This window comes from Schistocerca nitens, chromosome 2 (assembly GCF_023898315.1).
Source record: "Schistocerca nitens isolate TAMUIC-IGC-003100 chromosome 2, iqSchNite1.1, whole genome shotgun sequence".
Classification (NCBI taxonomy): domain Eukaryota; kingdom Metazoa; phylum Arthropoda; class Insecta; order Orthoptera; family Acrididae; genus Schistocerca; species Schistocerca nitens.
Window position 1 is genome coordinate 496,591,048 of NC_064615.1, and position 60,948 is coordinate 496,651,995.

The window sequence follows — 60,948 nt, forward strand, 5'->3', positions numbered from 1 at the left end:
ATAAAGTCATGGATGGGAAGACAGAACATCATTCTGTTGCTCTTCTGAGCATAACATTACAAACACATGAAAAAATACATCATAACAAAAAAAGAACTGCTACAGTACACTGGGCTTCCATCAAGTTTAGAAACTATTTACAGGGACATATTCAGATCACAAGGTTTTAAGCTATCTGTAGGAATGCAAGTTGTCATGATGGACTCACTCTTCTTGGAACAATTTTTCAATAAAATACAGAAAAAGAAAGGAAAACGTAATTGCTGATGCACTGTCAAGGTTGTAAGTGGGGGTGAATGTGTAGAGAGTGGGATCAGGAGGAAAAAGATTTTAGGATTATATACATGAAGGGAATTAAGATTGAAAGTGAAATTAGGAAGATTTGTAATCAGATAACAAGATACCAAAATCATGATGAAAATTGGAAACTTGTAAAGGGCCCAATGGGGAAGAGGAGTAATGAACAAGTGGAACAAGATTATAAAGTTTCTAAGGAAGTGTTATTCAGGAGAAATAGTCCAGACAGTTATACAAGGGTTGACTGAAAAGTAATGCCTCCACATTTGTAACCCTTCAAAAGTTGGCAGCATTGGTATGCAGCAGGTACTGCTTTGTTCCGTAGCCTCTTCTCTACAGCTCCAGTTGGTGGGAAGCCTTAGCATTGAATGTTTGTGTTGTTACAGTGTAAAGTATGGAATCCTGCACGACAGTCTGTCAATGCAATTTAAGCAATGCGCAGTAATTGAATTCTCGACAGCAGAAGGTGTCACCCCAAAGGAGATTCATCAGAGAGTGAAAGCAGTTTATGGTGATTGTGTTGATGTGAGTATTCTGCATCATTGGGCGAGTAAGTTGAAAGATGTTGAGGTGGGAAAATCTGACCTGTGTGACAAACAAACTGTTGGATGTCCTATGACAGCAACCACCAAGTTTCAAAAGCAAAATGTTGGCAGATTGATTCAGGATGATTTTTGTACCACTCAGAGAGAAATTGCAAGTACAACAGGCATTCCACAAGAAGGTGTGGGTCACATTATTGCTTTGCTTGGCTGTTGGAAGATCTGTGCACGATGGGCAACCCGGTTGCTGACTCCTGAAATGAAAGCGCACAAACACGAAATTTGCCAGGAACTCGTCTCACATTACGAGAATGAAGGTGATGCCTTTCTCCATTCAATTGTGACAGGAGACAAGTGGGTACACCATTACATCCGGAGACAAAACATCAGTCTACGGAATATTGACACAAAGACTCGCCCCAGAAAAAGAAATTCAAGACGCAGCCCTCAACTGGAAAAATCATGGCCACAGAGTTCTGGGACATGATGGTGTTATTCATTTTTATTTCCTTGATCATAGACCAACAATAAATTCAGAGCATTACATCACAATGCTGCAAACTCTGAAACGACAGCTAACAAGGGTCCAAAAGGAAAAGGGAAATGTTTTGCAGCAGCATGACAATGCCAAAGCACACACTTCATGTGCCACCACAGCAGAACTTCAGAGAAAATCTCACCACCATACGGCATCCTCCATATGGTCCAGATTTAGCACCATCTGACTTCCATCTGATCCTGATAATGAAAGACAATCTCGAGGGACATCATTATGCTTCTGATGAAGACATTGAGAGAACTGTGAGTCTGTAGTTGTGGAAACAGAGTGTCGACTTCTTTCATGATGGCTTCAGAAAACTTGTTCATTGTTGGCAGAAATGAATCCAATTGGCTGGTGATTATGAGGAAAAGTGAATATTGGTAATTAAAGATCACATTCTAAGGATTATTTCTGCATTTAATCCAAACCCAGGCCAGGACAGTATATAGACAGTCTTACTAAATATGTACATGAAAGTTATGGACACTGTGGAATTTGGAAGTGCATCCAAAAACTCTTAGAAAATATATATTTTTATTACTTAGCCAGAAGAGTCAGACAATGGAAACTCCAGGAAGGAATATCAATGTTGTAGGAAAAGATAGATTACTACTTACCATCAAGATAAGAATTCAAGTTGCAAACCGGTACAGTTAAAAGCCACTTATGCATAAGCTTTTGGTCACAGTCTTTGTCAGAAAAAGAAGAAAAAAAAACACACCATTCATTCACAGAAACAAGGACACCTCAGGCACATATGACTGCCAACTCTGAGCTGCCACAGTTGGCGGTCATGTGTGTTTGAGGTGTGCTTGCTTCTGTGTATTAATGGTGTGTGTTTCTCTTTTACTGATGAAGGCTGTGGCTTAAAGCTTTTGTGTATATGTCTTTTAACTGTGCCTATCTGCAATTTTGCATGCTATTTTTAAGCCAAGTAGCAATCTGTCTTTTCCTGTATTGCTGATATTTCAGAAGAATGAGAAATATTATAAACACTTGTGATAGATGTCAGTGTATAAAAGTCAGCAACCAAACTATTAGAGACTACATGCAGAACATTATTCCAAAGAAGCACTATTTGGGCACTTGTCAGAAGAAAAAGGGCGATACGGTCACATCTTTGATCTTTGTTATGGTCAATCTATTTTCAGAATTCATATAGTTGCATCTTATAAGGAAAACAAACAGTAAAATTATAATACAAAAAGAAATCAAAAGGTAAGAATACCAAAAATTATTTTGTCTGACAATGGAGGTCAGTTTACTTCAAAATCATGGACAAGTTTCGTAAAGGAAGAAACTACAGAACACATATTAATATCAGCATATAATTCATCAAATAACATCACTGAAATATATCTGAGAGAAATCAGTAGCTTTTGTAGGACCTATCGCAGCAAGGAGCATTAAAGTAGGCCTGGTGCACCCCTCCTTAGCTAACCTGGTCGCCCAAGACTCCTTTTAAGCGACCATATTGATGGCGATCTCAGTGCGGACGCCAGATCAACACAGGATGCTGTGAAACAGTACTCCCATCCTCAGACTATCCACTACACCCGGCCTCCAGGTCGCTGGATTACAGGAGCACGCCACCACTCCCAGGATTGAGTATAAAAGTAATTCTAAGAATATACCAAATAGTTTACACATTCAGCCATTGGATTTTCTCCACATGAGATAATGTAAGCCAAAAAAACCTCCTAATTTAATAAATGAAATTATAGAACTTCCTGCATGCAAATGTCTAACATCATTGGAAAGAGAGGAGATAGTGAGGAAAAAGATGGGAAGACCAATGTAATAAGGAAGCACGGATATGATAGGAGGATAAAAGTAATAAAATTTATGTTAGGGACGTGGTTCTTGTGGAAAGCAATGAAAAATCAAAGGAGTGGAGAAATTAAGAAATTTTTTTGACATTTATGTTGGACCATTTGAGATATCAGAGAATCCTCACCCAAATGATTAAACGCTAATTTATACTAAGACAAGAAAATTAATTTGACTACAAAATATTGTTCAGTTACAGCCATAACAATATGTAACAAAAACTGGTAAACAAAGTATGTCCTCATAAAGAATGGCAACCCAGTGGAAAAGAGTATAATGAATTTTATATGTTCTTGTAAAATTTAATGCAGACCCTCAAGGGGACACATCATCTTTATCCATCAAGTGCGCGGCATTTACTAGGTCCCTAACATGAACTCTGAACTTTGCCACGGAATGGAGAACAGATGTGCAGACTCACTGATGTTCAAGGTGTGTTGGTGCCAAACTTTCTTCTTCAGGTAAGGCATCAAATTATATCCATTTTACACCTCCACAGTGTGGCATCTTGTGTATTTCTTTCTGTTTCTGTTATCTTTGTTTATACATGGAGACTTAATGTGAACTTCTTGCACACATAAACGACTAGTTTGTTTCATCCATGACACAAATAAAACCAATGAAAAATGATAGTGGATAGAGTAACATCATCTGCATCCAATGAGGAAAAACAAACACAGTAGGTAGGCTACACTAGATTGCAAATTTTAATATGCACAGTAATTCCATTCTGTACATTTGACATCCTGGCTTACCTACACAGAGCCAGTGCACACATGTACAAGTGAAGTTCACTTTAGCGGAGATGTTCAAAGTGACCACCTAGCATTTGCAAACACTTTGTTACTCATTGGTTCATACTTTTCTGGACACTACACAATGCACTTGTATCCAACATTGCCAAAGCAGCATGCATGCTAGCTATTAGATTGTGTACATCCATTGGTGGAGTACCATGAACTTGCTCCTTTAAGTGTTCCTACAAATAGAAATCTAGTGGATTAAGGTCCAGGAAACATGGAGGCCAGAACATTGGACCTCCACAGCAAATCCATTTTCCTGGAAATGATTCATTTAAATAGTTATGCACATTCATTCCAAAGAGTGGCATGCACCATCATGCTGAAACCATAGCAGTCAATGAACATCAAGTGGAACTTTTTTCAGTGTCAGGCAAAGTAATACAGAGAAACATACGATACAGGTGCACATTCAACTTGTCTGGCAATAGGTAAGGGCCTAAAAGCACTCCTCCCATGATTCCAGCCCACAGATTTTTACCAAGTCATGCCTAAAAGCCATATTTATAGGTGACATGGTGTTTCGTTCAGACAGACAATAGCTGTTGTGGATTTTCAAAATATGTTCATGAATGAAGCTAGATTTGTTGGTCCATACAGCATTATTTATAAAATTTTTGTTATCTTCCATTTGGTGCAAAAGCCATTCACAAAACTGTACTTACTAAATGCAATTATCTGGCAACTGGTTTTGAGTTATTTCTAATGATAAGGATCCAGTTCTTCATCGTGCAATACTTCAACAACCAGTCTTTGAGATATCTGGAATTGCCATGTGATATCATAGGTACTTTGGCAAGGTGATTGGTGAATGGTTTCAAGAATCATGTCTTCTGTTCTTGGAGTATGTCCAGTTCTTGGATGAGCTCTGTCCATTATTTGTGGTTAAAGATTGCTGGTTTCCTGAAGACATTGCTCCATGTGATAAAAACATTCTAATTAGGATGGTGCCTTTGAAAGTACCATGCAGCATACTTATGGGAAGCTGTAGCTGCAACAGCAGTTCAGTTACCACATACATCCAGAACAAAAAGCATATTGATGTACTCATCGTTTGTGTACTCCGTCGGGAATTCACACTATATGAAACTGACAGGACCAGTTATGCTCGTGCACTGTGTGGTTAGTACACTCTTGCATGCTGTTTAATGGATCCCACTGTCATATGATAGGCTACTGTCATGTGACAAAATGATACCTTGCTTATAAATGATGAGGCAACAGCCTTGCCACAGTGGATACATCGGTTCCCATCAGATCACCGAAGTTAAGCGCTGTCAGGCGTGGTCGGCACTTGGATGGGTGACCATCTGGGCCGCCATGTGCTGTTGCCATTTTTCGGGGTCCACTCAGCCTCGTGATCCCAATTGAGGAGCTACTCGGCCGAATAGTAGCAGCTCTGGTCTAAGAAAACCATCATAACGACCGGGAGAGTGGTGGTCTGACCACACTCCCCTCCTATCCGCATTCTCAGCTGAGGATGACACGGCGGTCGGATGGTCCCGATGGGCCACTTGTGGCCTGAAGACGAAGCGCTTTTTTTTTTCTTTTTTTTTTTTAATAAATGATGAGGACTGGGAACAGATGTCTGAAAAATAAGGAATCTGTTATGGACTCAAACCATAGCTCCATGGTGGATGTGGGTTTGATGTCCCAGGAGTCTATTCAGTGAGCTGTGATGTCTGGTACAGTAGTGTGAGATGACATACATTCCTCTGTATATTCTGATGTGCTGCACAATGTGACAGTGTTGCCAGCTCCGACTTTTGTCTTGAATCTGGATGAGGAATTACATGCAGACCTCTACCCCCCCCCTCTCCCCCTCTCCCCCCCCCCCCCCCCGTGTGTGTGTGTGTGTGTGTGTAAATTTAATTTACGCTATGAATTATGTCATTTGTTTAATTCACTGGAGTATCCATACAATAGTGTGGAGGTAATGCTCAGGAGTATACACTCACATACATTTAGAGTGAAAAGAATTGCGATGTAATCCAGTTATTCACATAATGAAATATGTAAAGATATTAGCACTACATATGAAGAAATACTTACTTATCTTTGAGAAAGATGAATGACACAGTAATAACTTTATATGCTACTAGTAATTTAACTCACTCACTGTCTCTTAATCAAGTTATATGCAATGAATTCATACCACCTGGAAGCATGGAATATTTTTTCACTGTAATGTTATGATGGATTAGACTAGATTATTATGTTATGTTGTTTCTGATTTACTTCTGATTTCTTAAAGGCTCTACATTACTAGCTTACTGATTCATGCCACTGCTATTATTTCTACATGTGTTTTATATTTGTCAGCAGAAGATTATGCAACTCACAACTGTGTTTTATAAATGAAGAATACATGGAAAGAAGGGGAATGTCATATTTTCAACATGCTAAGGTATTTAAATTTGAAGATTAAAACCTTCAATAATGTCTACAGTAACACAAATACATAAAATATTATATCATGTAAGGTTAGCCTAATGTATTGATATTGTACATGGATGATAATGAAAATGCAGAATTAATATTTATAATTCATTATATGTGAATCACGGAGCACTGGTGCAGGGATCTAGAATTGGGTTATGCTAATATTAACCATTAGAAGTTAGGTAGTCAGTTTTCTGGGAATGATGCCAAAAATGGTGGAGTTTGTATTTTCTGTAAATCTAATGTGAAATATAAAAGACATGAGACAGAGTCTTTGAATGTTGAAAATCAATTCAAAAATGCTGGACAACATAATAATTACAGCAGTTTCTAGAGCAGCTAGTGTGGACTTAGAAACAATAACTAATAAATTGAAGTCTCTGGACATAATGTTTACCGAAAAAGCCACTATCATTTCTGTGGGGACTTAAGTGTAGACCTTATGGATGAATCTGCATCTAGGAAGCAGTTTTTTAATGTACTGTACAGCTTCAACATGTTTCCTCTTATAAATAGCCCCACAACAAATAACAAATAGTATAGGATTTAGGTAGTTATTTAGATGTTCTGTGAATAATTTTTCTTTATAGATCATAATGAGATGTAATGAGTCATTTTACACTAACATCAGCAATTAAGTTGACTGGATGGTACATTCTGAACATTTCAAAGTTTCTTTCTTTAGGTATCAAAAAAGATGTGAGTAAGTAATTCCTAACGACCAGTTTTTACACACCGCAATACTATGAATTCTTCTACAGAATAGGAGGAATTGTCAAGGAGAAACTTCCTGGATCTGTTTTCAAATTTTTCTTTTGTCTGTCAGGCATTTTATATCATTGGGTAAGTGATCAAAAATTTTTGTTCCAGAAATGTGCACCCCCTTTTTGTGCTGCAGACAGCTTTAATGAACATTATTTTTCCTTCTGGTGTTGTAATTATGTACATCATTGTTCCTTTTGAGCTGCAGTTACAGCAAACTTCAAGAGGGAATAAATGTACTGTGAAAAAGTGGTCAGAATGCCCAACTCCTTAAACAGATATCTACAAGATGATACTGGATGAGCACCACATATTATTCTTACAGCATGTTTTGGCACAATGAAGACTTTTGTTCTTAAAGATGAGTTACCCAAAAACATTATTTCATATGACAATACTGAATGAAAATATGCAAAATATGTCAGTTTACTGATTTGTGTCTCCCCAAGATTTGCAGTGATTCAAAATGTGCTTTTTCCATAAAGTCTCATCAATATGGACACCCAAGAATGTTGAAGTTTCCATCCTATTTATTATTTCCTCAACATGTTTTACACCTATCATTGGTGTAATTATTTATTTATTGTATGGCATACATTGCTTTTCTTATACACTTTACATAGAATTTAATTACAGATTGACATCCAGACATGTAATAGAATCACTAGCTTCCTCTGTTGCAGCTAGGATATTAATAAATAATTATAAGCCTGAACTGGGCGTTCTTCCACTATATGCTGAATTGTTTGTTTTTCAGCACTGCAGTTGCAATTTGAAATTGATATCTTTCTCCATTGTAGAGAGTGTCAGCACTTCTTCTGTGGCCAGTGCTTAAAGTTGTTCACGCTTTACATGACTGACTAAAGCTGGCCAGCTTCACGTTTATTGTGAAGCTTTGGCATTTTGGTGGGCAGTGTTCTTACCAGTGTTGTTTCCAGAGATTGCGGATGTCAAAGTTGGAGATCATCATCTCTGTAGCAGTGAGTAGCGGTGGTCTTCTCGATTTAAGTCTTCAGCACTCTGGGTCAGCTGTATCATTATGTATGGGCATCTGAGGAGAGTATTTTTTTCACCATATCTCTGGTGATGGTATATGACTCAGGGTTGGCAGCCATATGGTAGGGGTGGAGCTTATTGCGCTGCTTATGATGCACTTCGTGTCATTTAGTACCACATAAATCCTGTTTGTATATGGGTTATTAATACATACTATAGTTCAGTATTGTGTCACTGAGTAGACAAGCTTAACTGGTGATGTGCAGAGTGTGTGTGCTGTGGAGTCCCAGTAGTGCACAATTTATGGATGATGATATTTCTCGTTCTCATCTTGCCTGCAGTCTTTGTCAGGTGCTTCTTGTAAGAAAGTGTTGTGTCCAGTGTAACTCCATAGTTGGGGCAGTCGTAAAGGTTAAGGCATTTCCCTTCAAATATAACATTGAGCTCTGTTGTTCCTGAGTGGTTGCAAAAGGTGGAAGCATTATACTTCAATCTTGTTTTGTTTCAGCTTGTAATCTACCCCCTCCTTCCTGGTTGAAGCTATTGTCCACATTACTCTTTTATGAAGATTTGAGAGGAGCAAAGATTACAATAAACTTTCTAATTTACTTACCTCCCACGTAGAGTTGGCTCCAAGTCTTCTTGTCTAGGGATCTCATTCTTGAAACTGAAATTCTCACATTTTAGGTTCTCATGGTTCAAATGATTTAAATAAATTTGAAGTTTGTTGTTGCAGAATTTTTGTTGTTACATTAATATATTTTGTCACATTTCAATATATCACACAGTCTTTTGATTTTTCACATTACCAACTCTGTAATTAAATTGTTTGCACAAAATACAAAAATACATCTGATCACATCAGAGGCATATTTACTACTGCCTCACTCTGCAGAAATAACAATATTCCGAAGTGTTTACAATTTTTGTTGACAAATGAATTTCTATTAATTTTTATTATTATTTCATAAATGAATCCAGAAGTAAACATAGGAAACAGCACTAGATTGTATAATTAATAATAGGAATTTTAAGTGTGCCAAATAATTCATAAATTCAAATGTTTCTAAGAAAAATAATTTTAACTGTGCATTCAGAACTACTACTTATCGATTATAACATCCAAAATAAAGTAATTCCTCTTCATAAATTTTTGCTTGAAATATAAATACTGTGTATAAAATTATATGGAAGTTTCCAGAAAAGCAGCTGAGATAATATTGACCTGTCCAAAATTCAAAAATAATACTGGTATCGACAACTACTGTTAAGGAAAAGTAATGCTAGAGGAGGATGGCCCATTATAGGCTGCAGTCTCCCTTTGCAAAAGCAGCCACCCAGCAATTTCAGATTGGAGCACAGGATGTCTTTAATGGCCGCAAATGATCCATGTTGTGCAGCTGGAGCCAAGTCGTCCATGTAGCCAGCTTCCTAGATTGTGTGTTTGGAATGTCAGAAACGTAAAGATTCAAGAACAGTGAGGCAAGAACTGAGCCCTGCAGCAGCCTGTCATTGAGTACCTTGGTGGAGCTCTTTTTTGTCCAGTAAACACTTTAAAACCCCTCCCGGCAAGCAAGTTATCGATCAGCCTGATAGTATTGCTGCGTGGAACTATCTGAATTAATTTGTACAACAGCCCTTGTCTGCAGTCAGTGTCATAGGCTGCACTCACACCAAAACCCTAGGGTATCAGTCACTCAGATCAGTGTCAAACGTTGCATATTGATAGAGTATCAACCAAAACACCAAGACAGTTTGGGCTATGTGCTGCCGTCCAGGAGAACATGTGTAAATGGTAAGCAGTAAGTACTAAATGACCTATAGAGTACCGTTACAGCACAACTGTGAGCATTTGCAGTGTGGACCTCATGTGGGGAAGTCAGTAGAGCATTAGTTTGTCGTACAAAGGGTCCTGGGTTTGATTCATGGTACGGCTAGTTTTTGTACTGTAGTACATGTGAAACTACTACATGGCACAATACATTGCTGACATGTAAAAGGACTGTTTGGAGTTTATAGCAATGTCCTATTAGCAATCCACTTTCGCTTCATATATTTGAAAGTAACAAACCTATAGGGCACATTTTTAGTTTCATAGAATAAACACAAAGAATCAGAAAATAAAGAAACAATAGCATCACACTCGTGGAAGTATTAATAGTAATAATAATAATAATAACAATGACAGTAATAAGAATAGTAATTGAATGCTAGATGGCAGCACCACCATACAGCTATAAACTCCAAACAGTCCCTTTATATGTCATCAACATGTCCCATGTCACAGTCTCACACATAATACAGTTCAAAAACTGGCATGACCAGTGCTCGAACCCAGTACCTTCGGTGCAACAAACTAGCGCTGTATCGACTTCACCACTGGAGCTCCACACAAAAGATGCTCACAGATATGTTTTTCCTGTGCTTTGTAGGTCATGTCATATTTACTGTTTATGCACGTTCACCTGGATGACAGCACATAGCACAAACTATATTGGTGTTTGTATTGATATACAATGTTTGCTGTCTGACACCTGGAGGTTTGGGTGTCAAATCTATGAATGCAGTTGATGTTTTTTGCTTTTTCTAATAGCCTGTCCCTATGTAGATTGTCAGGGAAAGCGCTTGGTCAGTGCAGCTTCTATTGGGTTGGAATACTGCTTGTTTATCTGAGATTGATTCCAGCATTTTTGGACTCAGTCTGATATATAGGAATCTCTCAAGCAGCTTACATATGACACCGAGGAGTGCGATTGGTTGGTCACTTGGTTTTCCTGGCTTATCTTTGAGTTCTTCATTTTCTGTGTTATGTCCCACTGTTGTCATTACATTTGTATAAAACTGTTCAAGCAATTTTTTGGCACACTTCCCACAGAGAAGAAGGAATTCTGGGTGTATTCCATCTGGTCCAGGAAGCCTTTCCTGCCTTGATGTTCTTCAGTGTTTCTCTGATTCCAGTAGTGGTAAATTTGGAAAAATATTGATCCAAAGATGTGCTGTTTGATTTAAGGGCACTAAGTTCACTGAGCATTGTTCTTGTATCACTTTTGCCCCTTGGAGCTCAGGGTGTAGCCTGTATGTGAACTGCATTCCTATTTGCAGAAATATCTGTTGAGTTATGACATAATTTGCTAGCTACACCTAGTTTTCAGAGGAGAGACCAGGCCTTTTTACTAGATGTTTTGAAATCAAGCAACTCTATGGTTTCAATCAATTTTTCTTGCTGGTATCACATATGCTGTGCAGCAGGTTGTATACAGTCTCAGGGTCTCACTCTCACGGAATCTTTGATACTTGCTTTCAGACTTTTTGTCCTAGCCTGAAACATATTTTTTTTTCAGAACCCCCTTGGGACAGTGGCTTTTGCTGCATTTGTAAGAGCACCTATGAATCTGTCATAGTTACAGGCTGTTGGGTGGATCCATCCCAAGCATTTATCCAGTTTCTGCACGGAAATATTCTGCTTTGCTTTTCTGAAATTCCACCTTGGGTATTGTGTGGTTGTTATTAGTGTAACATTGGTTCCAGCTTTGATCAGGCCTGGATGGTGTTGGCCATAAGGGAAGTCTGTGAATACATATCTTGTAAAACTTAGTGGTGTTTGGTTTTTGCCAGTCATTACAAACCAAAGATCTGGATTGTATTCCTTTATCCAACAGGTTAGGTGGGCATTTCCAATCGCAGATCTAGCATCCATGGCTATGCCATAAGCATGATGACACATTGCACCAGCCTCTCCATTTAAATGGATCTTCATCTTCAGCATGAGTTTCCTGAACTGCAACCAAGTCAGTGTTGTCATCACATAAAATCTTACTTTATACTTGACATTTAGCCCAATGTATTCCTTCTATGTTAATCCGGCAAGACTTGATAATAGGTCCAAGGGGCCTTGTCCTGGGACTCTGAGAAGGGTCTTTTCTAAAGTCAGGCTTCTTGGTGTCTTATGTCAGTGATAGTCAATATACAATTAACCAGGAGGTCAACAATCAAAATCGAGTATTGTTTGGTTGTCTCAAAGTGACTGTTATTTAGCACCACCTGTGGGACACATTTACATATCAGGAACAACAGTGAACCTCATACACAACATACTTTTGAATATTGATACCATAGTTACTAATATTGACTTGTGGCTATCTGATCATAAGCCCCTCATCCTTATGATTTCAGCTATACCTGTGAAAGTAAAGAATGTGCTTCTTTCTCATAAAAGAAATTTTTCTAAAAGAAATTTTTCTGCAGAAGATTGTGCTAGTTTTCTCATAGTCTAAGTAAAGAAACCTGGTCAGATGTGTTTTCACAGTCAAGTACTAATAATGCTTATGATGTTTTTTCTTAAATATCAATGTCCAATTTTGAAATGTGTTTTCCTAAGAAATTGACTAGAGCCCATTCATGTCAAATCACTAAAAAGAGTTCCTGGATTATGTCAGGCATTAAGATTTCCTGCAAGAATTTAAAAACGCTCAGTTCTCAAATAAAAAGATCCATGGAACCCTAGGCCTATAGGAAAATATATGTTGACAGATAATTGCAAAGGCAAAGCTGCTTAAAAATTATAAATTAATAAGAATGTCGGCAACAAATCAAAATCTGTGTGGGATATTGTAGAAGGTGAAACAGAGATAATGCATAAAGAGCAGGAAATTATGCTTACAAATGCTGATGATATTAGTTTTAGCAAAAGACCTGCCAAATTACATAAATGGTTATATACATTATTCCCAAAAACTTAGCTTACATTTCACTAATCAGGTTAAATTTTGCAGGGTGAGGTTAATTCCAACTAATGAGCATGAAGTAGTAAAGATGATTAAAAAATGCAGAATGTCAACTGGTGTAGATGATGTAGCAGTGTCACTTATAATCCATACTGCTTCATGAATTGCAAAGCCTTTGGCTCACATTATTCACTGAGAATGTGGTCCCTGAAAAGTTAAAAATATTGAAATCGATACCTTTATTCATATGAGGGAATAGGCATAATGTTGAAAATTACTGACCCATTTCACTCCTCTCAGTATTCTTTAAAGAAATTGAGAGATTTAGCAAACAGCAAGTCACCAAGTACATAGATAACCACAGCCTACTGAATAATAACCAATATGGCTTTCAAAGCAGTAGAAGAACAGAAACAGTGACAAAGGATTACACCAATGAAATAATTAGTAATCTGGATAACAATAATAGTGTTTTCAGAGTTAATTTACATCTTTGTAAAGCTTTCAATAAATTTAGTCATGAAATCCTTTTAGATAAGTTGGATGCAAATTGTGATGAAGCAAGCTGGGATAATTTTAATTCCCCTCTTGTTTTGCCATCTGCTTCGTTAAATTAGTCTTGTCACTTTTAACTATTCACCATTAGCATATGTGAACAGAATCTGCATTTTCATTTAGAGAAATATTGGCCCTCAGTTTTAAAGTAGATAACACTAGATCTAATCTTGTGCTTAGTTTTATGTATGTAATTGATTTTCGAATTTATTTTGACTATTCCTAGTTAGTATCATTTGTTATAGGGTGAAATCAGTGGTTGTTTCGTAACTTAAATTTTATTGTTGACATATAAACAAGTATAAATTCTCTAATAATTGTAAACATTTGGAAGGTGAAGTACTTGTAATTTTAAAGTATGTATTTAGCTCTATTCAAAAACATATTAGCAAAACCAGCCCTTCATTAATTCCAAAGTAATTAACAGTTTTATCAAAAGTATTGTTTGCATAACTATATATGTTAATTGCATCATTTAAACAAATATTCGGCCTAACCCTTGTAGTAGAAGAAACTGTTAAAAAGAACCAATTTTTTGATGTATTCAGTTAATTTAATGAGTTAAGTTTTAATTGTAATTTCTGTAAATTTAACTTTGAACAATGTGTAAGTTCAGTACCTATTATTATGAGGATGTATAAGGGCCCGGTTTTTGACCCTGAGACAATCAGTCCACAGCCGAGTTTCAGACAAGGAACCCTATGTTGGTTAGAACAACAACAATGCATCAACTTAACAGTGAATTAAGTGTAACACTAATAGGCCCTGTATTAAAACAATGACAGTGTCTTCCCCATATGTACTTTTCTATTCTTCGAGAACTGTGAACTTTGTGATTAGGTTTTTACTGTTCGTAGGAAACTATTGTTGCAGTATGCGGATCTTCGCCTGGTTATCGAAAGTTAAACAATTGTTTACTGGTCATACAACTGTGTATTATTGGATGGTTGTGAATAGTGAGAGTAAATAACTGTGAAATGCAAATGTGCACCTTTTGGCTACATCATTTAAAGTAGACAGTACTGCAGTCCCATCCCCTATTTTTTCAGCCAGTACTTCGACACCGAGGACGATCAACGAAGAAATAAAGCAGGGAACATCATCACATGCAGTGCCCCGGGTGAGGAATTTCAATAAACAAGGACTCATTAATTTTAAGCAGTGAACTCGACAGCAGTTTACAGTGCATGGGTGCAACAGCCAATCAACGCATGGGTTTCATGGCCACAGTATGACAGCATCCAATCAGCAAGCGGGTTCTATGGAAGCAGCCATTGAGTACAGGGGCAGCAAATCAGCATGCAGGTGAACATAGCTGACCAGAGATAAACAAGATGCCTTGCTGAGAGAATTACAACTTGCCTCAGCCATGCAAATCCAGATGACAGTTGCAACAACAGCAGCAGCAGAGCAGCAGAAGAAGAGTGAATGAGAATAAGGTAATTTCATAGCAAAAGTTTTATATTAAGTGATACATAATGAGTGGTCTTAACGAACAAGACAGTGTGATTGAAAACAAAGCTATAGAGGTTAAGTTTTTAAATACACAGAAAGACTTAATGGGGACTGAGTCGCAGCACAATATTGGTTATGGAAAATTGGAAGCTATGTTAAGGCAAATTACGAGTAGTATGAGTATGAAATAAGACACTAGTAGTATGAAAAAAGACATTAATAGGGTGGAAAAGAAAATTGATAGCATTAGAACTAACATGAACTGAAGAAAGAAATTAGAAAGGAAATTTAGGTAGTTAGTGCTAATCTTTCAGAATTAAATAAGATGTTTGATGCGGTAGTTAAAGACTGTGATAATACTAATAAGAAAATCACATTGAGTCATAAGTGTGTGGAAGAGAGAAAGAAGCTTTATGATGACAATAGTAGGAAGGTGGAGGTTTCCAAGAACTAATGTGCTGAAAGTAGGGTTAAACTTGAGAACCACATCAGTCAGATTAAAATTGATTTATAAACAGTCGTAGAAATCTAGTGTGCAGTAGTGGTAAAAGTAAATGAAAATGTAGATTCAAAATTGACTAACATAGTGAAAAAGATGGAAGAAATAGAAAATCTAAAGCATAGAGAAAGTTATCGTTTTGGTAAGCAGGATGATAGTTTTTCCAGGGAAAAAATTAATGAGGATTTGTTGTATGAAGAAGATCACATGGTAAGTAAAAAGGTAGTGTGGCACCCTGTAATAATTGCAAGGGTGCAAGGGATACATGTTAAGTGTTTCCTGGACAGTGGTAGTGATTTGAATGACATTTCACAGGCATTTTCTGAATCTATTAAGAACACAGAGGGTATAGTAGTGATGCCTGTTTCTGAAATAAAAATTATTGGTGCTACTTGTAAGCTATCAAAGAGTGTCAAACAAGACGTACTATTAACTGTGGAATTGGCAGGACAGCTCGTGGAGTACAATTTCTTGGTGATTCAAAATCTCAGCATTGGTGTTATATCTGAGACTGATATCTTGTGCAATTAGCAAGCAGTTGGTTCAACACTCTGTGTTGGATTCATTATGTGGCGATAATGCTTACCCCAGCTGTCTATCTCATTTTTCATGTTTCCTGAGACAGATAAACTCTTCTCCTATCCTATCTGTAGTATGTAAGTGAATCAGAAACATTCTTTCTGTGACTGTCACGTGATTTGGTACAGCAGCATACTTTAGTATAGAGATATGTTAGAAACCAGTGTGTGTGATAAGTAAAGCAATCATAAGAGGATGGAAAAAGATAAATTGGTACCACAGGTAAAGAATTTCTGTCAAAGAAGGTAAGGTAAACCGAAAATGAAAGGTGTTACGATATGTGGGCTATAATTAACATCTGAACTAATCAGCTCATGTGTGAAGCTAGTATCATTTAGTGGAGCAGCAGAGGCAATATGCAGTAAAAACAATCTTAAATACGAGATCTTAATATTAATTGTGATATAATAGAATTGTTTATGTTTGGTGCAGCCAGTATATGGAGATACGTATCTACCTATGGAAGTGTATCAGGGTACAGCCTTTTCTGAGATTAAGGAATTACAACTTTAAACATAGTAGCCTGGAGTAATGTATGTGGAAAGAGTAAGGTTTGTATGTATATCGCCCTCGAAGCTAGAATCTTAAGCAATTTGATGGAATACAAGTAATTAATAGTTTTTCTAAGTGATAATTTTGTCTGATCAGTAGAGGTGGCAAAAAATAACGTAACTGATAGAAATAACTAGTTACTGAGAAGTAACGGTTACTGTGATAACCGTTCCTCTGACACAGGCAGTTATTTCAATAACTGTCTAGTGTCTACAGTGCCTCCCACCATCTGTTGACCGAAGATCACGTCAACTCATCGGAGCTCTGGCTACGAACAAAGGAGAGGGATAGACCATTTGGAAGGCGTTCTATAGGCCATGGGAATAACCGTGAGACTGCGCGCCATCTGTTGATAAGAACTGTGTACTATATCGCGCACCTTCGTTACTTGTAGCACAAACAATTAAATAAAGTTAATGTCTGAGCGGTGGCTGATAGGAGCTGCAGTACAGGCATTAATAAGTACGGTCGTTCTCTTGAGCCACCGCTTTATATGACAATTTAGCTTGGACGGGTAGGAATTCGAGCGACTATGGAAATAACTGTCAGAGACCGGTATTTTCCTCTGGCGGTTATCGTTATTGGCTCACAGTTCTTGTTCTCGGGCAGTTAACGGGCTACCATTACAGGTAACCTGGAAGTTGGTAACGGAATAACTGTGTGTCTGTGTTTTTGACACAGTGACTCCTGTCTTAGACCCCAGGGATATTTCCAGAGACGGTAGTTACGGGAGCGAACAAAAATTTACGTACTTCTTCAGAAATAGCCGCTGGCCATCGCGAGTGACAAATAACATATCAGAAAGTACAACATAACACAGCTGAATATAATAATTATTATCCTCATCATTTGTAAGGAGACTATCAAAATATGTGAATATATTACAGTAACTGCTAATATTTACAGAATTGATACACTGTCAGAATAAAACACAGTTACGCACTTTTAATAAATTTATCATACACAGAATACCCGATCTTGACTTGCGACCAAGTGCTGTCAAAACTGATATATAGCAGAATTTTTACTTAAGCTGTTACGATATTCATCTACAGAGTAGAAGGAGAGATCAATGGAAGCGTCCAATTCCACCCATCTACTTTGACGTAAAGGTGTAGTGGTGTGTGAATGTCATTACGGCACGGTGTTTATGAGTTGGTTTGTGTGTGTGCGGGGGAGGGGGGGGGGGGACTGGCTGATCTAGTTTGCAGTGCCGGAATTTGCTGGTGGTAATTAATTTTTTTTTTCCTAGTTGTGATGTTTTGTGTATTTATAGAGCATTGAATGTGATTTAATTTATGTAGGGATGTTTGATTTGTGGATTTTGGGGTTGTGGTTTTATTTTTCGCAGTTGTAGGTGTTGGTTTTTTGGCATCAGTAGTTGTGGTGGACCTATATAGGTCACAGGAAATGACCGATTCCCATTTTCATAGTTGTAGGTGCTGATGTTTTGGTATCGTCATCGAAGGTTGACCTATGTAGGTTAAGGAAAATGTCCGATTCCAATTTTCGTGCTTTTAGTTATGGGTTTTGGTGTTTTGGTATGGTCACCTATGGTTGACCTATATTGTTCAAGGGAAGTGTCCGATTCCTGCAGATTTTGTTGACGGAATGCTGTAATTTTTTTCTTTTTGTTCTTCATTTTGTGTTTTGGGATCATGGTGTGTTTTTTTTTTTTTACTAACTTATCCTGACCCTAAAACCCCCAACTTCCCGCAGTTGTCCCATTGGTTTGATTGTAATTTTGGTGGGAGATGTTATTGTATCATTTATATGTATCTTCATGTTTGTTGCCATGTGTGTGTAGTGACGTCATAGACACATTTAATATAGCCATTTCCGGCATATTGATGACGTCCTGGGTCAAAGCAGACAGGTGGAATCGGACACTTCTGTATAAAAATGTCTTTCAAACACACTGTAAACCGTGCTTTATCTGAAACCAAGTTTTTAATGGTTGCTGACTTGGTGGCAGTTTATTGAAAATGCATGTTCCTGAATATTGGACCCCTTTTGGACCATGGTAAGTGATTTTAGGTCTTTATGTAGAATGCTGTTCCTATTTCTAGAACTGATATTATGTATTGAGCTATTGGTTGGAAATACTCGTAACAAATTTCATTAAGGAATAAAGATACTATGAAGCAGTGGTTAGAATACAAAGTTCCTTGAATGGTTTTCTACATGATTTTCCTGAATTTATACCACAAACGATTTTTATCACACCCTTTTACGTGCGAAAACTTTTGCTACATTTGATGAGTTACCCAGAATATGCTCCTTTATGAAATAATAGAATGAAAATATGTAAGCTTTTCTATATTTATGTCTCCTACATCTAACATCATTCTTACTGTAAATACAGACTTGTTTCGGCGCTACATCAATTCTGTGGTATGCCTTTCGCAACTGAATTTATTATCGAGTTGTAGTCCCAGAAATGTAACACTGTCAACCTTTTCAATCTGTGTGTCTTCATATGTTATAAACATGCTGTAGCAGGAGAAATCAAGCAGTTTCCAAATCTCACATAAAACTTGGATCAGGGTACTCACACTTTCTCCAATAGGACTATCTTTTACAGGACAGGAGTAAATGAATCTGTCACATTACATATATTTTTTGTTGTATTACAAGGCTGTACACTTATTCTATTAAGTGAGCAGCACAAGAAATTAAGCTTCGAATTTAACCTGCAGCATTCCGTTTACACATTACTTCATACTTAAAAATGCATGTTGTTAACACTTTACTTAAACAGTGCTGTGGCGAAGTTCTGCTTGCTTTCTGTTGCAGCTGTGAAGATAATATTTCTAATAGCGACCAATAACCTACAACCATATAATATGAAACACTAATAATCGTTCTAACATCAACTAAAATGTACCTGGAGTTAATTAACTACCATTGTGACACGATTCATACGACATTCCTGCCTTTTCACACTACTCGCAGTTATAACTAAACTGATGGATTCCAACTGATGGATTTAACTGTAGCCCCGTCGGATCATTCGGTATTCGCTAGCGAAAAATAACTTGACAGTTATTAATAACCGTTAAAAATAACGGTTATCAAAGAATAACTGGAACTGTGATAACGGTTACTCCAGAATAACCGTTTGGCCCACCTCTACCGATCAATAATGAGGATTAAGTTTGCCTTAGCATAAGGATCCGTTACTGTGGAATGTTTTTCAAAATGGTTCAAATGGCTCTGAGCACTATGGGACTTAACATCTATGGTCATCAGTCCCCTAGAACTTAGAACTACTTAAACCTAACTAACCTAAGGACATCACACAACACCCAGCCATCACGAGGCAGAGAAAATCCCTGACCCCGCCGGGAATCGAACCCGGGAACCCGGGCGTGGGAAGCGAGAACGCTACCGCACGACCACGAGATGCGGGCAGAATGTTTTTCAGTAGAGTCAATTTTGCACTGGATAAGCAGAGCACGTGTTTATTTATTAGATAATGAAACAGCAATGAAATAATAAAACAATGAATAATGTTGGGGTATTAATGGTTAGCACTCAACTAGTTAACTAAGTGAGAAAGGTAAGTAAAGTAATGTGCTGACAGACATGATTAATGAGAAAGATAACTTTATACAAACAAATGTCTTGTAACTCTATTGATGATCTAATTGTGAAGTAGGTATCATTGGGCACTGTTTATATTGTGCAATTCTTGACTTTCCAGCTGTAATGAGAGCTTGACAGAAAGAACAATATTTTAGTGAGGTACAAGTCATATAATGTTGCATTATGAGATCTATAGGTTATCTGAAAACTTCTGTTTGTGTTCTGAGTAATTACGAGCTTGAAGTGGTAAGACTGGAACCCTGAAAATTAATTTTTCTGATTAACTGATAACTGTGGTGCTAGCCTAATGTGAATATTCTGACAGGTCAACCATTTGATAACATTTTGTGATTCTGTGAGGATTTAATTTTCTGTTTGACTGAGAGTAGTACTCAGAGTGAAGAAATAGGGCAATGATTTGGTACAGCTTCCATCCCCTTAATTTTGATTTGAATTGTAATTAAGTTATGCTATGGTGACTCTATTCTTTTTTCATAAAGTAATGATTAGTAAATCTATACTACTGTACATCTTGAGTTTTTGCTATTTTGCAAAAGGAAAAAGAGATCCAAATCTTTCAAGTTTAACCAGTTTCAGACAGTTATGACAGTGATGATTTGGTAATGTAATGTGCACTTGATTTTAAAAGTTTTCATAGTCCACACCTTTCGTACTGTAGTCCATTTTAGTGCTAGTTATTGTAATGTTATGAGAACTACGTAAGGTATTTATTTATGAAGTGATATCAGGTGTTGCCCAGGGAAGCGTCCTGGGACCTCTGCTGTTCCTGATCTATATAAATGACCTGGGTGACAACCTGAGCAGTTCTCTTAGGTTGTTCGCAGATGATGCTGTAATTTACCATCTAGTAAGGTCATCCGAAGACCAGTATCAGTTGCAAAGCGATTTAGAAAAGATTGCTGTATGGTGTGGCAGGTGGCAGTTGACGCTAAATAACGAAAAGTGTGAGGTGATCCACACGAGTTCCAAAAGAAATCTGTTGGAATTCGATTACTCGATAAATAGTACAATTCTCAAGGCTGTCAATTCAACTAAGTACCTGGGTGTTAAAATTACGAACAACTTCAGTTGGAAAGACCACATAGATAATATTGTGGGGAAGGCGAGCCAATGGTTGTGTTTCATTGGCAGGACACTTAGAAGATGCAACAAGTCCACTAAAGAGACAACTTACACTACACTTGTTCGTCCTCTGTTAGAATATTGCTGCGCGGTGTGGGATCCTTACCAGGTGGGATTGATGGAGGACGTCGAAAGGGTGCAAAAAAGGGCAGCTCGTTTTATATTATCACGTAATAGGGGAGAGAGTGTGGCAGATATGATACACGAGTTGGGATGGAAGTCATTAAAGCAAAGACGTTTTTCATCGTGGCGAGATCTATTTACGAAATTTCAGTCACCAACTTTCTCTTCCAAATATTTTGTTGAGCCCAACCTACATAGGTAGGAATGATCATCAAAATAAAATAAGAGAAATCAGAGCTCGAACAGAAAGGTTTAGGTGTTCGTTTTTCCTGTGCGCTGTTCGGGAGTGGAATGGTAGAGAGATAGTATGATTGTGGTTCGATGAACCCTCTGCCAAGCACTTAAATGTGAACTGCAGAGTAGTCATGTAGATGTAGATGATCATTTTTAGTGTGAAACATTTTTTCTTAGACTTAAGTTAGAATTAAAAATAGGTGAACTAAAGTAGAGCATTTTGTCTTGATTTTTTTTTATGTACTGTGGCGGAGGAGAACCACCTAAAAGGGAAGTAATAGCAGTGCATTTTCTTACTAACTGCCACTTGGACATGTTGAAGGCATGGAAAACTTGGTGAGAAAATGTGTAAAAGCTCATTGAAAAAGAATGGATGTGCTTGTGAAAAATATTAAACATAGACCAAGTGAAATTTTCTGCCTGAAAGTAAACTGCAATGCGCACTGCAATTTAGTTTTTTTGCAACTCGTGAGGATTTATTTTATTTACCAAGATAGGACTTGTAACAAAGTGAAATGTATCTTAAAAGGGAATCTTCGCTTAGCCAAAAAGGACTTCACTTATGATGAAGATGCCTAATGTTTACTAAAAGTATAACTTGTGGATATTTTCTGTAGATGTACAATACATGGTATGTAAATATGTTATATGGGGATTTTCATATGGCCAGTTCATATAAGTTAGAATTTGAAAAACATATGTACTGTAGTTCTGATAAGATTTTGTATGTAATATTTTTTTTTTGTGTGTAGATTGTTTAACCCACTTTCAGGGTCACTCGTGGTCATTGAATTGCCCGTTTAGCTATTTGAAATATCTATCTAGCCAATCCAATGGGGGGGGGGGGTGATGTGACGAAGCAAGCTGGTATAATTTTTCTTCCCTTCTTGTTTTGCCATCTGCCTTCTTAAATTCGTTTTTTTTTTCAGTTTTGAATTAATTAACATTAATATACATGAGTATAATCAGCATTCCCATAAAAGAGAAAGATTGGCTCTCAGTTTTAAAGAAAATAACACCAGATATAATTTTGTGCTTAGTTTTATGTATGTAATTGATTTTCTAATTTATCTTCAGTATTCCTAGTTAATACTTTCATTATAAGGTGTAATCAGTAATTGCTTCATAATGTAAATTCTATTATTGACGTATAAACAAATATAAATTCTGTAATAATTATAAACATTTGAAAGACGAAACAGTAGCATTCTTTAAGTGTCTATTTGACTATTTGGAAACATGTTAGCAAAGCTAGCCCCTCATTAATTCCAAAGTAATTAACAGTTTTGTCAAAAGGATTGTTTGCATAACTACATATGTTAATTTCATCATTTAAAAAAATAATTCAGCCTAACCCTTGTAGTAGAAGAAACTGTTAATAAGAACCAATTTTACGATGTATTCAGTTAATTTAATGAGTTAAATTTCAATTTTAACTTCTGTAAATTTAACTTTGATCAATGTGTAAGTTCAGTAACTATTATTGTGAGGATATGTAAGGGCCCGTTTTTTGATCCTAAGACAGTCAGTCCATGGCCGAGTTTCAGGCAAGGAACCAGTATTGGTTAGAATGACAACAAGGCATCAACTTAATAGTGAAGTAAGTGTTTCATCAATATGCCCTGTGTTAAAACAATGACAGTGTCTGCTCCATACGTAGCTTTCTATTCTTCAAGAACTGTGAACTTTGTGGTTAGGTTTTCACTGTTCGTAGATGTTCAACTGGAAACTATTGTAGCAGTATGTGGATGTTCGCCTGCTTATCGACAGTTAAACAATTGTGCACTGACCATAAAACTGTGTATTATTGGGTGGTTGTGAATAGTGAAAGTAAGTAACTGTGAAATGCAAATGTGCACCTGTCGGCTACATCATTTAAAGTATACAGTACTGCAGTCCCACCCCCTAATTTTTCAGCCAGTACGTCGACACTCAGGACTATCAACGAAGAAATAAAGCAGGGAACATCATCACAACTTCCATCACTGATTGACTCATTGTGCATTTTGTACTTTTATTCAGTGTTGTGTAATTTGTTCATGTGTTTTCACTTTTTCAGTAGTGTCTTTATTTTCAAAATTTATTTTCATTTCTTTACTTATTTTGCATGTTTCACTCACAATATTGACAGTGTATTTCGATATTCCCCTTCCAGTCATGTACCGATCGAGATGGCTTCTCTAGTCCAATGTACTGAACTCGGATTCAGGTTTGTTCCCTTGTTTGGCCACCCTCAATTTGGTTTTCCATGGTTTCCCCATGTCACAAAGTTTCCCTTGACTTGGCCATTACCAATTTCTTGGCCTATCCTCAACTTATTCTGTCCTGCATTGTAAATGTTTTATATGTTTACATTATTTATGTTTGTTTCTGATATGTCCGATACTATTGTACCAAATGATCTATAAATAAATAAATGGAATATGAAGCAACTACATCTATGTCATGCAAATAATGAGGAATGTCACTTTTAACAAATCCCACTAAATAACATTACAGGGTTTGTATAAAAAGTAATGAGACTAATTTTTTGCTGATACGACTTTACTTCGCACTGTGCACTCGCCTGGGGGATTGGTGGTGGGGGCTGTCTGGCCAAAAATAAGCGGCGTGCCAGTCGCCTGTGGGCTCTTGTCTTGGCAGCGTTGTGCGTTGAGTGGACATGTCGCAAAGTCGTTGGTCATGGAGCAACATGCAACAAACAATAAAGCAACGTTATGCTATCAAGTTGTGTGTGAAACTAGGAAAATCTGGTACAGAAACGTTCAATATGTGTTGGCAAGCTTACGGCGATGATTGCCTGTCAAAAGCCTAGGTTTTCAGGTGGGTGAAGGTCGTTAAAGAGGGCTGGGACAGTGTTGAGGACGAGGACCGCTCCAGACGCCCGTCAACCAGCAAAACTGACGAAAAATCGATCATGTGCCCGTTTTATTGAACACCGACTATCGGATGAGTATCAGGATGATAGCAAACAACCTCAGACTTGATAAAATGATAGTGCACAACATCATCACCAAAGAATTGTGGATGAGGAACACCTGCAACAAAATGGTCAAAGATTTTTTCAGACGTACAAAAGAAAGCATGTGTGGACGCCTGCCAAGACAATCTTCAGATCCTTGAAGCTGATCCAGAAGTTTTAGATAATGTTATCACCGGAGACGAAACCTGGGTGTTTCAGTATGACCTGGAGACAATGCACATGAGTGCTGAATAGCACACCGAAGCATCCCCACGTCCAGAAAAGGTTCGCATGAGCAAATTGAAGATGAAAGCCATGCTGATGATGTTTTTCGATGTCAGGTACATGGTTCATCATGAGTTTGTGCCAAGGCGAAACTGCCAATGCTACTTTTTAAGCCGGCCATGGTGGAGGAGTGGTTCTAGGTGCTACAGTCTGGAACCACGCGACTGCTACGATCGCAGTTTCGAATCTTGCCTCGGGCATGGATGTGTGTGATGTCCTTAGGTTAGTTAGGTTTAAGTAGCTCAAAGTTATAGGGGACTGATGACCTCAGAAGTTAAGTCCCATAGTGCTCAGAGCCATTTGAACCATTTGGTACTTTTTAATGCAAAGTGCTCAAGAGATCCATCGCATATACCTCACAGTATATATATTCACTTATGAAATTTGTTGTTTAATCCAACTCAGTTCAAAAGTAATAGCAGCATGCATAGCTATAACACCAGGAGAAAGGATGATCTTCACTATGCAGGGTTAAATCTGACTTTGGCACAGAAAGGGGTAAATTATGCTGCCACAGAAGTCTTTGGTCACCTACCAAACAGCATCAAAAGCCTGACAAATAGCCAACTAACATTTAAAAATAAGTTAAAAGAATTTCTAGATGAGAACTCCTCCTACTCATTGGCTGAATTTTTAGATATAAATTAAGGGAAAAAAACATCAACTTAAACATTAGTGTCATGCAATATTTTGTGTAATGTAATATCTTGTACAGACATCTTTTATTAACCTGACACGTTCCACATCATTACGAAGTGTCGTATTCATTATCTAATCTAGACGCGCGACTCTCACAAGAAAGTTGTTGTCTACTGCAGAGCTCCATGCGATAGAACGTCCAACCACAAACAAGCGTTTATACAGCATGTGCCTGTCACATGGTCTGCTTTACATGTTTGCTGTGTTTGTTGGCAACTTCCAGTGCATGAATCGACAACTTTAATTCGCTTTCGCGTACTTTATGTCTTTTTCTAATGGCACTAAATTTATTTGCGCTTTTGCATTTGATTTTTAACACGGTTAATATGAAACTGTAAGTCGCTCACATGTATAAACACCCTTGTTATAAAAGCCGTTTAAATACTGTCAGAAGACAAGGCTCAGAAGAATGGAAGCAGATATGGCCTTGGTCTTATTACTGTAGCTGCGGCTTTCATCATAAAGAAAAAATCGGAAGAAAGATGCGCAAAAAATATGAGTAGAAACTGCTGAGTTCGGCCATGGCTTCAAAGAAGGGACTAGGAAAAGGATTGTTACTCCTTACTGATGAACGAGCTGAGGCTGGAGGGTCCACTACTGTTTAAAATTTTGTGGGGATGGATGCAGCTTGTTTCGACAAGCTGTCATCCTTCATTGAGCCCAATATTCGCCCGAGAGAAGCAATTGCGCCAAGCAGAGAGCAAGGCTTTAATTTCGAGTGTAGATTTTTTCATAGGATTGTTTGTTTAACTATACTAGCTGAAAATTGTTATATTTTATTCCTTTCTAGGTAAACAATTACATTGCGATTCCTGGCGACTGGCGAATCTTACAAGATCTTGTCGTTTGCACATTGTATTTCAGTTTCGAGTCTGTCTAAACGATAATAGATGTATAATGTGAAATCCGTAACTCTTTGAGGGGTACATATTTGAAGGTACTTGCTTCCTGTATTACTGAACCAAAAAAGAAGTGAGAACTTGCACTTCACTTCTACTTTCTTACGGGTTCCAACAGCTGAAGAGGAATGGCTGAGAATAGCAGGGGCTTTTGATTAATTGTGTAACAGAGATAAACCTTCAAATAACGCTTACGGAAAAGTGCAGGCATTTCACACATTAACTTTTGTGAGAGGAACAACATGCTGTTTTACGTTTCGCTGAGCAGGAGCGAGTTACACAATCCACATAAAACTTCGCGCCGTTTGTCAGCTGTGCTTCTGACTTGGTTGTCTGCGCACGTGCGGAGCACCTACATACGCGTGAGACTAGGACCTATCCTGTTCCGCCGCCTAGCGATCGTACATGTGAATCTCGTGCAAGTGGCCTCGTCTACACGGTACGCGCAGGCGGAAATGGTGCATCATGGGTATCCCGTGTAAAACGAACTTTAAACACAGCCTTCCGAAATTCCTTCACCAAAGAAGACAAAGTAAATATTTCACAATTCGAATCAAGGACAGCTGCCACCATGAGTAGCTTAGAAGCAGATATCCTCATAGTAGTGAAGCAGCTTAAATCACTTGATAAAAGAAAGTCTTCTGGTCCAGATGGTGTACCAACTAGATTCCTTTTAGACTAAACTGATGAAGTAGCTCCATTCTTAACAATCCTATACAACTGCTTGCTCGAGGAAAGATCCATACCCAAAGACGGGAAAGTTACACAGATCACACAAATATTCAAGACAGGCAGTAGGAGTAATACACTAAATTACAGGGCCATATCGTTAACATCGATATGCAGCAAGATTTTGAAACATATACTGAGTTTGAACACCTTGAAGAAAACTGTCTATTGACAAATAGTCAACACAGATTTAGAAAACATCGTTCTTCTCTCACGGGAATTGTTGCTATTGACAAAGGATTTCAAATTGATTCTGTATTTCTGGATTCCCAGAAGGCTTTTGACACTGCACCTCACAAGCGGCTTGTACTCAAATTGTGTGCTTATGTAATATCGTCTGCTACGTGACTGAATTCGTGATTTTCTGTCAGAGAGGTAGTAATTGACAGAAAGTCATCAAGTAAAACAGAAGTGATTTCTGGCGTTCCCCAAGGTAGTGTTACAGGCCCTCAGCTGTTCCTTATCTATATAAACGATTTAAGAGAGAATCTGATCAGCCATCTTGTTAACAGATGATGTTGTTGTTTATCATCTAGTTAAGTCATCAGGAGATAAAAACCAGTTGCAAAACGAATTATATAAGATATCTGCATGGTGCGAAAATTGGGAATTCACCCTGAATAATGAATATTAAAAGACTTGAGATCATCCACATGAGTGCTAAAAGGAGTCTGTTAAACTATAATGCTATTTGGCAAATGACCAAACATTTTTGTGGCAGCATAATTCACTCCTTTCAGTGCCAGTCAGATTTCACTCAGAATAGTGAAGATCATCCTTTCTCCCAGGATAAATCAATCCAATCTAAAGGCCATAAATTGAACTAAATACCTAGGAATTAATATTGTGAACAACTTTAAATTGGAAAGGACACACAGAAAACGTTGTGGGGAAGGCAAACCAAAGACAGTCTTTTATTTCCAGGACACTTATAAGACACAACAGGTCTACTAAAGAGACTGCCTACTCTTCACTTGTCCATCCTGTTTTGGAGTACTTATCAGATAGGATTACTGGGATATATCGAGAAAGTTCAAAGAAGAGTAGTATGTTTTGTTACAAGGAAGAGGGTGCCACAGGCATGATACAGGATTAGGGGTAACATCATTAAACAGTAGCGTTTCCCATTGCAGTTTGACCTTCCTATAAATTTTCAATCACCAACATTCTCCTCTGAATGCGAAGATACTTTACCAAGCTGACCTACATAGGGAGAAGCGGCCATCATAACAAAATAAGGGAAATCACAGTTTGCACTGAAAGATACAGGTGTTCGTTTTTCTGGCACACTGTTCAAGAGTGAAATAACAGAGAATTATTGTGAAGGTTGTTTAATAAACCCTATGCCAGTCACTTATATGTGATTTGCAGAGTAGCCATATAGATGTTTTAATGGGAGGGGCTACCTTTGGTGATCATCATAGTGAAGAGGATGTATCAGCATGAACATAGTTCAAGGATCTACAAGTGCTGTTGTACAAGGGCCCACTGACAAGATCCAGGTTGCTGTAGTCAAATCCAGTAAGGACTTCTGAAACACAGCTAGCTATTTCTCTAGGAGAGGCAGAATTACCACAAACTGCAATGGATGCAGTGTGGTATAGCAGTCATCACTGGCTGTTGTGCTGTGGACCTCCAGTTCAGACATAACCTGGAGCAATTATTTATTATTCACTCTTTATCATTTCTGAAAATTTCTCGGAATTTGTTATGTTTAGTGATATTTGTATGTTCTGGAATTTTCGGTGTCTGAATAAACAGCAGCAGTCTTTGTCCTGGAGTGCAGTTCTGTTATGACTGTACATCAGTGTTCATAATATCTGTACTTTCAGTGCTAACTGTTGTACTTCATTAACGACCCTACTTTCTGATTTGGACTTGAGTTGGGTTACAATGTGAGAATATTTTTCACCGAGAATGTGTGGGTCTTCTGACTCATTCCACATCATAGAGAGCTGGCCGAAGGTTATTGTATTAATATTTGTTCTATAGATCATGAACACGACATTTTTTAATGATTTGGAATGTGTCAGTTTAACATAAGTTGTCTTCACAGGATAAAAATTCATCTTTTGAGTAGAAGGAGTTGTCATTCAGAAATTATTTTAATTTGTCTTTAAATACCGGTTGGCTCTCTGTCAGACATTTAATGCTATTTGGCAAATGACCAAATATTTTTGTGGCAGCATAATTCACTCCTTTCAGTGCCAGTCAGATTTCACTCAGAATAGTGAAGATCATCTGAGAGCTGAAAGCTCACTGCGAGCAGCAGCACTAGTGCATGATGGGAGTGGCGACTGGGTGGCGGTAAGGAGGTGGCTGGGTCAGGGAGGGGGAAGGATAGTTTGGTGAGAGTGGCAAACAGTGAAGTGTTGCAGTTTAGACGGAGGGCAGGAGAGAAGGCAAGAAGAGAAGGTGCGGAGTTGGGGGGGGGGGGTAAGTAGCGGAGAGGAGAGAAATAAAAAGAAATTAAAAGACTGGATGTGGCGGTGAAATGATGGCTGTGTAGTGCCCCTCCGCATGTTCTCTCCTGTCCTCCTTCTAAACTGCAACACTTCACTGTTCGCCACTCCCACCATACTATCCTTCCCCCTCCCTGCCCCAGCCTCCTCCTCACCTCCACCCAGTCAGCACTCCCTTCATGCACTGGTGCTGCTGCTCGCAGTGTGGTTTCAGCTCTCTGAGAATACAGACGTGTGTGCGAGTTGCGTTTGCGTGAGTGTGTGTGTGCGTGCTTGTGTGTGTGTGTCTACTGCTGACAAAGGCCTTAATGGCCGAATGCTATAATTGTGTGAATCTTTATTTTTTTGTTGTTGTGCCTATCGCAACTCTGCATCTCCGCTATATGGTGAGTGGCAACTTTTCTTCTCTGGTAAGTGAATATATGTATTATGGAGGGTACTGTGGATATCCTGCATTCCTTAAAAAATGTCTGCAAGGTGAGCTTGGGTGGGCTCCAGCTATTATTCTGATTACACACTTCTGTGCAATGAATACTTTTTCTCGTAATGGTGAATTACCCCAAAATATGACGCCACATGAAAGCAGTGAACGAAAATAGCCATATCAGGCTGTATTACTGATATATTTATGATTAAAATTTGCAATAACCCTAGTAGCATAAGCAGATGGAGCTAAATGTTTCAGCATATCAACAATGCGTTTATTCTAATTCAATTTCTCATCAATGCACACACCCAGAAATTTTGAGTATTCTGTCTTAGCAACTGACTTCTGTTCAGAGTCTATATTTATCAATGGCATTATGTCATTTCCTGTACAGACCTGTATATACTGTGTTTTCTCAAAATTTAGTGAGAGTCCATTTGCAGAGGAACACTTAATAATTTTCTGAAAGATGTTTATAATTTCCTCAACTACTTCTCGTTTGTTGGATGTGATTATTATATTTGTATCATCTGAAAAAAGAACTAGCTTTGCTTCTTCATGAATATAGTAGAGTGTCAAGTTACTATTGATATATATTAAGAACAATAAGGGATCCAAGACTGAAATCTCTGGGACACCATTCTTGATACCTCCCCAGTTAGAGGAGTCTGCTGATTTTTTGCAGACTATCTGTACTGTTAATTTCAAACTTCTGCATTCTTCCATTTAAATATGAATTAAACCATTCATCCACTGCCTTACTCATACTACAATACTTAAGCATATCTAGAAGAATTTCATGATTCAGAGTGTCAAAAGCCTTTGAGAGCTCACAAAAAATCCCAATGGCTGCTGTTCGGTTATGCAGAGTATATAATATTTGATCAAATATAATACATTTTTACAAATATGTGAAGCTACTCTTGAATACATTACTTTTCCAGGAATTTTGGATAAAGCTGTCAGAAGTGAGACTAGGAAGTAGTCCTTAGCACAGGACCTATCTCATTTTTAATTCAGTGGTATAAAAGTAGCATATTTCAGTCTATCCAGAAAAATACCTTGTTTCAGTGAGCTTCTACATTTGTGGCTCAGAACCCCATTTATCAGTTAAGAACAATTTTGTAGAACTCTTTTGGAAATCCCATCAATCCCATGCAAACTTTTACTTTTGAGTGGATTTATTATTTTCCTAATTTCAGTAGGAGTTGTGAGCTGAATTTCAGTTTTATCAAATTGTATAGGTATTGCCTCTTCCATATACAGCCTTGCATTTTATGATGAGCAGTTGGATCCCATTTTCTCTAAAACATTTAAAAACTGTTTATTAAAAATATTTCTTACTTGCGACATTTTGTTAATAAACTTTTCATTGAGTTTGATAGAAACACGGTCTCCCTGTGCTCTTAGTTGTCCTGTTTCCCTTTTAACAGTATTCCAAATTGTTTTAATTTTATTATCAGAGGTGTTAAACTTAAGACATAATGCACAAACTTCTGGACTTTTCAATAAATTTAGTAATACATTGCTGTCGTTTTTACAATGTTTAACTGTTTCTGGATCATTACTCCTTCTAGCTATAAGATATATTTCCCTTTTCTGTTTACAAGATATTTTTTAACCCATTAGTAAGTTATGGCGTTTTTATATTGTTAATTACAAAAATGTTTCACAGTTTTCTTAGGGCAATTGTTTTCAAATATACTCACAAAGGGATCATGAAATACGTTAAATTTTAAATTTGCATCAGGTGTCTTCTACATCTCATCCTAGTCTAACTGTTGCAAGTTTTCCTTAAAATTTTCAATCGATGAATCATTAATTGAATGCACTATTTCAGAGGTTCAAATCCTGCACCCTGAAAAGGTTCTAAAATACAACATAATCAATTGAAAGGTGACAGTAATGGAAGAGGAATATAGATTTCTTGATTCAGACATGGGTATTATAATTAAATTAACATAATTATTTAATCAAATGTTACAGATACGAGGGCCACATTTACATTATAGTCCAAAACAAATTACGGTGACTGCTTTCAACTTGCTTTACAAAGCATAATTTTTCTATATATAAACATTGCTATGGAACATTATTTGTTGGAACAGTGAAAAAATATATCCCATTTATTAAATCATGACCCTTTCTCCTTACTTGACAGATTTATTTACACAGAGAAACTGTGTTCTTAATATCTTTTAGGAGTAATTAAATGTTTGGAACATATTCTATTAACTATTCAGAAAGCAATATTTCATTTCGCCATGGGAACCTATACATAGCTGCAGTTATAAAAGTACCATTATTTAGTTTAAACTCACAGGCACATTCTTCTGTATATTGCTCCCCGTCACCTAATTTTTCCTGCAAGAACTGGCCCAGACCTCTTCCATGGCTACTACCTAACAACAGAACTTTTCTCCAACTTTGTACTTCTTTTTGAGACATTTAGTGTTTTTATGGAAGTCTGTTGAGTATTAACTACACTTACATCTGCCTGAGCCTCTTCCTTAGTTAACTGAGGTACGAAGGGAAACCTGTTGTTTGTGCCAATGCCAATGATGAACTCTGAGATACTGTTCTCTTTCGGTGGCTACTGTTCCTTGCTATCCCTCCCCACTTGTCTTCGCCCTTCCTGCCCCTTAACCTCATCAATTCCTCCTTAGCACTATCCAGTTCAGCTTTAAGGGCTCTAATCGCTACGAAAATAGTCACATGTTAAACAATTACGAATATCTATAAATGATAAAGCCTACATTGCCAAAAGTATTATGTGACGGGGTTAAAGTATCAAACACGTCTAATTTATTTCACAATGTTCTGTCTATTGTTTGACATTGTTCCTTCCGTAGCTGTGACGGCTATGAAATACGTGAACGAGCCAAATATTCAGATACCCGCTACTCATATTGTATGAACTATCTTCGAAAATATTCTCAAATTATTTTGTATCTAATTTGTAAATTGAAGTGCACGAATTGCTCAGTTTAGACAGTGGTGATTAGTTATCTCGAACGCATGATCGATGTGCTGAAGTTGTGTCATCCATCACAAGTGAGTTCTTCATGATAGTAGTATAGCAAGACCTTTGCTTGAATTAATTTTGAAGTTTCGAAGCGCGAATGTCAAATTGTGTTGACTGCTGTAAAAAGTTGGGTTATGTTAAGCATTCAGTTAGCAGTAGACTTTCTCCCGCATTTCGATGGAGACTCCAGTTTTAACAAAAAATCAACAGAAGCGCACTTTAGCAGGAAAGAAGAAACCACGTGAGAAGTGCCTCCGTAATGTGTTGATGAAACCCAAGATATTTACGAAGTAATTACTGCCATGTGTTCGTAAAGTATAACTTTTTTGTGTTTTAAATAGAGGGATATCACAGCGTCTTGTAGAACTTCTAAACAATACCTGTACGTTAATGTTACAATATACAGATAAACAGAATGTAGGCACTTGTTTACTCCAACCAATTGACCCACATGTGGACAGGCGAATGTTTACAGTTCTGTAGTCAGGGTTAAGTGATGCGTATTAATGCTAACTATGTCAACGGGGGAGTGTACTTTATGGCCACATTTTGCATATATTGTCATTCAGTCGCGTACTGGTATATTTGGCTACATTTAAAATTCTTAAAAAATATTTGTTGTAATGAATTCTACCAAATTCTGATTGCGTATTTTCACAACGAGGTTCATGTGATATTCAGTATTGTATCCTACGTACACATCAGTATCTCTTTAAAAAATGTTGTTAATCAAAGTCAACAAAAGTTTTTTTCGAACTTTTTTGTGTTCGTCATAAAGTGTGCCGCCGCCCTCTTGGTAGTAAACGTTATTGAATATGCGTTGTATTGTTAGGGTCAAATGTTTAATTTCTAATGTGAGAATTGAAGACCTCTTGGTTTAGTTACACCAGGGGGGGAATTGTAAATTCTCACAAAGTGAACCTAATCAAAATTTTCATCAGTTACCAGTCTATGTTGGTCTATGAATCATTTCTTTTAATTAAGTGGCTAGCAGATTAGCCAGTTTATCACATTAAAGAATTCTTTGAGATGCATGAGGAGGATATTAGCATTTAACATTTTTTTATAGTTTATTGTATTATTAGATGCTGTTTGTTTTGTATAGTTATGTTTTTATGTTTTGTATAATTATGCAGTGATTATTGCACAAGGTTTATACTGTACTATGTTATAGTAACAAAAATTATTGTATATATACATATCCATCCTATATTGTACTGCAATGATGAAGCATATTTCATTGAAAAATTATCACTATGGAGTAAAAATTCGTGCTTCTTGACAAACTGTTAGTCAGTAAGCTTTAGAGTAAATGTTGTCACTCGAGGAGGCCAAGTCTAAGTGAACTTTGTGTTCACTTTTAGATTTTCCTTTCTTATTTCATGTTAATGCCACAAAGATACCTAAGCCATGAATGACATTTCAAATTGTTATGCAATGCGTAACTAGAAGTGTGTAGGTAGTCTTCCACATCAGTCAAGTCTTCCACATCAATCAGTTGAGCCAGAATTTCTAATTGTAATTTTAAGACCTTTACTCTGGGATCAGAATTGTACTTAAGTACTCAGATAAAAAAAAAAATATTTGAATTAAATGTTGGGCAGTTTTGAGAGGGTTCACAGTAGTAGTTAAAATGTAACAAAAAATACACAGCAGGCCTATTCCGAAATACAAAGCTATGTCAAAAGAATGTGAAGGTTTATCAATTTAAAACTACATATCTTTTCGGATCAAATTGCCTGTTTCAGAATTATTGCTCAAGATCTTTCCTATGTAGACCTACCCTTTAATGAAAAGTGTTTCTTGCTAATTTGTTTATTTTATAATGACTCATGGTTAAATCTATCTTGTTTTATAAAACAGTTCTGAGTTTTACGGTGTATGTAATGTAGGTACAAGTAAGTGGTATTTTCATTTTTCAGTTTGGTGGCCGATGAAGCTGTTGCTGAAAACATTTTCAAAACCCTGGAAAGGTATGTGCATATGGTATTTACCACATTTCTATACTTTTTGCCATAGTGAATGTTTCTTACGTCCAACTGTATTGAGACACCATTTACCTACACTGGAAATGAAGTGTTGTGTGAAAGTTCTGCTCGTGTGCAGTGAAAATCAGTTAATGGTTTCAAAATTAATTTCTTTGGATAAAGGGGCTGAGTGAGTTACTCAAATGAAACTTTGAGTTGAAAGAAGCAGCAGCTAAAAAGTAAAGGGAAAAGTGAAGAATCTCGTGGTCATTGTTTTGCCAAAATCCAGTCATTTTGTATTTTCCGAGCAGGCAACACATGGGCTTCAGTGTCTCAGAGGTTCGAATAGCAACAGTACATCCATTGTAAACCATTATGACAAGATTAATATAGCTATGAGGACATGGTGTTTGGCTGACAGAAACTCCAAACAAGTATACGTGTGTTATTTCAGTGACCAGTTAAGACTGGGTGGATTGCATGTAGATTACGTTACTCCACAATAACAATCAAAACAGTAAGTGGACATTATAACAAAATTAAAAGTACAGCATTGAGTTGCAAACCAGGTAATTACTGTTCTATCGCTAGAAAAGAATTTATCCAGAAACTATGAAGGGTGTAATTTTAGGTCACTCAGAAAGTTTGCTTTAAACAGCTCCACTAATTGTAACTGAGGCATTCCATTTTCAAAATTGTCATTTGGAAAATGATAAACTGAAACATGCATGCTATTTACTTGGCACTGAATTGTCTGTTAAACACATGCCTACCCGCACACAGTAGTTTCTTGAAACCACTTTTTCACCATTTCCAGATTTCAGTTCAGGTAGCTAATCTCCATGTACACAGAACAAATCTGGCCTCACCATTTCTGTAAAGTATGGTGGTACTGAGGCACTATACATAGTGCAAATCTGGAGCATTTTTACAGTACTTTCAGTTCTTTTTCTGCATGAATGTTCATGACCTGCCCCTTGTAGGGAAGCACAACAAAGCACCCTCGCCAAGAGAACGAACCTACACCAGGTCCATCTTCAAGCTCCAACAACCAACCAAATTTAATAGACAATGTATTAAGAGATCAAGGCTTGTCCGTTTGATGTATTAAACACTGTTGTATAGTCTGACTACCCAACTCTATTAGTGAAGTGTGTTTTGAAATAACATCTGTACTATCCATTTCGTCTGCAATAGTGGATGATGTGGATATGCTCTGAATTGGTGTCTGATTTTTCGGCAAGGATGAAGAGAAATCTGTTCCTGTGATCTTGTTTGCAAAAGAATCTTATGCAGTTTGTAATGTCTTTATAACACTTCAATTATTGGTTTTGGATGAACACAGCGTGTCCAATCCAATTCTCTAATTGGATGCACAAGTAATTAATGATGATGTCTGAAGTGACATTTCCCATTCCCCATTCAGTTTGCTGTAAAGTTTGTAGAAGGTCAACTGTATATTTTTCAAAGTGAGAACGTAACCATAAAATGAATTGAAACATTCTTGTGGACCCTCAAATTTATAATTTTAACAGGTAGACTTACAGCTTCTGTTTCATCTACAGTTGATCCATCAGTTTCATCATTGTCACTTATAGCAGATATGCAGTAGAACACTGAATGTTCTTGGGAGTAAAAATTATGTAACAATGTACTCGAGCCATATATTATTGTCAAATTAAGGTAAAATCAACAACAGGTCAAAGTTGTTAAATCATTTGCTTTATTTCTAGCTTTTCAAATGTAATACTGTGACATGGCATACTCATTTTGCACTTCATAGTTTGCTAAGATGGAACTAGGCTCATTTCGCCATTTGGGAATTTTTGTATCAGTATCTACTATGACCCCCCCATGAACCATGGACCTTGCCGTTGGTGGGGAGGCTTGCGTGCCTCAGCGATACAGATGGCCGTACCGTAGGTGCAACCACAACGGAGGGGTATCTGTTGAGAGGCCAGACAAACATGTGGTTCCTGAAGAGGGGCAGCAGCCTTTTCAGTAGTTGCAGGGGCAACAGTCTGGATGATTGACTGATCTGGCCTTGTAACATTAACCAAAACGGCCTTGCTGTGCTGGTACTGCGAACGGCTGAAAGCAAGGGGAAACTACAGCCGTAATTTTTCCCGAGGACATGCAGCTCTACTGTATGATTAAATGATGATGGCGTCCTCTTGGGTAAAATATTCCGGAGGTAAAATAGTCCCCCATTCGGATCTCCGGGCGGGGACTACTCAAGAGGACGTCGTTATCAGGAGAAAGAAAACTGGCGTTCTACGGATCGGAGCGTGGAATGTCAGATCACTTAATCGGGCAGGTAGGTTAGAAAATTTGAAAAGGGAAATGGATAGGTTAAAGTTAGATATAGTGGGAATTAGTGAAGTTCGGTGGCAGGAGGAACAAGACTTTTGGTCTGGTGATTACAGGGTTATAAATACAAAATCAAATAGGGGTAATGCAGGAGTAGGTTTAATAATGAATAAAAAAATAGGAGTGCGGGTTAGCTACTACAAACAGCATAGTGAACGCATTATTGTGGCCAAGATAGACACAAAGCCCATGCCTACTACAGTAGTACAAGTTTATATGCCAACTAGCTCTGCAGATGATGAAGAAATAGATGAAATGTATGACGAGATAAAAGAAATTATTCAGGTAGTGAAGGGAGACGAAAATTTAATAGTCATGGGTGACTGGAATTCATCAGTAGGAAAAGGGAGAGAAGGAAACATAGTAGGTGAATATGGATTGGGGGGAAGGAATGAAAGAGGAAGCCGCCTTGTAGAATTTTGCACAGAGCATAGCTTAATCATAGCTAACACTTGGTTCAAGAATCATGAAAGGAGGCTGTATACATGGAAGAAGCCTGGAGATACTGACAGGTTTCAGATAGATTATATAATGGTAAGACAGAGATTTAGGAACCAGGTTTTAAATTGTAAGACATTTCCTGGGGCAGATGTGGATTCTGACCACAATCTATTGGTTATGAACTGCAGATTGAAACTGAAGAAATTGCAAAAAGGTGGGAATTTAAGGAGATGGGACCTGGATAAACTGAAAGAACCAGAGGTTGTAGAGAGTTTCAGGGAGAGCATAAGGGAACAATTGACAGGAATGGGGGAAAGAAATACAGTAGAAGAAGAATGGGTAGCTCTGAGGGGTGAAGTGGTGAAGGCAGCAGATGATCAAGTAGGTAAAAAGACGAGGGCTAATAGAAATCCTTAGGTAACAGAAGAAATATTGAATTTAATTGATGAAAGGAGAAAATATAAAAATGCAGTAAATGAAGCAGGCAAAAAGGAATACAAACGTCTCAAAAATGAAATCGACAGGAAGTGCAAAATGGCTAAGCAGGGATGGCTAGAGGACAAATGTAAGGATGTAGAGGCTTGTCTCACTAGGGGTAAGATAGATACTGCCTACAGGAAAATTAAAGAGACCTTTGGAGAGAAGAGAACCACTTGTATGAATATGAAGAGCTCAGATGGCAACCCAGTTCTAAGCAACGAAGGGAAGGCAGAAAGGTGGAAGGAGTATATAGAGGGTTTATACAAGGGCGATGTACTTGAGGACAATATTATGGAAATGGAAGAGGATGTAGATGAAGACGAAATGGGAGATAAGATACTGCGTGAAGAGTTTGACAGAGCACTGAAAGACCTGAGTCGAAACAAGGCCCCGGGAGTAGACAACATTCCATTAGAACTACTGATAGCCACGGGAGAGCCAGTCATGACAAAACTCTACCATCTGGTGAGCACGATGTATGAGACAGGCGAAATACCCTCAGACTTCAAGAAGAATATAATAATTCCAATCCCAAAGAAAGCAGGTGTTGACAGATGTGAAAATTACCGAACTATCAGTTTAATAAGTCACAGCTGCAAAATACTAACGCGAATTCTTTACAGACGAATGGAAAAACTGGTAGAAGCCGACCTCGGGGAAGATCAGTTTGGATTCCGTAGAAATGTTGGAACACGTGAGGCAATACTGACCTTACGACTTATCTTGGAAGAAAGATTAAGAAAAGGCAAACCTACGTTTCTAGCATTTGTAGACTTAGAGAAAGCTTTTGACAATGTTGACTGGAATACTCTCTTTCAGATTCTGAAGGTGGCAGGGGTAAAATACAGGGAGCGAAAGGCTATTTACAATTTGTACAGAAACCAGATGGCAGTTATAAGAGTCGAGGGGCATGAAAGGGAAGCAGTGGTTGGGAAAGGAGTGAGACAGGGTTGTAGCCTCTCCCCGATGTTATTCAATCTGTATATTGAGCAAGCAGTAAAGGAAACAAAAGAAAAATTCGGAGTAGGTATTAAAATTGATGGAGAAGAAGTAAAAACTTTGAGGTTCGCCGATGACATTGTAATTCTGTCAGAGACAGCAAAGGACTTGGAAGAGCAGTTGAACGGAATGGACAGTGTCTTGAAAGGAGGATATAAGATGAACATCAACAAAAGCAAAACAAGGATAATGGAATGTGGTCGAATTAAGTCGGGTGATGCTGAGGGAATTAGATTAGGAAATGAGACACTTAAAGTAGTAAAGGAGTTTTGCTATCTAGGGAGTAAAATAACCGATGATGGTCGAAGTAGAGAGGATATAAAATGTAGACTGGCAATGGCAAGGAAAGCGTTTCTCAAGAAGAGAAATTTGTTAACATCGAGTATAGATTTAGGTGTCAGGAAGTCGTTTCTGAAAGTATTTGTATGGAGTGTAGCCATGTATGGAAGTGAGACATGGACGATAACTAGTTTGGACAAGAAGAGAATAGAAGCTTTCGAAATGTGGTGCTACAGAAGAATGCTGAAGATAAGATGGGTAGATCACGTAACTAATGAGGAGGTATTGAATAGGATTGGGGAGAAGAGAAGTTTGTGGCACAACTTGACTAGAAGAAGGGATCGGTTGGTAGGACATGTTTTGAGGCATCAAGGGATCACAAATTTAGCATTGGAGGGCAGCGTGGAGGGTAAAAATCGTAGAGGGAGACCAAGAGATGAATACACTAAGCAGATTCAGAAGGATGTAGGTTGCAGTAGGTACTGGGAGATAGATGAAGAAGCTTGCACAGGATAGAGTAGCATGGAGAGCTGCATCAAACCAGTCTCAGGACTGAAGACCACAACAACAACAACATCTACTATGACTGAAATTGTTTTTTCTTTTTTTTCCCAAATGTTTGCATGGTTGATTTCTGAGGATACTATTCACCAACTTTTTCATTTTGTAGCTCATTGTTGTACAATGGTTTAATTCCTTTAGGTATATCTGTAGTTTTAACAATTTCATTTGTTTTTAGCTACAGTTAACTGTCTTCTGCTCACCCGCATGTTGTTTACTTTGTGGTAGTCTATTTATGCTTTCTGGAGAATTTTCTTCAGTATGCTTGTTGATGTCTGTATTTGGTATATTTTCTGTCATGGATTTTGTTTCACTGTTACACATGTGATTTGCACTAGTGGTGGAAGTCACTGTGGCCACATTTCTGTTGTCGTCGTCATAATTGTGATCACTGTTTTCCATAGGAAAATTACTTGTCAATGATGGAAGTACCCTTTCCAGAGTCCCTACTTTTTGCTTGATCAAGGGTTTTGAAGCACTTCACTGAACATAACATTTTCACTTTCATTGTTCGCAGTAGTTTCAGTTTTTTACTCCTGATTTTTGTTTCTTGTTTGTCTAATCACTTTTGTTGTGCAGTTAACACTGGTTAAATTCTCACCTGCCAAGATTGCTCCCACATCGACAGTGTCAAAAGTGTGTTGTGTAGCACATTGGTTAACAGTGAGCCTTACAGTGATTTCCATGAGGAGTTCTCAGATGAGGTATACATTTTCTCTGTCTTTAATTTTGAAGCTGTTCCACACTGTAGTTTCTCTCAGGTGTCTGCTATAATGTCTAAGTTTGCTACTGATTCAAGTATGTTCAAGTACTTAGGCTCAACGTGATCTTGGATTCAGCATGTTCTTCCCTGCAGTTCTGCTCCACATAGCTTACTAGACCGTGTTATGTTGACCTGTAGCGTATATACCATCTTGTAACTTTCACAACCAGAGACCACTTGCTTAACATGATACTGTAACGTACAAAAGGTGTTCCACAAAATAACTTGGTCACTGTCTTTCACTTTTATTTTACAGCGTATAGAAAGAAATTAACATTCAACAAGAGCTATTTTACCTATGTACTCAAATATTGAAGTAAATGGAGTGAATGCCTCATCTGTAAACCAAAATAATGTTTGTCAAATTGTTACATCTAAGTTGCAGAAAATTATGGAAAAGCAAGGAAAAAATTTTTATTTTCTTAAGCGTTCGGAGATGTTAATAAAAAGAACATCTCCCATACACCCAGTGGTGTCTCAATACTTTGATAGTTAAAAAACAAAAGATACGACAGAGTTGCAGTACTGTGAAAAGGGGGAATTGCTACTCACCATGTAAAATAGACGGTGAGTTGCAGACGGGCAATAGGCCTTCTAAAGTAGGGGGAAAACACACACACACACACACACACACACACACACACACACACACACACACACACACACACACACACACACGCGCGAATGATAACTGGCCATTGAGACCAGGCTCAGTGACCAGAGACAGTGATCTCTGTGTGTGTGTGTGTGTGTGTGTGTGTGTGTGTGTGTGTGTGTGTGTGTGTGTGTGTGTGTCTTCTACTGTAGAAGATGGTCTTTTGGCCAAAAGCTCAGTTGTATAATAGCAATCCTTTTGTTGTTTCCATATTTGACTCAACATCTTTATACGGTGAGTAGCAGTGTACCCTTTTCGTAATACTGTCATTTTTCCATCCTGGACTTTCTGTTGTTTTATATTTGCAATACTAGTTAAAGACATCACTGATTAAAGCCAAAGTCTTGTATATTGAAATAAATTGACACCTTCTGCTGCATTCATTTTTCAGCACAATTAATGAAAGTGAAGAACAAATAACATCTGATGTCAAAACCAGTAAATGTGATAATCCCAAGAGAAAAACAGAAAAAAACAAAAGGCAAAGAGTGCTCAAAGAGAAAGGACTGAGGTAACATACATTACAAAGTGTTTGTGTAACTTTGTCATAAGTCATCTTAACTTACACTTCATTGAAATTGTATGTTGCCTCATAAATATACTTGGAAACCAGATATATTCAGATAATTTCATACATAAATTTTAACCTTGCTATGCATTTGCTTGTGTGTAAAACCCACTAGACTGTTTCTCATTGCTGTCAGTTACAGATGCTAAATACAGAGTCAAAATGTGTGTTCATAAAAATCGATTTTTGTAAAATAAGCAGCAGCATAATTACAGCCAGCGCCATTGGAAATCCAGATCCAAATCTCGTAGATGTATTTGCCAAAATTAAATGTGAATTTCAAGTGATCAACTTGCTATTTACATACGTTCATTCCTAAAGCACTTGTAACAAGTTGTCTCCTTAGGTTTGGTTGATAGAGCATGAAGATGGATAAACTTAAGCATGCACACTGAACTGGAGACATGTGTGTCTTTTACTCAATATCATAATATGTACTGTATAATATACCAAAAAGATTTTTAAGAAACTTAGCGACTATGGAATAGCAGCTGATAAACTTTCTAAATACAAAAAACAGGAAAGAATTGAATAAAATACACTATAGTGATGTTATCTACGAGGGCCGTTCAGAAAGTAACCTCCGGTTGATTTAAAAAAATACACCAAGTTAAATAAAAATATTTTAATATATACATCTTACAACTACATCTTTGCACTATTTTTCTACATAGTCTCCATAGCGATTGAGGCACTTATCGTATCTCTACACAAGCTTTGAAATTCTTTCTGCATAAAAATCACCCGCTTGTGCCTGGAGCCAGCCTGCGACCGCATCTTTGAGCTCTTCGTCGTCATCAAACCGCTGTGACCCGAGCCATTTCTTTAAATGCATGAAGAGGTGATAATCACTTGGCGCCAGGTCTGGGCTGTAAGGTGGATGGTTGATAACGTCCCACTTGAAGGACTCAAGAAGGGCCGTTGTTCTGCGAGCAGAGTGAGGACGGGCGTTATCGTGCACTTTTAAATAAACGTACCCATTCACGGACAACTCCTTCACTCATAACTCTTGGTCCGTACACGGCACAAAGCTCACGATGAATAGCTGCTGCAGAATATCCTTTGGCTGTAAAAAACCTTATGACAGCACGCACTTCACATTTGGCGGGGTTTTCTATTGCAGCACACATTTCAAACTGCCACAAAAACTAAACTAGCGCAGGTACAACGTTCACTCGACCACGGCTTGATGACGACTGACCTGTTGAGTGCGTGAACGTACAGATGGCGTCGCTACTCCCCCCACAACCCGCACTGTGACCAATCGGAGGTTACTTTCTGAACCGCCCTCGTATATGATAATATGAAACTGCTTTAAAGTCTTAATTGGGAAGGTCTCAAAATCAAAAAATGTTTTGGACATAAATTTTTCTTAGAAAATTGTGGTCTCCTGATTTGTGTTATTTCTTATTAGCTGAAAATTACCCAAAATAATGTGATGGCAGCCACTTCAGACACGCATATCAGCATAACATTCTGCCCAGGCCTGGCCACATCAACACTCAGTTCCCAGCTGCTCCACTGACTTTCCATAATAAATCCACTGGTGTGATGCCCTCTTTTGCACCAGTATCTTTGAATCCAATCCAGACCCAAAACCTTCATTGGTGGGGACTGGAGGGCTACCATATCATGTAAACCCCAAGGGGTTTTAGGGGTGGGTTATAATGGCATGCATGGCAAACCACATTACATTTATAATATATATTGACATTCTGTGTTTTGATCAAGATTCATCTCATTTGACTAATTTAGCACTATTTTTAATTGCATGTATACTGTTTCTATGATAGAGCAATCATCATAAATACTGAAACAATAGCTGTACCTGGCCACACTTTGCTGTGGTTTAGTCTGCTTGAATAGGAAAGAAATAAAAGAGAAGCACATGTGTCTGATATGCACAGGAATTGGAAATATGTCATAATCTCCTTCTCTCCCCAGTCTTTGTCCATCCCGCCCTCCTCCCTTCTTTGTCCATCTTTCTCCTTCTTCCCCCTATCTCTGCCTGTCACCTCCTCCCCCTCTCTCTGTTCATCTACTCCTCCCTACCTCTCTCCTCCTCTCTTTGTCTGTCTTCTCCTCCCCCTCTCTATTCATCTCCTCCTGCCCCCTCTTTGTGTCTGTCTCCTTCTCTTCCCACTTCTCAGTCCATCTCCTCTTCCACCTCTTTCTGACCTTGAGCCTTATTTATTGTTATTGCAAATCCACATTCTGTAGTAGTATTCTACTCATAAAGCAATGTGCCATAAATACAACTTCTCTGTTTGCTAACATTTCACTATTTGCAAATATATAAATAAAAGTGTATAGTCTATATGCATCCAAAAATTTATTACAGTAATGTTTGAAATTTTGAAGAAATTTGGAAAGGTACATTTCAGATTTTTGGGAATGATTTACATATTTATATATTACATGTATTAAAGATACACATATACTAAAGAACTAGCTGCCTAAAACCACACTCATTTTAGAATTCAACATTGTGTCAAAATTTCAAACAATTGTTCAAGAACTTTTGGATATTAATGATTGTGAACAATACAAAATTTAAGTTTTTGTGATGTTTCCCCTTTATTACATATATATTAAAATACTTGAGTATTCGAATGCAATGTTGTGTCAAAATTTCAACGCAATCTATGAAGAACTTTTGGAGATTTGAGATTTTGAAGAAATGAACACCGATGTTTGTACTTTTTTAGAAAATGTAAATGTCCCTAATAGCAAATCTCCAAAAGTTTTCGACCGATTACTTTGAAATGATGACACAATGTTCCATTGGTATACTCATTATCTGCCTATTTCTTTACGTATATGTAATACATAAGTTTATATAGATTCAATAATAGGGAAAACTTGTTACAAAAATTACTTATACATCTATATTATATTCAATAATTAGGTACCTAAAAACACACCCATATTAGAATTCAGAGTTGTCAACATTTCAGAACAATCATTAAGAACTTTTGGATATACACAATTTTGAACAAAGGAACAGTCACATTTTTATTTATATAGATTTCAGTGTAGTCCATAGTTGCATAGTAGCAGTAAAAATTATCCTGCGAGGTTCATCATGAAGTGTGATATTCTTTTCTTAAAAAAAAAAGATAGTTTTATTTCTCAAAATGTGCATAATATATCATTTGTGGTGTGGCAACACTGCAGGATTAAGAGAAGGTAATGTTTTCAGCTTCTCCCAAGACTCAAAAGCAGAATGGATAGTTTGTCATATTTGAATCTTCTTCTGATTACCAAACCTTCAGAGTTCGAATCTCAGCAGTTGCAGTGTGTATAACTTTTAATGTTTGCCTCTATAAGTTTAATTACTACATTTGAATTTATTTTCAGCTCAATCCTCAGCACACTATCCATCCTCTCTTCTCTCTGTATTCACCACACAAAAGATACTGCATAATACAGATTTCAGTACTACTATAAACACAGTAGCATAGTTCATCACAATGAAAAGTACAGAAAGCATTTACATCAATTCGGAATGGTGAACTTTGGGAGAGGAGGACACTTTAATTATGTCGTAATGGGGATTAATGAAGTAAAATTTCAGTGTTCAATAAGAACATTTATACTGTGCAGGTGTTGGTATCCATAAGACACATCAGATCAGTATCACCACCACCATTAGTCATTTTACTCATTGCTGAGTGTTGTGAGTTCATTTCTTAATTCACTTCTGAAGTAACTGAATCTTTGACCAGCATATCCATCCAAAGCAATGTTCACCTCTTCTTAGTATAATGTGAAGAGGTAGGCCAGTATTCTTCTTCACTTTTAAAATAAGTCTGAGTCGCAATAAGAGACAGACATGTTTAATAACTAACGTGCTGAAAATAAAATAGTACAAATTGCCAGTGAAGTTGGAAAACAAGGTAGTGAGTGACAATTTGTCAGCCGAGTATTTGAGTAAATGGAGCGCAAAAGGGATAAACAAGTCATTAAAAGTGCTGGAGTGCTTTTGAGAGACTAAATAGTGTCCACTATTAATTACTAGTTCTGATTCGAGGCAGTGAGAAGTGGACTTCCTATGTGCACTGGAGAGGAGCTTGTTGCGAATTACTAGGACAGACTGGAAGACAAAAAAAAATCGACCAGGGCAACTTTACAATGGCCGATGAAAATATTAGTAATCGTTAGCACTTCTACAAGGCACAACAGGAGCTTCCTTAATGCTGTAGCATTTCACGTTGTTGACAATGACACGCTGATGTCGTGTTTGCTAGTAAGTTTTCATTGCAGTCACGAAGATGGCCAGAAATGATGTGTGTGTTTATTCATTATATTCCAGTGCAAAACTGTATTAATTGACTTCCAGAAATTAAGGAACACATCTTCAGCATATTCATCCCATTTTTTTTTTCTTTTACCACCAGACAGTCCTTTCCATAGAATATGAAGTATTTTTAGATAGATTGGAAGTCCAGTAATATAAAGAAAAGAAGTGAATTGTTATCTTATAAAATAGATTAAGGAAAGGCAAACCTACGTTTCTAGCATTTGTAGACTTAGAGAAATCTTTCAACAATGTTGACTGGAATACTCTCTTTCAAATTCTGAAGGTGGCAGGGGTAAAATACAGGGAGCGAAAGGCTATTTACAATTTGTACAGAAACCAGATGGCAGTTATAAGAGTCGAGGGACATGAAAGGGAAGCAGCGGTTGGGAAGGGAGTGAGACAGGGTTGTAGCCTCTCCTCGATGTTATTCAATCTGTATATTGAGCAAACAGTAAAGGAAAGAAAAGAAAAATTCGGAGTAGGTATTAAAATCCATGGAGAAGAAATAAAAACTTTGAGGTTCACCGATGACATTGTAATTCTGTCAGAGACAGCAAAGGACCTGGAAGAGCACATGAACGGAATAAAGTGTCTTGAAAGGAGGACATAAGATGAACATCAACAAAAGCAGAGCGAGGATAATGGAATGTAGTGGAATTAAGTCGGGTGATGTTGAGCAAATTAGATTAGGAAATGAGACACTTAAAGTAGTAAAGGAGTTTTGCTATTTGGGGAGCAAAGTAACTGATGATGGTTGAAGTAGAGAGGATATAAAATGTAGACTGGCAGTGGCTAGGAAAGCGTTTCTGAAGAAGAGAAATTTGTTAACATCAAGTATAGATTTAAGTGTCAGGAAGTCGTTTCTGAAAGTATTTGTATGGGGTGTAGCCTTGTATGGAAGTGAAACGTGGACAATAAATAGTTTAGACAAAAAGAGAATAGAAGCTTTCTAAATGTGGTGCTGCACAAGAATGCTGAAGGTTAGATTGGTAGATCACATAACTAATGAGTAGGTATTGAATAGAATTGGTGAGAAGAGAAATTTGTAGCACAACTAGACTAGAAGAAGGGATCGATTGGTAGGACATATTCTGAGTCATCAAGGGATCAGCAATTTAGTATTGGAGGGCAGTGCAGAGGGTAAAAACCGTAGAAGAGACCAAGAGATGAATACACTAAACAGATTCAGAAGGATGTAGGTTGCAGTAGGTACTGGGAGATGAAGAAGCTTGCACAGGATAGAGTAGCATGGAGAGCTGCATCAAACCAGTTTCTGGACTGAAGATCACAACAACAAGAAGTCAAGAGAGGGTGCTGGCTAGCAGTTGAATGAAAAATCACACTGAGGGTTTCAGGTCACAGTTATGAGAGGAATTAAATAGGGAGAATCAATGTTTTTAGCTAGCTGAGAATTTAACCGCTGGACCAAGAATGGTAGATACCGTGAACTTTCCACAACACCTGTTGTCTATGGAAAATGCAAGTAACCAACATTTTTTAAACTGTAAGCTGAATTTATTAAAATTATCGTTTGTTATCTCCCAGATTAAGTATTGCTGTGTTAATTTCTCCAATTTCTGCTTCTATGCCCTTTCTGTAATTTATGTTTAACGCTTGCAATTTACACAGAGCAGTACTAGTCTTTTTGACTATCCCAAACACTTTATATGTGACAGCACTTTGGTATATGCCTTGGGTTCTGAGTCTTTTAATATGATATCCTGTACAACAAGTAAATTAATTCTATGTTGGGAAAGAGTTTTCATATTAATCAACTTTCACTGACTGTAATAGTTGACAACCAACTGTAACTTCTTAATGGCAAAGGAAGGGGAGGCAAAAGTCTTAAATGAGCAATAAATGCAATAATTTATTATGACAATTGTATGACATCTTTTACTTTTCTTTGCAGGAAATATTTATGTCTGGGTGTGAATGAGGTTGCACGTGCTGTTGAGGGTGGGCACATTCTATCTGTGCTACTTGAGAAGGATGTTGATCCACAGTTTATGGTATCACATATAGGAACTTTGTGTGCAGTTCACAATATTCCATGCATTGTTGTGTCAGGCCTGAGAAATGGGACAATCAGAGCATTTGGATTTCCATGCATATGTCTTGGAGTGAAGGTAGAGCATAAGAAAAATGAAAGCTTCATATTGATTGCTAATTTAACTGCTGTAATTTATTTCTCTTTCATATTATCATCACCAGTTTCATAATTAAATTTTACTACAAAGAAAGAGACATTTGATCTGATTTTGTTGATTACTTGTTTGCAGCTAATTCCTTAGGTTGTATGTAGCCAAGCAATGTTCCATGCAAATTACCACAGAAGAACAGTAGCTGAGCTGTAGAAAACATTTAAGTTTAAGATACTGAGAGGAATTGTTGCATATCTGTTACTTTCCATAAGATAGCTCTGCTTCCAGATTGGTGTTAAATGATCACCTCTGGGCATTCAGGCATTTTTGCTTCATTGAGGTTCAGTAAATCTGTTTAAGAAGCTGGCTGGTTGTCAGTATCACCAGTTCTCTATTAATATAAGCTCTGTATATGTGCTTTAGCAACTGTTGGTGGGTGTTGTGTTATGGTTTTCACTCACTGGTGGTGAGAGTATGGAAGAAACATCTGATAAAGACACCTTTGACTGTGCATGTGTGTTTGGTGGACGGCTGTCGAGGAAAGAACCAATAGTGTTAAACCTCTGGAGCTCCTGTTGTGCCCTGTTGTACTGTGCTAATTCATGTTAGACTTTGTACATGTTGGCTGTTTCTTTAGCTGCTCTTGGGTCCGGAATTGAAGCCTTTAAATTCTGTATCTAAAACTCCAAGTAGAATAGGCATAGTACAGATGAACAGAATGTCTTGGAGTTCAGAATCTGTTGGAAAATAGTAGGAGGAAACTTTCAAAAGAAATCCTTATTCTGCATACATGAGTAGTTAATGGGATAAAGTGTACACTAAAATTTGTAAGAAGAAATTATTTTATGGTAATCCCTGTACTAAACATTAAAATACTCAACAGCCTGCATTGCTTCGTTAAAGGGAAGAAACTGGTAACTGTTGTAGCCTTCTCTGACTCTGAGGATGAAACCACAGAGGTACCAGAGATTCTCATTCTGTGTCAGCTCCAGGAATTACTGGCATTGGTGTGATCATCGTGTCACACAGCTATTACACCAGAAGAAACTAAATATCAGCCAACTAACGTATATGTACTTTTTTAATTGTGCGATATAAACTGCTCCAACTTCTTGTTGTTATGATTGGTGCCAATCTCCACATGTTGCCATAAGTATGTGGCTACAGAGCGATGTTACTTCTTTCTTCCCACGAACCATTCACAAGTGGAACTGAAAAAGGGAGGAGAGGGAAGTGACAGTTGTACAAAAAATACCCATCTCCACACACCACAGGATGGCTTGTGGAATATAGATATAAAAATATCATGGATCTTATTTACTAAATATGGATATCGAGTTTCTCTAACTGTACAAAATGATCTCCTCCTCCTCCCGAGGTCACTGTCATGTGTCAGATCTTCATTTTTGTCTTTGCTACATACTTACCTCTTGGGAAACTGGTTTAAACAAAAGATAACCCCCTGAAAATCTTAACTGTCTTAAGATTCTGCCTGATGTAAAGGTTGGAAATTAAACTGGAAGGCATAAGCGAAGCTGATACTACATGTTTGATTTTTTCAACTTCCATGAACAGTGTTCTCAGTCCAGTTTCCAAGGAGAAATACATAGCCAGCTACAAGAAACAAGTTTACGAGTTTATTCATTAAATGCAGCTATGTGATTTTCCTAAATATCTTAAGGTAATTACCGTGGTAAATACTTTGAATATAGCCCTCACAGACCATTTTCTTTGCCAGCCTTGTACAGATTAGGAAGTGCTCCATTTCTAATGTTGTTGGTCCGAATGTGAAACTTTACTCCAACTTTCCTTCCTTTCTCAGCACATACTGGGGTTGTTGTTCCTAAAACTCAAACCGCAAGTGCAGTGCAAAAACCCTCTTTATAAAATGCACTCTTCAGCTTTGAAATGACACAAGTAATTTAGTCTTTCAAGATTATAGAGAAAGTAAAATAAGCATTGTGTATCTTAGTAGTTTGGTTGTTGTATTCTCCAAATAAGAAGAAACATTTAAACAGGATAAAGGATTTTGAAACAAAAGGTCTTTATGCTTTTGATATTTGTATATTAAATGATCCTGGTCTCTACTGAAGTTGACAGCTTGAGAAATAGCTAGAGGTGGAGTGACTTTGTAACTAATGCCAAACTCTCTTTGTCACTCACTTTGTATGTTTAACTTCACCTGCTGCAGTGGAATTTTATTTTCACATTTTATCTACATCTGAATGAACCACTGGTAGTGAGACTCAAAAGAATTTATTTTTCACTTCTCTCTTCCATTTCTTGTTTTAAAAAAATATCAGTGCTGATAAAACAATGTGGATTTCTAACACTTCTGTCCTATAGGCCCAGATATTCATAGGGTCTTGATGTATAAGATACATGCCGCTCTGACAGATGTGAAGTGATATGCTGAAGGACAACGAGAAGGTCCTCCACTACCAATTATTTCCTTATGCTCTTGTAGGAGATGTTCAGTGGAAATGGTAAATTACTGTACTTAGAATCAATTAATCACCGATATGACACCATTTTAGAGGGAAACAATCCCCGTTTAAGGTGATTCCAATTGATGATAAGCAGGGCAAACCCAGTGAGGCATGTGCTGACAACGCAATTTAGACAGTATAACAATGGAAATTTCTTGATGCAACAATACGTAAAATAAGGGAGAGGCAACCACTCACTAAAGCGGACTGATGTATGGAGCATAGAAACATGTAACTGAAAACAGTACTCACAATAGCTTTCAAGTGCTTGCTGTTTTTCTAGTCCTGATTCACACATACAACCACACACACTCCCATGGCCAGATTTTAGGCAGTAAGTAGACAATGGTTAGAATTTGGAGAACTAAGTCATTGTGGTGATCTGTTTAGATGCCAACACAGTCTGCCCTAGAGTTTATGCTAAGCTTAGAAAATAGTGCACCCCTTGATGGACTTCTGAGTGCAGGTCTATAATTTGGACAATTTGATGGCATTGTAAAATTTTGAGTGCAGTACATAAGCAAGTACTTCCAACAGTTCGGTGAGAGATGGTGCCCACTACCATACTGAGGAGAGTAAGAAAGTATCATAGGTCGATTCCCTCAACTCACATTAATCATGCAGCTCTTGCAAGAATGTGGGGGTTAATGCAGAGGATATCTCAACATTTTGACAGTGCTGAAGATAACTCTGCAGATGGGAGGTGAAATGAACCTTTACTGGAGCAAACATAATTCAGTATTGCTTGATGAGACACCCTATGTTTATTTATAAGATAGTCTTACAGTATATACATGTGTGGTTAAATGCCAAAATATAAAATCAAATGCTTATCCTTCAATCACTACTATAATGTTTCTCTGTGATTTGTTATGTCTTTCAAATGGCAGAAAGAGTCAAGGCTATACCACCTCCGACAGGATTGTGGTAGTAAAGCACTGTTCACCGGTCAGTGATATTGAAAATAACCTTCTGTACCCTTCACACAATTTTTGATATGTGGTATGTGATACTTCCGAAAGAGGCAAGGAATTCCACTTCACTGCATGGCTAGTGTAGCCCTGCACTAGAGGTCTGCATAAATAAAACACAACTACTGAAAGTTAACTGCTGTCTTACAGTGCTCCAGAGACTTTTAGAAAACCTTTAAATGTAGGCTTTAAATGGAGTGAGTGCTTGAGAAGTGCAGTCGTGGTATTATTAAGGTTGTATTGAGCATGTGGACTGTTGAAATGAGTGTCAGACAGTATTAGTTAGCAGGAATAGTGTATAGAATTAATATGTTCATTTGTGCAAGACTTTAAAAATATTCACTTCTGATTTGGGCTTCAGCAACATTTTTGGATTACATGCAAGTATCATTTCTCAGGAACAGTGTTTCAGTTTCATTTTTGCTCCATCTGTCGTGATTCAGATACATCGTAGGGGGGGTAACGGGAAAGGCATCCGGCCACTCTCTATAATTAACCATTCCAAATCCGTTCATAACCACAGTGACCCTGTACAGATACAGGAGAGAGGGACAAAAAAATAATCCAGATGAAAGATGTTTGGTAGGTCTCTCATAAACAGGGTTCTGCAGTGACAATGAGAAGCTGTTATTCGTTTAAATATGGTAGATACATTGTCCAATGAAACAGTTTGACTTGGTGTGTAGAAATAGTCACAAGCCATCTTCTGCATAGATATTGATTTTCTTGTGTCCTCCAGGCACTGAATTTCTTTTGCAAGGTATTCAGGAACTTTTAAAATGGCCTCTGACATGATACAAACCAACTGTTTTTTTAAGTTAAATGATTTCACTTTGATAGTGATGGAACTGTGCAAGTAGGGGGTGAGATTGTGGTTATATCGACTGTCAGATGTTCTACAGTGACTGTATCAACAAACTGGTCTCCTGTTGGGAAATATGTGTATAGCTCCAGGGTGACTTTGTTGAAAAATAAAATATATGTAGGCATGACAAATAAAGATGTAGAATGTTAATAAAGTTTGCTTTATTCAAAAAGCTTTAAGAGTTGTCACACAAAAAATTCAGAAGCATTACTTTCCAGCATGCTATAATGATAAGGAAAAGGATGAGTTGTATAAATAAAAGATTGAGTTCTGCATTGTCAGCACTTTGTGTTGTCTTCTGTCATCCTTCCACCCATATTTCCATTTGTTAGAAAGAGTTCTTGTGTTGCAATTAAGTTCAAATGTTCACATTGAGCCGGTCAACATTTACACTGTTGATAAGTATGGGCATTTTCATTCATTTATTCAACATCAGTAATTAAATTTTATTTGCCTTTTTATATTTTGTAAATCTTATTTTTTTCATGTCATAGTATATTGAGTAATGCCGTTTTTCCTAGTGTATGATGATTTTTGCTCTGTTTTGTTGCAGGTTGTCAATAGCAATGAGGAAAATGCATTTGCAGCTATGCATCAGTGTATCTTAGAGGTCTTCCATGCCCTTTCTTTCAGTAAGTCACCTACTGAATTACAGGCTGACTCACCAGTTTCTGTAGAAACAACACAACTATCGGAAGAATTAGAAAATGTTGAAGCTGTAGCAAAACCTGAAGCTGAAAATAAAAATGTAGATGATGATAAATCATTTACAGCCTTTTATAGGTACAGAACTAGTACTAAGGAAAGAGTGTTTGTACCACAAGGACGTAAGCAAACAACAGATGAATTTATCTCCATTGGATCCACAGAAGAAAATATCACTTCTCTGCAAAGTTTGAAAGGAATTTCAGTAAATTTTTCATCCTTGGATAGAATGAATTTGAAAAGGAAGAATAAATCGGAGAATCAGTCAGGAATCAATGACTTTGGTGTGGAGTACAGATTGCATGAAATAAAACGGATACGACCAAATCCAGATAAAAAGAAGAAACTGAAAGTAAAAAAAATAAAAACAGTAAACTAATATACTAGTTTCAGTTTGTCCTTTCACATCCATGACAACTTAAAATGCCATTGTTATTTCCTACAACATAGTAGCCTGTGATATTTCTGCAGTGTAATTATTAAGGTGACAAGATTGGACACGTGAAGCTGACCAAGTTGTGTACAGTATTTACATGAGAAGCAGAAATCGTAAGACAGAGTTACAGTAGAAAAGTATTGAAACCTTATTTCTATGAAGTGAATTTTCAATTAATTACAGAAAAAAAGGTGCAGACTCTACCGAATACTTTCATCACATCATCTTAAAATTTTGTTTTGTTAAATCATTATCATTGCTGAAGGTATTACCCAATGAAACAAATGCAGAAAATCTAGGTACAAGGGATAAGAAACAATATGATGTATGAGAGTGTAAGGAAATAGCATATCTTTTCATCCTCATTCTCATTTCCTTCATGTCCTGTATATTTTTAAATTATGAGCCTGCATAATGCAGTAAAACCTTTTTCTTATTACTACCATGAATTCAAAACAAGTAGACATAATACCAACATGTGTAATACAGTAAAAATGTCACAAAAGTCAGAAGTATGATGAACTCCTTTTTCCAGATGGACTGGTGTTCAAAGATTGTATAATGAAAATTCTTGTCTCTTTCATTAAGATATAGCCCTGCCTAGATGATTATAAAAGATTTTAAGAAGTTAGACAGCCACTGTTTGTTTAATTAAACCTTCACTGTACAATTTTCATAGGTTACGATAATCACTATGAAATTTTCCAAAAAGTACCTACATCTTGTCAAAATATTTTTATAAAGTTATATGCACCAGTTTATCATTTCCAACCATGTAGTGAAGGTTTTCAGAAGACACTCTCTCAAGAAAATTGCTCTCCTAAACATGTCTGGAGACTTGAATCAATCCACAATTTTTATAGCCAGTGTGCAATTTGAAGGGGGGGATGGGGAGATTCCCCCCCCCCCTGCATCAGACCATCCCCTCCTCTGGTTTTAGTTTATATATCCCAACCTGGGATGTTTATTTCCCACACACTGGAGTAAAACTTGTATAATTTAAATTTGTGGAGCCGAACACTGAAAGTTTTTAATACAGTCTTACTATTAATATGTTTGCTTATTAATTTTGAAAAAGGTGTTATGTAGTAGTTAAGCATTTCAAAACATTTAGAACTAAATCATCATTCTCATGTTGTCATTGTTGCTGTCATCTAAGGTGCTTGAGGGGGAAGTAGTGTGGCAGTCATACCACAGCAGTCGTACCACAGAGTTGGGTGAGCTAGTGGCTGAAATTCCCACTCCGGGCTCTGACACAGGGTGGTGACCGGCCCAATACCTGTACGAACATTTACCATTAGGCCACCTTTTGGCAACGGTATGACGCAGACTAATGCGCCTGGAACGAAAGCACAAAGTAGTGCAAAGTGAGCAGCAATACCTACCAGATGGGATCGGACAGTCTGACTTCGCTAGCCGCGAACCACGTGGGTGGAGCTTAACACAGGCTCCACAGCATCGCGTACTCCAAATTAAATGGTGCCGTTCATTCGTTGCCTCGCGTCCGCCAAACACACGGCGATCTTCACACGTTCCCGCTTCAGTAGCTTCATTAGTGAGTTGAGTGCGTCCAGGCCTGTAAGAACTACGGAATTTCAGGATGTCATTCAAACAAAGCAAAATTTCTGATTTTCTTAAGAGCAGTGCATTACCTAATACGTTTACAAACTCTGACAATCAGGATACTAACAGTGGTGCTAAAAAGAGTTAAAATAGACAGTGAATGTAAAAAAGAAAACGGTAATGATGGTGCTAATACAGGGGAAGAGACTGAATCCCCGGTGACTGAAAACTGTGACATGTCTCAAGGTAGGAATGGGAGTAACAGTACTCCGGAGATTGTAGTAGGAAATTATGTTGCCTTATCACGTTTTCAAAACTGGCAAAAGACTAAACTGTGGCTGTCTGTAAATGACAAAAACTTAGTAATATGCACCGTGTGTTCACAATTTCGTGAACTTAAGGTGGAAAGTAGTGAACATGTGTGTATCGATAACGCGTTTTTAGCTGGTGTTTCTGCTAATAACGCCAAAAAACTAAATGATAAAATCGGGGACATGCAAAGTGCAAATCACACATGAAGTGCGTAGAAATCATGAGTATAAAAGAAAAGAAAAGTTTAGAAAAATGCGTGAGTGAAAGTGAAAAGTTGTGGGGAAAGCAGCATCAAGAAAAAGTAATCGCAACTGCTTCATTGTTCAGCTCTGCATATGTATTAGCTAAACAGAAATTATCATCCAAATCGTATCCTGCAGTAATCGAACTACAAAAGCTTAATGGTTTATCAGTCGGTAAAATGCTTTATTCTGACCATGCATCCCGAAATATCATTATGTTTGTAGGAGAAGAAATGAAAAAGAATCTTGCTCACTTCCTTGTAGAATCGGGTACAAACTTTAGTATCATGATGGACGAAAGTACAACAGTTTACAATAAAACTTGTTTAATAATATATTTACGTTTGTCCTTTGAGGGAGTTGCTTGCAATTATTTTTTTGACATTGTTGAATTAGAAAGTGGGGCAGGAGAATGCATTTTCAGCACACTGTTAGCAGCTCTTGAAAAGTATAGCATTACAAATGTACTAAACACCACCTTGTAGGTATCGCAACAGATGGTGCCTCAACAATGCTTGCACCTTACAAAGGCGTAGCCACTCTACTGCATAGTCATTTACATAAGGATTTAACTGTCGTTCATTGTATGAACCACAAAATGGAATTAGCTGTCCATGATGTTATGAATGATGTAGCAGATGTATACCATATACAGGTTAATTTGGATTCCTTATATTCTGTGTTTTCTCGAAGTCCCAAAAATCAGAGGCTACTACAAAGTGTTTCACAAGAGTTGTCCTCGCAGCTGTTAAAACTAGGCCGTATTTTTCGCATACATTGGGTTGCTTTCTCATTTAATGCTGTTCGAGCTCTTCTTGAAAGTCACAGTTCTCTTGTCCATCTTTTTGAAAAACTGAGACATGATGGTTCCCGATCAACTCAGGAGGGATCTAAATTTGAAGGTTTACTAAAACATCTCACAAAGTGGTTGCTTGTAATGGAATTAGTTATGCTTTATGAGGCCCTAGAAGTTCTGCAAGTATTGTCATTCTTTATGCAGAACAGAAATACTTCAGTCCTTAAAGCAAAACAGGAAATTGACGTGGCTATAAGAACTCTTGGAACACTGAAAACAAATGACTTGCCACAAATTAGGATGATAGTACAAGAGTTGGAGGAAAAGCGCACGTTCAAAGGGGTATTAATTAAAGAACCATCTTGTGATGAATTTAACAGATTTCTGACATTTCGGAAGAAATTTTTTCAGTCTTTGGTAGACACTATAAAAAACCGCTTTGAGGACCTCGATTTCTTTTTGGATGTAGCTGTATTAAATTCAGATATGTGGCCTTCAGATGATTACGAACGTGTGTTTTATGGTGACATGTCAATTTCACGCTTGTGTAATAGGTGGGTTTTAAATTACGTGAAAGCACATGTGCGTCACTAGTTAAAGATTTTCGAATCTATAAAGAAAATCCTCAACACATGCCCAATTCTGTGAAGGAACTTGTGAAAGCAGTCTGTTATACCTATATCTACAGCTGAATGTGAACACGGATTTAGTGCCATGAATTTAACACTGACTGATCAGAGAAATCACTTACAAATTCTGACACTTTAAAATCTACTTTTCATTTCAAATAATGGACCTCCACTGCATTGCTTCGATGCAGAAAAATTTGCAGCAAGGTGGATCAAGTCTCAGCACCATAGCGCCCTTGACAAACCAGCAGGCAAACCCTCGAATCTTCACGAGCAGTCTCATTCATCTCGTCTCTTCAACTAAACTCTGTAAGTTAAAATGACACTTATATACTGTAGTACTAGCTGAACTGGCCACACTTTGCTGTGGCTTTGTCATAATACGATGATTTAACAAATTAACATTCACTTATAATTTCAGAGTGTTAAAATTAAGCACGAAACAACACAAAAATTTTAATTTTAAATTTTATTCATTTCATATTTTAGTATCGTATATTACATGAATCATTTACAAAGTTGTTAATTAACAACATATGAAGATTGATTAATTTTATAAATGAGGCAAATAAACTCTGCGTTGCCCAAATGTCTCTACCTTCCCCTTATGTCCATCTCCTTCTTTTCCCACTCCCCATCTTCTCCTGCCCTTCTCTCTGTCCATCTGCTTCTCTGCTCTATCACCTCCTACCCCCTCCGTCACTCTCCCCTTCACTAAGGTCAATTTCTCTCCCCCTCTAAGTAAATCTCCCCTCCTCCCTTCTCTTTCTGTCCCTGTGACATTCAACATTTACATATTGAAAGCAGTAATTTGCATCCACAGTTGCCATAAGGACAATGCTGAGTTTTTTTTTTTTTTTTTTTTTTTTTATATATATATATAGTTGATGTATTCACTTCCAGTATTCGGAGGACACATAATTTGCACATTTGCCATATGTGGCTCTTATGCAGTGAGCAAAATTCCACTTCACTTCGAAATTTCTTGCTACCTTCTGCCATTCTTCAGTATCCTTTGGAATCTGAAAAGTAAAACATACTAATTACTTTCCCTATTTTTTCAGACTGATGACACAGAGGACACAGTATCAAAAGATGATGGTGATGTAGCTCTTGAAGAACATGTACCTCCCACATATGTCAAGCACTTATTTTCAAATGTTCTTTTTAAAGCAGCCTTGGGAGAGTATGAACAGCAAACTCCGAGCATCGAAACATTGGTTGCAAAACCTAGCTGTGAAATTGTATATGTGGACAATAATAATTGTGACGAATTTGTTCTAACAGAAACAGAAGAGCTTGAATTAATTTAATTTTAGAAATAAATATTTTAACAGTTTTTTAATATCGATTTTAATTTGCTTAAAAATGCCAATAAAACATTACTTAAATGAAATCAGTATTGAATGTTGCGTGCTTACCTTTATGTAATTCTTCAACACCAATGAAATAGATTCGCATAGTTCTGGCACTATGAGGGAAATAACAGAATATTATACTTTAAATAAGTACATTAGTGACTTTTATGAATTGCCAATGGCTAAAAATCGTAATGTGATGGCCCATCGAATTCTTGGTGAAATACTGTCTTGGCAGTTGTTATCTTTCTTTATAATAAGAGATGTAGCTAACTGCAGTAAGTAAAATTACTAAATAACGCACCATCATCTGCTTCTAGTTCCTAGGATACTATTTTGTGGACCTTCTTTAAATACTCTTCTCTTCCACCATCGTTTTCTTTTCCGTTGTTAGCTGCATGTGAAAGTACCAAGTAGGCCGCCGCTGCGATCACTTTATCATCCATTATCCTGCAAGACACACACGTGTGGCACAAATTATGTTGCTTTGGTATAAATTAACTTGCTGCATGCAACATATGCCACAAGATGTTGCCTGTTGTAGCATGCTCCAAGATGACGCACGCCACATTTCCGTAGCATGCCACAATGTTGCAAGACATCGCCCCAGCGTAAACGAGGCTTTAGAGCCAGGTCTGTATTGTATGGTGGATGTGATGTGTTGCGTACAAAACTAAAACCTGCAATCAGATCCAAACGTTGTGGAAAACTGTGAAGAGGTGTCATCCTGCAGCAAGATAACACTCGCCCACATTCTGCCAAACGGACAGCCGACGCAATAAAGGAGTTGAGATTCGAGGTGCTGCAACATCCACCATACAATCCAGACCTGGCTCCAAGCGATTTTCACATGTTTAGACCCTTAACAGAAGCACTACAGGGAAGAAGATTTGAAAGTGATGAAGACTTCATTGCTACGGTGCAAAATTGGTTACAGATGCAACCGAAAAACGTATTTTCTGATGAAATATAAAAAAAAAACTGGGAAAACTGCATTGAAGTCCAGGGAGGTTACATAGAAAAATAATGCATGTTTCAGTTTTCTATCATCAGAATAAGTACAGCTTTTCACAAACGTGCCTTTACTTTTTGAATTCCCCTCATATACCTGTATGTAGATGATTTCGTAAATAAGCTTTACCTTTACTGTACTTTTAAAGATATAACAAGGGATGGCTTTTCTGATAGTGCATATGCATGAATAGTGAGTTTCAGCATTAACATCTATTTATAAATAACTGTTTAACCATGGGTAATGCCACAGTCCAAGCAAGTAACATATATAATTATACTAACCCCCTAAGACATCCTCCCCCCCCACTGGTAAAAGCACAAATCACACATTGTTTATAGCTGTAATTGTGGTGATATATCTACCTGTAACAAAAGAAAGTGCATACTACCCTTTTGCGAATAAACATCAGTCTTACAGTTTTTGTCAGACAAGCACTTTGAGGGAAGATTCAGAAGCATGATAGCCGTTTTATCTCTGTCATATTTCTGCAGCCATTTTTTTGTTTCAAAGTTGAATTTTGATTTTCTGACTTGAATTCTACCTGTCAGTCATCTGTTGGCAGAATTCTGTCCTGTGGTTAGAATTTATTATGTCACAGAATGTAAATCTTGGCATGAACAGTACAGCTGGGTTGCAGGATTCTCTAAGGCATTACAACTGAGCAAGGTGTCATAGTAGTAAACACACTGGACTCACATTGAGGAGGATGACTTCCCATGGAAATGCAAAAATTAACCCAGCTACCCTCAGAACTTTGAGTGACCCTTCTCACTCCTAATGACACATTGCCATTTCTGTGACACTTCATACAGTGAGATATCGCAAGTAATTAAATTTTAAGGAGTTTAATAAAGGGAAAGCACATAACCTAAATGGCTGTCGACACT

The 60,948-nt window shown here is 37.5% G+C and overlaps 1 protein-coding gene and 1 pseudogene across 1 annotated transcript; both read left to right on the plus strand.

The window, feature by feature from the left end:
- Positions 1 to 5,226: 5,226 nt before the first annotated feature.
- Positions 5,227 to 5,344, plus strand: LOC126238389 (5S ribosomal RNA; annotated as a pseudogene).
- A 27,841-nt stretch (positions 5,345 to 33,185) lies between these two features.
- On the plus strand, positions 33,186 to 59,033 carry LOC126236460 (uncharacterized). The gene is made up of 7 exons (XM_049945778.1): positions 33,186 to 33,440; positions 35,073 to 35,123; positions 42,057 to 42,176; positions 48,449 to 48,665; positions 53,559 to 54,062; positions 57,880 to 57,997; positions 58,753 to 59,033. The coding sequence occupies exons 1-7, from the start codon at positions 33,328 to 33,330 to the stop codon at positions 58,755 to 58,757; spliced, it is 1,128 nt and encodes a 375-aa protein (XP_049801735.1). The 5' UTR covers positions 33,186 to 33,327; the 3' UTR covers positions 58,758 to 59,033.
- Positions 59,034 to 60,948: the final 1,915 nt, after the last annotated feature.

Bases quoted from the DNA above. Each gene is read 5' to 3' on its own strand.
- LOC126236460 (XM_049945778.1), top strand. From the start codon at position 33,328: ATGGAGACTCCAGTTTTAACAAAAAATCAACAGAAGCGCACTTTAGCA. The intron at 42,177-48,448 runs GTAACATACATT...TTTTCTTTGCAG, and splicing joins CTCAAAGAGAAAGGACTGAG to GAAATATTTATGTCTGGGTG. The intron at 48,666-53,558 runs GTAGAGCATAAG...GTTTTGTTGCAG, and splicing joins GCATATGTCTTGGAGTGAAG to GTTGTCAATAGCAATGAGGA.